Source organism: Arachis stenosperma, chromosome 4, assembly GCF_014773155.1.
Source record: "Arachis stenosperma cultivar V10309 chromosome 4, arast.V10309.gnm1.PFL2, whole genome shotgun sequence".
NCBI classification, from domain to species: domain Eukaryota; kingdom Viridiplantae; phylum Streptophyta; class Magnoliopsida; order Fabales; family Fabaceae; genus Arachis; species Arachis stenosperma.
The window spans coordinates 83,980,439-84,052,527 of record NC_080380.1 but is presented as its reverse complement, the minus strand read 5'-3'; the positions used below and the strand labels follow the sequence as shown (position 1 = coordinate 84,052,527).

Genomic DNA, 72,089 nt, shown 5'->3' with positions numbered 1-72,089 from the left:
AAACAAAAAAAGAGTGTGCTTAAGAGCTCTGTACACCTCTAACTGGGGACTTTAGCAAAGCTGAGTCACAATCTGAAAAGGTTCACCCAGTCATGTGTCTGTGGCATTTATGTATCCGGTGGTAATACTAGAAAACAAAGTGCTTAGGGCCACGGCCAAGACTCATAAAAGTAGCTGTGTTCAAGAATCAACATACTTAACTAGGAGAATCAATAACACTATTTGAACTCTGAGTTCCTATGGATGCCAATCATTCTAAACTTCTAAGGATAAAGTGAGATGCCAAAACTGTTCAGAAGCAAAAAGCTACAAGTCCCGCTCATCTAGTTAGAACTAATATTCATTGATATTTTGGGATTTATAGTATATTCTCTTCTTTTTATCCTATTTGATTTTCAGTTGCTTGGAGACAAGCAACAATTTAAGTTTGGTGTTGTGATGAGCGAATAATTTATACGCTTTTTGGCATTGTTTTTAGGTAATTTTTAGTAGGATCTAGTTACTTTTAGGGATGTTTTTATTAGTTTTTATGCCAAATTCACATTTCTGAACTTTACTATGAGTTTGTGTATTTTTCTGTGATTTCAGGTATTTTCTGGCTGAAATTGAGGGACCTGAGCAAAAATCTGATAGGAGGCTGAAAAAGGACTGCTGATGCTGTTGGATTCTGACCTCCCTGCACTCGAAATAGATTTTCTAGATATACAGAACTTCAAATGGTGCGCTCTCAATTGCGTTGGAAAGTAGACATCCAGAACTTTCCAGCAATATATAATAGTCCATACTTTATTCGAGTTTAGATGATGCAAACTGGCATTCAACGCCAGTTTCATGCTGCATTCTGGAGTAAAACGCCAGAAACACGTCACAAACTAGAGTTTAACGCCAAAAACACGTTACAACTTGGTGTTTAACCCCAAGAGAAGCCTCTGCACGTGTAAAGTTCAAGCTCAGCCCAAGCACACACCAAAGTGGGCCCCGAAAGTGAATTTCTGCACTTAGACTTATTTCTGTAAACCCTAGTAGCTAGTTTAGTATAAATAGAACTTTTTACTATTGTACTAGGCATCTTTGACCAGATCTTTGATCAGTTTTATGCTATCTTAGACTCTTGTGGAGGCTGGCCATTCGGCCATGCCTGAACCATTATCACTTATGTATTTTCAACGGTGGAGTTTTTACACACCATAGATTAAGGTGTAGAGCTCTGCTGTTCCTCAAGTATTAATGCAAAGTACTATTGTTCTTTTATTCAATTCATGCTTATTCTTATTCTAAGATATTCATTCACACTTCAACCTGATGAATGTGATGATCCGTAACACTCATCACTATTCTCACTTCTGAACGCGTGCCTGACAAATACTTCCGTTCTATCTGCGAAAGCTAGAGTGTGTATCTCTTGGATTCCTGACCCACGATGCATGGTTGCCTCGCTTGACAACCGAGCCTTCCATTTCATGAGATCAGAGTCTTCGTGGTATAAGCTAGAATTATTGGCGGCCATTCCTAAGATCCGGAAAGTCTAAACCTTGTCTGTGGTATTCCGAGTAGGATCTGAGATAGGATGACTGTGACGAGCTTCAAACTCGCGAGTGTTGGGCATAGTGACAGTCACAAAAGAATCACTAGATTCTATTCCAACATGATTGAGAACCGACAGATGATTAGTCGTGCGGTGACAGCGCATTTGGACCATTTTCACTGAGAGGACGGGAGGTAGCCATTGGCGCCGGCGAAACCCGAACATACAGCTTGCCTTGGAAAGGAGTAAGAATGATTGGATGAAAGCAGTAGGAAAGCAGAGATTCAGAAGGAACACAATATCTTCATGCGCTTACCTGAAATTTCCACCAATGAATTACATAAGTATCTCTATCTTTATTTTATGCTTTTTTTATCTTTATATTCGAAAATCATTATAACCATTATAATCCGCATGACTGAGATTTACAAGATGACCATAGCTTGCTTCATACCAACAATCTCCGTGGGATCGACCCTTACTCACGTAAGGTTTATTACTTGGACGACCCAGTGCACTTGCTGGTTAGTTGTGCGAAGTTGTGAAGAATGTGTGTGAACCATAGTATTGTGCACCAAGTTTTTGGAGCCATTACTAGGAATTGTTCGAGTTGTGAAAAGTATGAGTCACAATTTTGCCTATCAAGACGGAAAATTAAAAATATATCGTTGGCATTTTCACAAACACGTTATTGGCATAAAAACAAAACATGGTAAATTGCAAACGATAATGAAAACTAAAATCAAACTATGAACAATATCTACACTAGAAAATCAATCAAGCATATATAAATCATAAAATACCAAAAGCATCAACAAAAGATTCAAGAAACCAAAATTAGATATATTGACGAAGTAACTTGAACTATGAGCAAAATGTAACAAAAGTAGTATAATTAAAGTGAAAATTAAAGAGTACTTACAAAGAGATGCACAAAATCCAAGATCAAAACTGAAATTATAAATTTCTACAATGAAACCTAATTAAAACCCTAACAGAGAATTCCCTAAACTACACTAAAGCTACTCCTACCTCTAATAAGGTGTAATGTAATGTAAAAGTGAGCCCCCCTTCATATGTGATGTTCATCCTTTGATATAGGCTTCAAATCAGGTTCAGAAACACCAAAAATTGAGCCAAGAGGCCCCCAAAATCGCGAGTCACGTTCTTCATTAATGAAGTCATGCTCCCAGACTTGTGCATATGCACACTTGCTGATTCTTCACTTGTGCGTACGCACAGGAGGTTGTGTGTACGCACACTTAAGTGTGTGCTTCTCCTTTGTTTTCTTCATGTGTTCTCCCTTTATGCATGCTTCCTTCCACTTCCACCAAATCATTTTTTCCTAATTGACCTGAAATCACTTAACAAAATATATCACGACATCGAATGGAATAGAAGTGGAATTAAATTGATCAATTTAAGCATAAAATATATGTTTTCACATTTAGGTTCAATTTAGAGAGAAAACACAAAAGTATGCTATTTTGGTGATTAAGTGTGAGTTTATATGATGGAATCCCTCCAATTCAAACCAAAATTTATAGTCAAATATAGATTCATCACAAATTCAATTTCCCATTGAGTTAAAAATTCAGGAATATCTTTAGAAAATACTTCGGGAAACTCTTTAACTACGGGAATTTGATCTAACTTCTACTCATCACCCGATGCATTCACAGCTAAAAGAATATAGCCTTGACATTCTTCACCACTACAGTTCACCATTACAGAGTTCAGATAGTAACCCTTAGCTACCACTGCTCCTCCTTCTCCTTTTGGTATAAATCGAATCGATTGCTCAAAGCAATCCAACGTACAACATTCGATTCTTCTACAACCAATCCAGTCCCAAAATCATCTCCAACCTAACCAATGGCAAACAAATTAAGTCATGAACAAAGAGCCTATTTTCTATATGAAAAGGTATTTTCCTATAACCTAACCTAGTTATGACTGTTTGGGACGGGGTATGCACATACAAATTGAAGGTTAAGTCTAATATTTTCAATCCTAATTTAGCAGATTTATCAAATACAAGAAATGAATGTGAAGCACCCGTCTAATACAATGCAGTTAACATCTTGTCACCAATTTTACACTTACCTCTTATCAGAGGATCTGACCTAGTCGCATCATTAGCATTGACAATAAACACACAGCCTTGTTACTGGTTCTGACCCGCATTCTGATTCCTTACACGAGTGCAATCCTTAGCAATGTGTCCAGGTAGTCTACAATTAAAGCATAAATCTCTTCCTCTTGCCTAATGAAATAGGTCATAGTTAGTCCTTCTAAAATTTTCTTGACCCTGAGGATGCTGAAGGGCATGTCCACCTTTTTAAGGTTTTGGCCTCTTAGTGGAAAATACTTCCCACGACCTCTGTTACTAGTACCACCACGAGTATCTCTCGCCAAAGTCGTTTTCTTGGCATATTCTTCTACAACCCTTGCCTTGTTTACCAATTCAGAAAATTGCCAAATCTCCAATGGAGCTATAACACTCATGATGTTCTCCTTTAGGCCTCCTTGGTACTTGATACATTTCCAACCTTCGTAGGACTCAGGAGCACCCTGACAAATCCTCGTAAACCTACAGAGCTCCTCGAACTTTCTAGTGTACTCAGTTATGGTCATGAACCCCTGCTTCAACTGCAAGAGCTCCAACTCCCTTGCATCCCTCATTGACTCTGAAAAGTACTTCTTGTAGAAGTTAGTTTGAAATAAATCCTACAAAATGTCCACATTCTATAATTATAGTAGTCAACATTCTCCTTGCCACCAATGTTGAGCTTCACCTAATAACTGATATGCCACTAGCTCCACGAATTGGTTATCTGGAACATGCTGAGCTTGCAATGCACGCTCCATAGCTTGGAACCAGTTATCTGTTTCAGTAGTGTTTGTTGTTTCCTTGAAAGTCGGGGGTTTAACTTTGAAGAAAGTAGCTTGTGTCATCGGGACACCACCTAAGTTGTTCCCAGTCCCTTCTCTGCTTCCGTTTCCATTTTTGGCTAGTTGCCTTATCCTCTCCATAGCCTGAGTCGTCGCAGCAGCACTCGCTTGCATAGATTTAGCCAAATTAGTCATCGTCGCCATAAACTCGGTATGGTTGTTAGCTGGTGGAATATCCTCACTCTTTATTTGAGTACATGATTGACCTCATCCACGAGTCACCATCTGGGGTCCTATCCACACTAAATAATCGATATCAAGGTGATCAGTCTCAATACCTTAAATTTAGTTCTTCAATTATCCCAAAAAGGTACTCACAAACAAGCATGCTATGCATATCAAATAGATATCCTAAATAGTATGAAAGAAAAACAACCCAGAGTATGCACTAAAACACAATCGGTCAATCCCTTAGGCTCACGAGGACGAACCGCTCTGATACCACTAAATTTAACACTCTATCACCCTAAGCCTTACCTCTAGCTATAAAGTAAAGGACGATAATGTGTCCCGACAGTTCTAAAGCCGAAAAATATAATATATAGTCAATAAATAATAAAGCTAAAAGTCCGATGAAAGGAATATAAGATCAAAGACGGATAAAAGCGCGAAGCGGTCACACGATAACTAAAAGCCCGTAAAGCACGAGATATAAACAAAATACAAAACACCTTGCAAAGCTCCAAGATACAAGGTAATAGATATAAGATAATCAAGTTATATATATACAATATCAAAATAGAACTAGATGCAACCTGCGGAGTTTACGCCGACTATTCTAAACAAATTATACATCAGAATTTTGATAATAAAATAACTTACGTCCTATCTCTCAGGTTTTCAGAATAAAAACCTCTAAGGCACCAAGTTTACAAAAGTGAGAGACCACAACAAAATAAAGCATAAGTAAGGGTGAGCTATCCTCCGCTTAGTCACCACGCCTACAAACTCTCCGAGGTGGGTTGCGACCTGCATATAAAAAATAACAACAACATATGATATGAGAATTGAGGGTTTTCAGCATAGTGACAGTACCCAATAGATAAGATATAAGGTTTCGGAAAGCCAAAGACAATCCTAGAACATCCACATGCATAAAATTCCAACTTTTAATATGTATATTAAAATAAAATAGGGCTATCTATCTTAAGGGATTTCTATTCTAACAGTCACCGATGTCCCACAGTCTTCATCAACCTATCCTCCACGCGTCCCATTGCCACCGACTACTGAACATCCTCAAACTGGTAAAACACAAGTAATACAGACAAGAAAAATACAAGAGTTCATATACAACAAGTATTTCAATTAGGAATTAGGCATGTTATTCATTTAGGCATAATGCAATTAATCAAAGCAAACAATCACATAGTTAATGCATATAATGAATACCTGTCCTATTAGTTGTGATATTAATTGTCGGTTCAACTGCCAACCCCGACACATCCTTTCAGATGTCGCCTTTCTGCCATGTCCTTGGAATATAGTGCATGGCTCACTTTGTGCACCCCTGGGATATAGTGCCTGTTCACTTTTATGCACTCCTTGGGATACAGTGCTCGACTCACTTTTCTGCGCATCCTGGGATATAGTGCCCGGCTGACTCTTTCGGGTTATAGTATTCGAATTCACTCTTATGGCATGAAAGGTTATGTGAGCGGGAGACTGCCTCAGTCCTTACATCTGAACGTAATTGGGAGACTGCCACAGGTTCTATGCCGGCGCCGCAACCTCGACAAGTGTGATCAAACCACCATCCTTGCCCGAGGCGCATATCGACTTACCAAATCATAGTATATTAATGTATGTTATTCAATTTCAATCTTTCATAATTTCTTATTCACATCCATTTTCTCAATTCATCATCAATACAACACTTCACCAACCCACTCTAGTTATTCCATCCACAACACGTTACAAACTTAAGTCACCCCTCTAAAAAAAAATAGAACATACCTCTTTTTAATTCTTCCAATATGTTTTCACTCGTCTCAAAGCCTAAACACTAGCTAGGGGATCTTAAACAGGGGTTACAGAGGAAAAATAGCAGAATGAATAGGCAAAAATAGTTAAAATAAACATTTTCAGCAAAACAGGACATTCGTGCGTACGGATGGTACACGCACGAAAAATATTTAATTCTGAAAATGCAAGTTGTGCGTACGCATTACCTTCCTTTTGTGCATACACATGGTATGTGCACAACACTCGCACAACACTCTTTCTAGTCTGTAACACCCCTCATGCGTACCTCAATTTCCTGCAACTTCTATAGAATTTAGTTTTTAACCTTAAACTTCAAACACGCATAAATTTTTTGATAAAAATTATTTTCCGTCCATTCTTCGAATATTATAAACTTCACGGACCTAAGTTTTATTTAAGACAAGTTTTATAAAATTTGGAGATCCAGAAACAAAGTTATGGCCCGTCGAAGTTTGTTAAAATTAGGTTTTTACCAAATTCCTCTCTTTTCCAAAACTCTCTTTCAACTTCAAAAGTCCAAACTATACCAATCTCAACCCTTCAACACCTAACAATTTAACCTTTCAATTCACCAATCCTTTCAATCTAAGCCTAATCACTCATTACAAATAATTTCAATTCACAAATTTATAAGCTAACAATATTTCACCAAAATTGATTACCAAACCCACATTACCATCAATCATCATCACAATTAATAATTATCATTCACTCCAATCCATCATACTTACCTAAACTTACCCGGCCATGGCCTTCACCCCAAATTTCAGCAATACTCATGATCACAATCATCATACATCACATTTCATTCTCTTATCATATTCAAACTTCATTCAACTACTCACATATCACACATTCAATAAACCAAATGCATATAATTCAAATCTATATTAAGGCAATTAGTCTAAGTTTTTCACAACATTATATATTATCTAAAAGTAACTGAAACCATACCTTGACTAATTTCTTCCCAAGCTCAAGATAGTACAAAAGCCTTCTTTTTCGACAAGCTTCTCAAACCTCTAACCAATTTCAACAAGCTCCAGCCACCAAGTTCAATTCCAATCAATCCAGTTGCCAAATTCAACTCCAATAAACACAAATTTTCAATCTAATATCATACAATTCATCAAAACCAATACTAGGGTTCATAAAATTGACAAACCACAAGGTTTAAGTGAATGCTAACCTTATCCAATGATTCCTGGGGTAAAACCTACTAATCACCCATACTAGATTACACCTAAACCACAAAATCACAAAGAATTTCAATACCCAAAAACTATTTTTAAGTTTGACATAGGGCAGAGAAATGAAACTAGAAATTTGAGTTTCTTACCAACCTTGTTTAGATTAAATTTAAGAGCTCGATGAGAGCTTCGCATGGCCGCAAACGGCATGCTAAGCGGAGCTCCAAATCACATGTTATGATTGATTTAGAGTTGAAGTGAATAGTAAAACCCTCCTCTTTTCTATTCTCACATTGATCTTTCTCTCTTTTGTGAATGAAATGAGCTGAATGCTCATAGTTAAGGCATATATATGTTGGGCCTTGGGCCCAATATGGGCCCGATCCAACTAGTTTAGCTCGTTGGTCCAATCTTGGGCTAAAACCTTTAAAATTAGTGATTAATTTTCAATTCTAACACTTCATGAAAAAAGGCCTGTCGACACCCTTTTTTCTTACCACACTTTTAAAGCGTGCCCAAAAGTGGTATATGGGCATGCTTTTGCGAGGGTGGCCACTGATTTGTGATTTGGCCATACGTTTTTTTGCCACGCTTGAAAAGCGTGGCCATAAAGGGAAATCGGCACACTTTTACGAGGGTGCCCCTTACTTAAAATTTGGCTACGCTTTTTTACTGCCACGCTTGAAAAGCGTGGTGATAGAGGGAAATTGACACGCTTTTACGAGGGTGGCCACTGATTAAAAATTTAGCCACACTTTTTTTGTCATGGCTAAAAAGCGTGCCTATAGAGGGAAACCGACACGCTTGAAAAGCGTGTCTAGTTTGTGTTTCAATGGTCACCTTTTTAAAGCGTGCCCATATTCTGTTTCTTTTGGCACCCACAAGAAACGTACCGATAGAGTTCCCTCCCCCCAAATTTAGTTTCCCACCCAATTTTTTTCCACACTTAATTTTTTTCCTTAGTTTTCAATTTTAACCCTAAACACAACATCACACTAATTATAACCCTAAAAGTAACCCAGCCACCAAAGAAAACCCTAAAAGTTACCCTCCATCTTTAGGAACCCATAAACGCAACCCTCTTCCCTCTTCTCTTCGACTACCGCCACCGCAAACCCTAGCTCTGCCACTTCTTCCTCCCCAAGTCCATTCTCTTTCTCATTCGTTTCTTCATCCTCCACCGCAGGAGGAAGTGGCGGCGCCACTACTACCGCACCGTCCTTCGGCTTTGGCTCCACACCTTCCTCCTCTGCAGCCTCTGTGTCGTCGTTTTCCTTCGATTTTGGGTCCACGCCGACCGCATCTCGCTCGGCTCCTGCTCCAACTCCGTCTCTGTTTGGCTCTACTTTTTTGGCTTCTACTACAACAGCTTCGAGTTCCGATTCTCCCATTTTCGATGCTGCAAGTTCAGGCTCCTCCTTGTTCTCCACACCATCTTTTGGTGGAACTTCCTCTGCCACGACGCCGTTTGGGGCAAAACCCTCTGCTGTGACCACACCGTTTAGCGGAGCATCTTCTGCTTGACCCTCACTATTTGGTGGAGCATCTTCGCTATTTGGCCCTCTGTTGCACCATCAAGGCAACCCTCTTGTTCTGGTGTTGAGCCTAGTGTCCTCTTTTGTAAGATGTGAGGGGATTTTGTTCTCTCTTTTCAATCTCTCTGATGTTTTCTGGTTGAGAAATTTGAATTTCTTTATTTTTAATTTGTTATTTGCAGAAAGGGTGATTGTATTGGTATCCGGCCGAATTAAAGTCTGGTGATGATAGAAAGGTGATCAGTCCACGAAATCATATCAGGTTTCCTTTTATTTATTTGTTTGCTTTGGACGTTCTTGATGTTTGTTCCCTACCATGCCTTAGTGTGTAATTCATTCATTAAACCAGAAAAGGAAAGTGGTTAGGTCCTTATCTTTCCTAAAACATTTACATTTATCAGTAGCAACAAAATAATAAGTGACTATTGCATGTGAGCAAGTGCTGGTTCTTCTTATATAACATGGTGCAAAGGGTCATATAGCTGAGGAGATTGGTTTTCAAAATTTTTTGAAAGACCCTTAAAAATAAGATCATTCCTACTGATTGGAAACACACTTTTTTAGATTAGTCTCTCCAATATGACATTGTTTTGAATGATCTCTTCTAGTTACGTTTGAACATTGATGAGCGGATAATTTGTACGCTTTTTGGCATTGTTTTTAGTATGTTTTTAGTATATTTGGTTTAGTTTTTAGTATATTTTTATTAGTTTTTAGTTAAAATTCACTTTTCTGGACTTTACTATGAGTTTGTGTGTTTTTCTGTGATTTCAGGTATTTTCTGGCTGAAATTGAGGGACCTAAGCAAAAATCTGATTCAGAGACTGAAAAGGACTGCAGATGCTGTTGGATTCTGACCTCCCTGCACTCGAAGTGGATTTTCTGGAGCTACAGAAGCTCAATTGGCGTGCTCTCAACGGCTTTGGAAAGTAGACATCCTGGGCTTTCCATCAATATATGATAGTCTATACTTTGCCCAAGATTTGATAGCCCAAACCGGCGTTCAAAGTCACCTTCAGATTTCCCAGCGTTAAACGCCGGAACTGGCACCAAAATGGGAGTTAAACGCCCAAACTGGCATAAAAGCTGACGTTTAACTCCAAGAAGAGTCTCTACACGAAAATGCTTCATTGCTCAGCCCAAGCACACACCAAGTGGGCCCGGAAGTGGATTTTTATGTCATTTACTCATCTTTGTAAACCTTAGGCTACTAGTCTTCTATAAGTAGGACCTTTTACTATTGTATTTTAAAAAATCTTTTGATCACTTTAGATCTCTAGATCATCTTTGGACATCTAGTTCTTAGATCATTGGGAGCTGGCCTCACGGCCATGCCTAGACCTTGTTCTTATGTATTTTCAACGGTGGAGTTTCTACACACCATAGATTAAGGTGTGGAGCTCTGCTGTACCTCGAGTATTAATGCAATTACTATTGTTCTTCTATTCAATTCCGCTTGTTCTTTGTCCAAGATATCACTTGTTCTTCAACTTGATGAATGTGATGATCCGTGACACTCATCATCATTCTCACCTATGAACGTGTGACTGACAACCACCTCCGTTCTACCTTAGATTGAGTGAATATCTCTTGGATTCCTGATACACGATGCATGGTTGATCGCCTGACAACCGAGTGCTCGTCTGACAAACGAGCCAGCCATTCCGTGAGATCAGAGTCTTCGTGGTATAGGCAAGAACTGATGGCGGCATTCAAGAGAATCCGGAAGGTCTAACCTTGTCTGTGGTATTCTGAGTAGGATTCAATGATTGAATGACTGTGACGTGCTTCAAACTCCTGAAGGTGGGGCGTTAGTGACAGACGCAAAAGAATCACTGGATTCTATTCCGGCCTGATTGAGAACCGACAGATGGATAGCCGTGCCGTGACAGGGTGCGTTGAACATTTCCACTGAGAGGATGGGAGGTAGCCACTGACAACGGTGAAACCCTTGCATAAGCTTGCCATGGAAAGGAGTAAGAAGGATTGGAAGAAGACAGTAGGAAAGCAGAGAGACGGAAGGGAAGGCATCTTCATACGCTTATCTGAAGTTCCTACCAATGAATTACATAAGTATCTCTATCTTTATCTTTATGTTTTATTCGTTCATCACCATACCCATTTGAGTTTGCCTGACTAAGATTTACAAGGTGGCCATAGCTTGCTTCATACCAACAATCTCCGTGGGATCGACCCTTACTCGCGTAAGGTTTATTACTTGGACGACCCAGTGCACTTGCTGGTTAGTTGTGCGAAGTTGTATTGATCACAATTTCGTGCACCAAGTCTTTGGCGCCGTTGCCGGGGATTGTTCGAGTATGGACAACTGACGGTTCATCTTGTTGCTTAGATTAGGTATTTTTCAGAATTCTTAAGAGTGAATTCTAGTGTTTCAAGGTGATGTTCTTACCATCACCAAAGCTGATTGATTCTCATCAATTTAGCTCTTGAATGCAATGTCCTACTGAAGCTTGGCTAACCATGTCTAATTCCTTTAGACTAAAGCTTTAGACTAACATTGCGTGATTCCTAGAATTCTCATTAAGAATTTTGATACCTTTATTTTCTTTTCCACTTAATTTTCGAAAAATCCAAAAAAATGTCAAAATCATAAAAAAACCAAAAATATTTTATTTTTCTTGTTTGAGTCTAGTGTCTAATTTTAAGTTTGGTGTCTTGCATGCATTGTTTATTTGATCTTGGTTCTATTTTCAAGTCAATAGTACAGGGAACTGAAGATTCAGAACATGCAGCAGAGGAATTACACAGAAAAAGCTGGGCGTTCAAAATGCCCAGTGAAGAAGGACAGACTGGCATTTAAACGCCAGCCAGGGTGCCTGGTTGGGCGTTTAACGCCCAAAAAGGTAGTGCATTGGGCGTTAAACACCAGAATGTGCACCATTCTGGGCGTTTAACGCCAGGATGGCACAAGGGGGAGGATTTTGTTTTCAAATCAATTTTTTTTCAAGTTTTCAAAGTTTTTCAAAATCAAATCTTTTTCAATTCATATCTTTTCAATCAAATGTTTTCAAAATCAATTTCTTTCCTTTTTCAAAGATATTTGCTAACAATTAATGATTTGATTGAACATTTCAAGTATGTTGCCTTTTCTGTTGAGAAAGGTTTAATGTTTGAATCATATCTTTTCTTGATAGCCAAGTTATTACTTTTTAAAATCAAATCTTTTTAAAATTGTTTTCAAATCATATCTTCTCAATCACATATTTTTAAAATCAATCATATCTTCTTAACCTCATCTTTTTCAAAATAGTTTTCAATCAAATCTTTTTGACTTCTAATTTCAAAATCTTTTTCAAAAATCACTTGATTTCTTTCCCACTCTTATTTTCGAAAATTAATTAGTGTTTTTCAAAATGTTTTCAAATTCTTTAACTTAATTTTCGAAAAAGCTCTTCCTCCCTTCTCACATCCTTCTATTTATGGAGTACTACTCCTCCTCAATGCACAATTCGAACTCTATCCCACTAAGTTCGAATTCTTCTACCTCTTCCTTCTGATTTTCTGTTCCCCTGACTCCTCAAGGAATCTCTATACTGTGACATAGAGGATTCCACATTTTCTTGTTCTCTTCTCTTTCATATGAGCAGGAACAAAGACAAAAGCATTCTTGTTGAAGCTGACCCTGAACCTGAAAGGACCTTGAAGCGAAAGCTAAGAGAAGCTAAGGCACAACTCTCTGTAGAGGACCTAACAGAAATCTTCAAAGGAGAAGCACACATGGCAGCCGAAAACAACACCAATGCAAACAATGCAAGGAAGGTGCTGGGTGACTTTACTGCACCTACTCCCGACTTCTATGGGAGAAGCATCTCTATCCCTGCCATTGGAGCAAACAACTTTGAGCTTAAGCCTCAATTAGTTTCTCTAATGCAACAGAATTGCAAGTTCCATGGACTTCCATTGGAAGATCCTCATCAGTTTTTGGCTGAGTTCTTGCAAATCTGTGACACTGTCAAGACTAATGGGGTTGACCCTGAGGTCTACAGACTTATGCTATTCCCTTTTGCTGTAAGAGACAGAGCTAGGACATGGTTGGATTCACAACCTAAAGAAAGCCTGGACACATGGGAAAAGCTAGTCAATGCCTTCTTGGCAAAGTTCTTTCCACCTCAAAAATTGAGTAAGCTTAGAGTGGAAGTCCAAACCTTCAGACAGAAGGTTGGAGAATCCCTCTATGAAGCTTGGGAAAGATACAAACAATTGATCAGAAAATGTCCTTCTGACATGCTTTCTGAATGGAGCATCATAGGTATTTTCTATGATGGTCTCTCTGAACTGTCCAAGATGTCTTTAGATAGCTCTGCTGGAGGATCTCTTCATCTGAAGAAGACGCCCACAGAAGCTCAAGAGCTGATTGAAATGGTTGCAAATAACCAATTCATGTACACTTCTGAAAGGAATCCTGTGAACAATAGGATTAATCAGAAGAAAGGAGTTCTTGAGATTGATACTCTGAATGCCATTCTGGCTCAGAACAAGATATTGACTCAACAAGTCAATTTGATTTCTCAAAGTCTGTCTGGAATGCAAAATGCACCAAGCAGTACTAAGGATGCTTCATCTGAAGAAGAAGCCTATGATCCTGAGAACCCTTCAATGGAAGAGGTGAATTACCTAGGAGAACTCTATGGAAACACCTATAATTCTTCATGGAGAAATCACCCAAATCGCTCATGGAAGGATCAACAGAGACCTCAACAAGGTTTCAACAACAATAATGGTGGAAGAAACAGGTTTAGCAATGGCAAGCCTTTTCCATCATCTTCTCAGCAACAGACAGAGAATTCAAAGCAGAACCACTCTGACTTAGCAACCATGGTCTCTGATCTAATCAAAACCACTCAAAGTTTCATGACTGAAACAAGGTCCTCCATTAGGAATCTGGAGGCACAAGTGGGACAGCTGAGCAAGAAAATTACTGAACTCCCTCCTAGTACTCTTCCAAGCAATACAGAAGAAAATCCAAAAGAAGAGTGCAAGGCCATCAACATGGCCGAATTTGGAGAGGAAGGAGAGGAAGTGAACGCCACTGAGGAAGACCTCAATGGGCGTGCACTAGCCTCCAATGAGTTCCCTAATGAGGAACCATGGGAATCTGAGGCTCAAAATGAGATCATAGAGATTCCATTGGACTTACTTCTGCCTTTCATGAGCTCTGATGAGTATTCTTCCTCTGAAGAGGATGAGTATGTCACTGAAGAGCAAGTTGCTAAATACCTTGGAGCAATCATGAAGCTAAATGACAAGTTATTTGGAAATGAGACTTGGGAGGATGAACCCCCTTTGCTCACCAAAGAACTGGATGACTTGTCTAGGCAGAAACTGCCTCAAAAGAGATAGGATCCTGGGAAGTTTTCAATACCTTGTACCATAGGCACCATGACCTTCAAGAAGGCCTTGTGTGACTAAGGGTCAAGTGTAAACCTCATGCCTCTCTCTGTAATGGAGAAGTTAGGGATCTTTGAGGTGCAAGCTGCAAAAATCTCATTAGAGATGGCAGACAACTCAAGAAAACAAGCGTATGGACTTGTAGAGGATGTTCTGGTAAAGGTTAAAGACCACTACATCCCTGCTGCTTTCATAGTCCTAGAGACTGGGAAGTGCATGGATGAATCCATCATCCTTGGCAGACCGTTCCTAGCCACAGCAAAGGCTGTGATTGATGTTGATAAAGGTGAACTGATCATTCAAGTGAATGAAGAATCCTTTGTGTTTAAGGCTCAAGGATATCCCTCTGTCACCATGGAGAGGAAGCATGAAGAGCTTCTCTCAATTCAGAGTCAAACAGAGCCCCCACAGTCAAACTCTAAGTTTGGTGTTGGGAGGCCACAACCAAACTCTAAGTTTGGTGTTGAACCCCCACATTCAAACTCTAAGTTTGGTGTTGGGAGGTTCCAACATAGCTCTGAGCATTTCTGAGGCTCCATGAGAGTCCTCTGTCAAGCTAATGACACTAAAGAAGCGCTTGTTGGGAGGCAACCCAATATTATATTTTGACTATTTTCTTTTGTTATTTTATGTTTTTTGTAGGTTGATGATCATAAGAAGTCACAAAATCAATGAAAAAAGCAAAAACAGAATGAAAAACAGGAAGAAAAACAGCACACTCTGGAGGAAGAACCTACTGGCGTTTAAACGCCAGTAAGGTTAGCAGATGGGCGTTTAACGCCCAGTCTGGCACCATTCTGGGCGTTTAACGCCAGAAAGGGGCACCAGACTGGCGTTAAACGCCAGGAAAGGGCAAGAATCTGGCGTTAAATGCCAGAAATGGGCACCAGCCCGGCGTTTAACGCCAGAATTGGCTCAAAACGTGATTTTGCATGCCATTTGGTGCAGGGATGACTTTTCCTTGACACCTCAGGATCTGTGGACCCCACAGGATCCCCACCAACCCCACCACTCTCTCTCTTCTTCCCCATTCACCAATCACCTCAATACCTCTTTCCCAAAAACCCTTCACCTATCAAATCCCATCTTCTCTTCACCACTCACATCCATCCTTCATAAAACCCCACCTACCTCACCATTCAAATTCAAACCACTTTCCCTCCCAAACCCACCCATAATGGCCGAACCCTACCCCTCCCCTCACCCCTATAAAAACCCTTCTTCACTTCTTCATTTTCACACACCCTAAACACTACTTCTTCCCCTTTTGGCCGAACCACAAAGCCATCTCCTTCTCCTCCATTTCTTCTTCTTCTACTCTCTTCTTTCTTCTTTTGCTCGAGGACGAGCAAACCTTTTAAGTTTGGTGTGGTAAAAGCGTTGCTTTTTCATTTTTCCATAACCATTTATGGCATCCAAGGCCGGAGAAACCTCTAGAAAGAGGAAAGGGAAGGCAAAAGCTTCCACCTCCGAGTCATGGGAGATGGAGAGATTCATCTCAAAGGTGCATCAAGACCACTTCTATGAAGTTGTGGCCTTGAAGAAGGTGATCCCCGAGGTCCCTTTTTCACTCAAAAAGGGTGAATATCCGGAGATCCGACATGAGATCCGAAGAAGAGGTTGGAAAGTTCTTACCAACCCCATTCAACAAGTCGGAATCTTGATGGTTCAAGAGTTCTATGCCAATGCATGGATCACCAAGAACCATGATCAAAGTGTGAACCCGGATCCAAAGAATTATCTTACTATGGTTCGGGGGAAATACTTGGATTTTAGTCCGGAAAGTGTAAGGTTGGCATTCAATTTGCCCATGATGCAAGGAGATGAACATCCTTACACTAGAAGGGTCAACTTTGATCAAAGGTTGGACCAAGTCCTCACAGTCATATGTGAAGAGGGCGCCCAATGGAAGAGAGATTCAAGAGGGAAGCCGGTTCAATTGAGAAGGCATGACCTCAAACCCGTGGCTAGAGGATGGTTGGAGTTTATCCAACGCTCAATCATTCCCACTAGCAACCGGTCCGAAGTTACCATAGACCGGGCTATCATGATTCATAGCATCATGATTGGAGAAGGAATAGAAGTTCATGAGGTTATAGCTCAAGAGCTTTATAAGGTGGTGGACAAGTCCTCTACCTTGGCAAGGTTAGCCTTCCCTCATCTCATTTGTCACCTTTGTTATTCAGTTGGAGTTGACATAGAGGGAGACACCCCTATTGATGAGGACAAGCCCATCACTAAGAAGAGGATGGAGCACACAAGAGACCCCACTCATCATGAGATCCCTGAGATGCCTCAAGGGATGCACTTTCCTCCACAAAACTATTGGGAGCAACTAAACACCTCCCTAGGAGAATTGAGTTCCAACATGGGACAACTAAGGGTGGAGCACCAAGAACACTCCATTCTCCTCCATGAAATTAGAGAAGATCAAAGAATCATGAGAGAGGAGCAACAAAGACAAGGAAGAGACATTGAGGAGCTCAAGCACTCCATAAGACCTTCAAGAGGAAGAACAAGCCGCCATCACTAAGGTGGACCCGTTCTTTAATTTCCTTGTTCTTCATTTCTCTGTTTTTCGAATTTTAGTGCTTATGTTTATCCATGTTTGTGTCTTGTGATCATTAGTGTCTTAGTGTCTATGCCTTAAAGTTATGAATGTCCTATGAATCCATCACCTCTCTTAAATGAAAAAATGTTCTTAATTGAAAAAGGAAAAGAATTGCATGAATTTTGAATTTTATAACAGTTTAATTATTTTGATGTGGTGGCAACACTTTTGTTTTTTGAATGCATGCTTAAACAGTGCATATGTCTTTTGAATTTGTGATTCATGAATGTTGGCTCTTGAAAGAATGATGAAAAAGGAGACATGTTACTGAGGATCTGAAAAATCATCAAAATGATTCTTGAAGCAAGAAAAAGCAGTGAATACAAAAAAAAATAGAGAAAAGAGACGAAAAAACGAAAAAAAAAAAGAAAGAGAAAGAAAAAGAAAAGAAAAAGAAAGAAATAAAGTTGTGATCCAAGGCAAAAAGAGTGTGCTTAAGAACCCTGGACACCTCTAATTGGGGACTCTAGCAAAGCTGAGTCTCAATCTGAAAAGGTTCACCCAATTATGTGTCTGTGGCATGTATGTATCCGGTGGTAATACTGGAAGACAGAGTGCTTTGGGCCACGGCCAAGACTCATAAAGTAGCTGTGTTCAAGAATCATCATACTTAACTAAGAGAATCAATAACACTATCTGGATTCTGAGTTCCTAAGGAAGCCAATCATTCTGAGTTTCAAAGGATGAAGTGAGATGCCAAAACTGTTCAGAGGCAAAAAGCTAAAAGCCCCGCTCATCTAATTAATACTGATCTTCATAGATGTTTTTGAAATTCATTGCATATTCTCTTCTTTTTATCTTATTTGATTTTCAGTTGCTTGAGGACAAGCAACAATTTAAGTTTGGTGTTGTGATGAGCGGATAATTTGTACGCTTTTTGGCATTGTTTTTAGTATGTTTTTAGTATATTTGGTTTAGTTTTTAGTATATTTTTATTAGTTTTTAGTTAAAATTCATTTTCTGGACTTTACTATGAGTTTGTGTATTTTTTTGTGATTTCAGGTATTTTCTGGCTGAAATTGAGGGACCTGAGCAAAAATCTGATTCAGAGACTGAAAAGGACTGCAGATGCTGTTGGATTCTGACCTCCCTGCACTCAAAGTGTATTTTCTGGAGCTACAGAAGCCCGATTGGCGCGCTCGCAACGGCGTTGGAAAGTAGACATCCTGGGCTTTCCAGCAATATATGATAGTCCATACTTTGCCCAAGATTTGATGGCCCAAACCGGCGTTCAAAGTCACCTTCAGATTTCCCAGCGTTAAACGCCGGAACTGGCACCAAAATGGGAGTTAAACGCCCAAACTGGCATAAAAGCTGGCGTTTAACTCCAAGAAGAGTCTCTACACGAAAATGCTTCATTGCTCAGCCCAAGTACACACCAAGTGGGCCCGGAAGTGGATTTTTATGTCATTTACTCATCTTTGTAAACCTTAGGCTACTAGTCTTCTATAAGTAGGACCTTTTACTATTGTATTTTAAAAAATCTTTTGATCACTTTAGATCTCTAGATCATCTTTGGACATCTAGTTCTTAGATCATTGGGGGCTGGCCTCACGGCCATGCCTAGACCTTGTTCTTATGTATTTTCAACGGTGGAGTTTCTACACACCATAGATTAAGGTGTGGAGCTCTGCTGTACCTCGAGTATTAATGCAATTACTATTGTTCTTCTATTCAATTCCGCTTGTTCTTTGTCCAAGATATCACTTGTTCTTCAACTTGATGAATGTGATGATCCGTGACACTCATCATCATTCTCACCTATGAACGTGTGACTGACAACCACCTCCGTTCTACCTTTGATTGAGTGAATATCTCTTGGATTCCTGATACACGATGCATGGTTGATCGCCTGACAACCGAGTGCTCGTCTGACAAACGAGCCAGCCATTCCGTGAGATCAGAGTCTTCGTGGTATAGGCAAGAACTGATGGCGGCATTCAAGAGAATCCGGAAGGTCTAACCTTGTCTGTGGTATTCTGAGTAGGATTCAATGATTGAATGACTGTGACGTGCTTCAAACTCCTGAAGGCGGGGCGTTAGTGACAGACGCAAAAGAATCACTGGATTCTATTCCGGCCTGATTGAGAACCGACAGATGGATAGCCGTGCCGTGACAGGGTGCGTTGAACATTTCCACTGAGAGGATGGGAGGTAGCCACTGACAACGGTGAAACCCTTGCATAAGCTTGCCATGGAAAGGAGTAAGAAGGATTGGAAGAAGACAGTAGAAAAGCAGAGAGACGGAAGGGAAGGCATCTTCATACGCTTATCTGAAGTTCCTACCAATGAATTACATAAGTATCTCTATCTTTATCTTTATGTTTTATTCGTTCATCACCATACCCATTTGAGTTTGCCTGACTAAGATTTACAAGGTGGCCATAGCTTGCTTCATACCAACAATCTCCGTGGGATCGACCCTTACTCGCGTAAGGTTTATTACTTGGACGACCTAGTGCACTTGCTGGTTAGTTGTGCGAAGTTGTATTGATCACAATTTCGTGCACCAAACATGCTGAAAACAGCATCAAATTCATATTGTTTCTTTTTCTCTCATTAAACACAACTTAATTATGGATTTAAAGGTCCTTTCTTCTACTAGATTGTTTATCTAATTCTCATATTGTTTATGTTGCTTATTAATTGGTGGTCCCAGCTTCAATTTCTCTTAAGGATCACTATGTGAATTTTCTTTTCTTTCTTTTCTTATCAGTGAATGGGTGTAAAATCTATGTGCTTGTGGAAAGCTTCTTGTGAATTATTTTAGTGTTGTTCTTTCTTTTGAATCTCTTATCTCTATTAAATTATTGGTCTAGTTGAGCTTAAGATTACTGTTCAGTAAAGAATTCTGATTGAATTTAAACTTTACACTAAAATATTATATATTAATTTATGATAAATTCATTTCTGGTTAATTACTTAATTTAGCATTAAGTATAATTAACATTTCTGATGAAAGCAATTATAAAGAATAATATCACACACTCTCTAAATGTGAAGGATCTCAAAATGATGGAGTGTTCAAGGTCTCGAAACCAAAGACCATTTACTCACCTTACTTTTCCAGTACATAATGTTTTAGAGAATGTTTCAGATGGTGCACTTTTGGTCCTTTTTCTGAATTAGTATCGGTCTTTTACAACCTTATTTATGTTTGCAGATATCAGAAGTGGTAAATAGTATCAAAGACTTGATAGATTACAGCAGAGAGACAGGGACTGGACCCATAGGTAAGCTTATATGCATTTTACTAGTTCATTGCTCTCTTGTATGTGCGGATATTGACGTATCAATCAAGTTATACCATTGAGAATCTTAGTGCATTTACTTCATATTCCTCCTTTTAAATAAGTTTAAAGTTGTTTTAATGCCACAAATTGCAAAAAAGGTGTGCACATCAAATGGAATTAATTATAGCATAGTTATTAATAAAATTAAATTATACTTTTATATATTAATAAAATTATACTTTTATTTATCCCTAGTTATAGCTTCCTGAAAGTGCAAATTCTGTTAAAATGGATATTGAAGAGACTTTCTCGGCTATCTATCATCTCAATTTATTTAGTATATCTTAGCTTTTTCTATTTGATGGAAAATAATATGCTTCTCCTTCAAGAATTTTTTTTGTTTAAGAACATTTTCAGGCTTGTTTCTTATATATTGTTGTATTTATCTTGTTAAATAATAAGAAAGCTCAGATATACTGTTTATGTTTATAGTTTCAGAATATCTAATTGTTCTGAATTTCATATTTTTAGTTGCCCCTACTGCATAAAGATCTTTTTGCATCTGGATTACGCAAGAGATCCAGCGTTCTTCTGTACGATCCTCTTGGAACTGGCAGAGTAAGTTGCTGAGTACCTATTAATGACAATATTCAACCTGCCTTTTACATTTTTTCCCTTACTGAAGTTTTCTGACTCCATTCTATTTTCAATTATTTTGTTGTATTTCAGACATTATTAGCAAAAGCTGTTGCTACTGAATGTGTTAACTTGATATTGGGATAATAACAAGTTCAAATGGAAATAAGTTAAACATGTTGAAGTTTTCTGGTGTTTGAAGTATTTTCTTTTTGAAGTTTTATTGTTTAGAAATGTTACTTAAGAAATTCTTTTATTATATTGCTATGTGAGAATTGAAATTCTGCTACGTATGAAGTCGGGTTTACTAATTCTGTTCTTTTACTATTGTTGTGGCCTGTTATTTCTCTCATGCTGACTGATTTTTATTATTTGAATAAGCATGTGGTTGCTCATTTTTGTTGAAACCTTTTCACTAGTTAACTACTTTATTTTTTGGGTTACACTCACTATGTAACCATAAAGCCAAAATTAGTAATAAGAAAATAATAGAATACACCCATTTAATCTGATTTTAGTCTTGTTATCACATATCACAGTCTTTTGTAGCTCAAACGTGTGCAGATTTTAGAACTTTTTTTTGTTTAATCTGATTATAATGATATGATCATCGACACTATTCCACGCTAATGCTACCTCTTCATTTCCAATTTTTTTAACCCCTTTAACTTGTTACGATCAAGGCTGTTGTCCAAACAGAACCTGCATATATCATTACACAAAACTAGTATTTACTTTTTTCTACCTTTGTTTGTCATGTCATATACTAATCAATATATACAACAGTAAAATTGAAAACTGTGTTTGTTTGCTTGAACTGAATCTTGTGTTTGCTTGGTTGCTATTGAATCTTATTAGTATTGATTTAAGTCTATTTCTTTTTTTACAGGCTTTCAATAGTTGTGCTTTCGCTGCTGTTGCCTCTGCCAACTCTCTTGGCTTGCTTCTGCTGTGGTACTGCTGTTGCTGCTAGGGTACAAATTTAGTTTCTGCGGTGCTAGTTGACTACTATCTTTATTTTAGTTTAATTTTGAAAATTTCGACACCTTTTGTAGAGGTAACTATGCGAATATGATCGTGGTTATTTATGTCCTAACCTCGTATAACTTATTATACTTTTTATAACATTTGTTTTTTAATAGAACCTCTATCATTAGAGGTCATGTGATCGGGGTTCTCTATGTCCTAACCTCGTATAATTTGTTATTCATGTTATGTATACTACTTTAAGTGCTTTCTCGAGGCGGTCACTTCAAGGCTTTCTTTAAGAATTGCTAAAACTCAAATTTCTTTGATATTTTTTGTTAGTTATTTTTAAAGTATTTTGGAGGTTGGAAAAACGTTGTCTCTTATTAGTTTCATAGGAAGCTAGAATTACAGTTAGTGAGACTAACGTTAATTAAGGACTTTAGAATAGGAACTTAGCTATCTATTTGAAATACATAGATTTTCGATGGATGTCTCCAAGGATTGGATGGATACGCCCCATCATTTGAAAGAATATTAACTTGGTGTAGAAAGGTTTTTACATTACTTGTTACAAGTACCAATCAAGAGCATACTTCCTGACCATGTTGCCATCGCTCTAGTTTGATTATGCTCATTTTTCCGGTGGGTATGTCAGAAGGTAATTAGCCTAGCTGAGGTGGAAAACTTAGAAGCAGAGATTGCTGAGACATTATGCCAACTCGAGAGGATTTTTCCTCCAAGCTTTTTTGACATAATGGTGCACTTGCCTATTCATGTGGCAAATGAAGTGAGGTTAGGTGGTCCAGTTCAATATCGTTGGATGTACCCTGTTGAATGATATATGTGCACACTAAAATCGTATGTTCATAACAGAAGTCGTCTAGAGGGGTCCATTGCTGAAGGATATTTGGCTAATGAGTGTATAAACGTTTGCTCAAGATATTTGCATAAGGATGTTCAGACAAGATTCAATAGAGTCCCTCGAAACAATGATGAGTGTGTTTCAAATGAGATGCGAACTCCTAGTTTGTTTCCAAAGAAAGGATGTCCCTTAGGTGGACAAATGGGAAATGTGTTCATCTTAGATAAAAAATTAGAAGCACAAGGGCATGCATACATCCTGAACAACTGTGATAAAATCGAAGTCTACATGAGGTATTTTGTTTGCTTTATTATCATCTGTTAGTTTGCAACTACAACATCGTACCTTACTAACAAATAATAATATTTGATACATTCAGAGAGTAAGAGAGTCAAGTTAATGATAACAATCCACGCATAACGAAGTGGGAGAAAGCCAAAGACCATAATCAACAATTCTCATAATGGTTTAAAGTTTGTGCCATGAAAAAAGATGTGCCTGGTTAGGCAAAAGGGTTGGCTAGAGGTCCAAATAGAGTTGCAAAAATATTTTCAGGTTTTGTTATCAACGGGTATAGGTTCCATACAAGGCACTGTGATGCGAGACGTAAAACCCATAATAGTGGTGTCACATTAGAAGCATTGACTCCTAGTTTTGCTAGTGTGAAAGATAAGAACCCAATTGAAGCAAAAGTTACCTACTATGGTAGAATAGTGGATATGTTTGAGTTAGATTATTATGGCCAATTTAAAGTAGTCCTATTTAAGTGTGAGTGGTATACAGTTGCAAAAGACCACTTTGGTCTCTCATATGTGTATTTCAGTAAAAAAATGCTACCAAGAAGAACCATTTGTGTTAGCATCTCAAGTAAACTAATGCTTTTATGTGCAAGACCCATATGTAAGTGACAAACACTATGTTATGAAAATAATTCCGAGAGATTTATTTAGAATAAGTGACGACCTTGAGTCTGATTCCCCCACAATATATGCAAGGGAGCCATGTGAGCCTGAAATGATTCTAAGTCTTCCAAATGATAATGGCGAAGTTGATCTAGTGAGGAATGATCTACGAGCTATCATCATAGATATGGCTCCGAACATGTTTGCCAAGCAACGTTGTGAGAAAAACGAGGAAAGTGAATATGATGAGTACATGGAGGATGTTGATTCCGATTCATCTTGACATGTGTTTATCTTTGCATTTTTTTGGTAGTATGCTAAATGAATTACTTTTGTTAGTTGTTTTGCTTATTTAGTTACTTACTTGTGCTGATTATGTTTATTTAATTAATAGAATTACATTTTTTCTTCTTATTTCTTATGTGTGCAGGATAGAAAAAGGGGATATCACTAAAAGAAAAAGAATAATTACCTTAGGTTAAAAGAACATGAAACATAAAAGTCCAAAAAAAAAATTCTTTTGAGGTGATGCAAGTTAGGTCAAGTGTTGAATTGCTACAAAAATATAATATTAAGAGAGAGAAGATCATGGCTGAAAATAATAAAGCTAGGTTGCAAGCTCAAGGCCTAAAAGATCTAATAAGAGAACAACCCATCACAATAGTAGAAGATGCATTTGAAGAGCAAACTGGGGCTCCGAAGAAGAAAAAGAAGGTCCCACCAAACTCATTGTTTCAAGAATGTGAGTGTATTGGAAATAATTCAAAGGCTGCTGAAAAGAACCCCCAAAGTGAGAATGAGGCAATGTTTCAAGCTGAAAAGAACTCAAAAACTGGGAATAAAAAAACTGTTGAAGATGATACAATGGATCAAGATTATGCAAGTTCTAATGAGGAGGGAGAAGATACAAGTGGGCTGAGCATAGAATCAAACAAAAAGGGAATGAGTATTGACATGTATTTTAAGGTGCATGGGATTAATTTCGAAGACGAGGAAGATGAGGAAGATGCTGCAAATATTGAGGGTGGTGGAGGACAAGCTAGTAATGAAGGTAGTTTTTCTTATCTCCCTTATTGCCTAATTATAGCTTATATTACTTTTCAATTAGTCTGAGTTAAAATTCTGTTATTCTAATTGGACTTAGGCACTAAAAAGAAAACTCGTGGCAAGACCTTATGCAAAAAAATTCATGCCACTGATTTTAATGATCGACGGGAGGTGGAGTTTTTACAAGGGCAGCCTATTGGTCCAACCAAGGAGGTCGTAGCTAACCTAGGCCAATTTTTGGGTTCAACAGTTAGAAATCCCCGTTTTGTGACTTTGCTATATACTAGTTGGCATGGTGTGCCTGATAATATCAAGGAGGGCATGTGGGAGTACGCCAACGTATGTAAATATGCCTTTATGGACAGTTTATTTATTTATTTATTTGTTATGTTGTGTATGCTAACCTTTGGCGTTCTAATGTATGTGTTGCATAGCAAAAATTTATTCTTCCAATAAGTTCAAAGCCGTGGGTCATGCGGGGATTTTGTCGTGCATGGAAAAAATACAAGGGTGAAATTAAAAAAGAACATTTCTTAAAGTACAACACAAAGAAAGAAATGATAAAGAACCGACCATTAGAGATTCCTGAATTTCAGTTTCGCAAGCTGATTCGGTGTTGGAGTCTTCCGGCTATCAAGGTAATGCTATGTCTTTTATTTTTTCTAGCTATCCTTGATTTTTTTTTTTGTGATTAGACTTGCTATTTCAAAAAAAGGTGATGTGATTTTCAAAGAGAAAGAAAATGTGTCCGTTAAGAATAATATCTCTTTTTCATGTTTATATTTAGGCTATGTCTGTTAAGAATACTGAAAATAAGTCAAAGCAAACATGTCCTCACCGAATGGGTTCCACAAATTTTATAATAGTGCGCAAGCAGTTGGTAACATAACTTATTTTTTGTGATTTCTCGTTTATATCCATGTTATATTGTCTAGTTAGTATGCTTCATATAAAATTTTATCTTCTATCTCTAGCGTGACTTTAAGGAGAACAATGAAGAGCCATCAAGGGCTGAAATTTTCACAACAACACGCACAAGTAAAAATGGAAAAGAAATTGATGCTAAAACATAAACAACAATTGTGAGTTGTTTTGTATTTGTATTTGGATTTGTACAATTTAAATGCTAGATAGATTTGTATTTATATTAAGTTAATGTGACTTTGTATTTTTTTTTTTTTGTTGCTTTTGGTAGAATGAACATCAAAGCCGCATAGAGGTAGGGAAAAATCATGAGGATGCATTTGTAGCAGTGCTAGGAAAGGACCAGCCAGGTCGAGTTCGTTGTTATGGGACTTCAATTACAAGAAGATCTCTTAGAAAGGATGAGGAGATTCGCCAAGTGAAGGTTGAATACAATGATAAGGTGCATTCATTAGAAAAGAAGATGGACGGTGTTTGTGGTCTATTAAAGGTGATGTTGCACCAACTCAATCCTGGAATGAGTGACGAAGAGGTAGCAGCCTTAGTGCAAGCAGCCCAAAATTCTCCTTTGGATGCCTCAAGTAGTAGACCAAGAAATACTCCCCACTCCTACGAAGCAACTCACATTCCACCAACCGATGATGTAAGTAACTGTCCTAGCCTTGTATTATTTTCATTCCCTTGATTTAGATTATAGAATTTCTTTTTTCATGTTGAATTTATGTTGCTGGCTGAATTGAGAATTGAGAATTGTTGATTATTGTTGATCGAGAATTTATGTTGTTGGCCGAATTGAGAATTGTTGATTATTGTTGATTGAGAATTTATGATGGCTGAATTGAGAATTGAGAATTGTTGATTATTGTTGATTGAGAATTTATGTTGTTTGCTGGCTGAATTGAGAATTGAGAATTGTTGATTATTGTTGATTGAGAATTTATGTTGTTGGCTGAATTAAGAATTGAGAATTTAGAATTGTTGATTATTATTGATTGAGAATTTATGCTGGCTGAATTGAGAATTGATAACTGTTGATTATTGTTGGTTGAGAATTTAGGTTGCTGGCTAAATTAAATTACTGTTGATTGAGAATTGAGAATTGAGATAGAGGGTGTGTGAAAGAAAGAGATTTGGCAATTTAATCTCATTTTCGGCGGAAGCCGTTGATCGCGGTTGGGAATAAAGCGCTCTGACATGCCCACGACCCTTTTTTTGTTTTGAGTTTTGACCATATATTCTCCTTTGTCATTTTCTCTTCCTCAGTTTCTCCCCTTTCTTTCTTGTCATTTGAATTTGATTACTACTATCCTGTGAGGTAGTGTAGCATTAATCAGGGAAAAGGAATATGGACTTTAGTTACAGATGGATTGCTTACCATTCAGCTAAACTAATTGCATGATGATGATGATGCACTTGTGAATTGTAGCATTCTTTCTAGTTTTTAATTACTTGTTACCTGCGAGTCAACTTTACACCATCTCTTCTCTTTCGAATTGCTTGTTATTCCTTGCCTCTTCCATTTCTAGCTTAGTTAATTTTGACTCCACACACCAAATTTGCTAATGGATAATAATAAAAAACAAAATGTAACCAGAATTCTGAAAATTTTTTACTCATGTAAATGTTTGTTCTTCTGCTCCAATAATTTGAAATTTGTGTGTGAACAGCTCCTTTTGTGACCATGTATAGGGGACTATTTCTTTTGTGTTTGATATGTATCTTTTGTTCTAATGGCTGAATATGCAATGTTGTGGGACCTAATTAAAGTTGCTTTGCCATTTTCATGTTTAATCAATTTGGATTTGGAATTGGATTTGTTGGACTTAATTGAAGTCGCTTTTATAACATGTACTAACACAAGATTATTTAAAATTCTGCAGGGCAGTGATAAAAATAATGGAGCTCATAATGGATGATCACACTACTCATGAAATTTGACATTTTGTAACTAAGTATATAAAAGAAGTAGATATATGACACTTGTTGAAATGGCAATTCTTATTTACATGTTATGACTTTACTTTTTGGTACTTTGTCATCAAAGCCTACTTTTATGGTAACAATTTTATATGTATGTCTTTTTTTATGGGAAAGTTTATATTTGTTGGATTAGTTCAATATATATAATTTTATTTTGGTCTAAAATTTTAAAATTATATATGAATTTTGCACAAAATATTAGGAAGATTAATAAAAAAAATTCTGACCAAACTTATCGGCACGCTTAAAAAGGGTGGCTATACATTAATTTTGGGCTCAACAAGCACGCTTATTAAGCGTGGCCATAACTCGGCAACCGGCACGCTTTAAAAGCGTATCCATATCCTCATCTACTGCCACGTTTTCTAAGTGTACCCATATCCTCATATGTTTACCCTATTGCCACGTTTAAAAAGTGTAGCCATATCTTCCCTTATCGGTATGCTTTTAAAGAGTACCCAAAGCATGCACTCTGAGACGTTTTAAAAGCGTGGCGATACGTGAAATTTTCGGTACGCTTATAAAGCGTACCTATAGGTTAAGACCTATGGCCACGCTTTTAAGCGTGGCAAGAAATGAAAGCGTGCCAACAAAAAAGTGTGCCGATAGATCCACAAAAGCGTGGCAATAGAGCAACCAGCACGCTGGCGGATGTAACTCTTTCAAAATCGTGCCGATAGCTCAAAAAGCGTGGCGAAAAGCTATCGGCACGCTTTTAAAGTGTGGCAGAAAGCTTATTTTCTTGTAGTGTAAATATTTTCCTAAGTATTTTTGCAATTTTTATTTTCTCACACGCAGTACTGGACAGACTTAAGCCGGTATTACCGACTAAATTACTGGTTTGCTTTTTTACGCATTTTTTCACAAAAAATTACATTTTCTCACTCGAAAAAATTCGCTAAATCCAATTCTCACAATTAAATTTTCAAATTAATATTTCTAAATTTTTCAACCTATTTCAGACAATTAAATTATTATTTTATTCTAATCAAATGACTACTAAATTCTGGTTCTTATAAAATATGTCCCAAATCATACTTCAAAATCAGATTATAATCAAATACAATAAAAATAATAATCAAACTCTAGGATTCAAATCAAAATTCAAACTCTTACTATAATTAGATTATAATTTAACACATCCCAAATTATATTACAAAATTTAGTTATAATCAAACATGCTCAAGATAATAATTAAACTCAAGAATTCAAGTGACCAAGGTTCATCACAGAAACATGCATTCCAAATCTCAAGTTGGTGCAATAATCTTGCATGTCATCAACTAGAACGTGATCAATATAGCTTTTAATTTCTCTGCATGGCTTAATAATACACCTGCCTTTAGACTTTTATGCAAACTAATTTTACTTGGTGATGATGATAAAAACTTAATTTTATGAGAAAGCATTGTAACTCAGACTATGTTATATCCATAAATTTTAGTGCCAGTGGAGAATCGGTATGTTATTCCTGGATAACTACAAGATGGATCAGCCCTCATGTTCATGTCACTCATGGCACATTGGTAAATGATTTTGGATACCATGTCATTGAAAGCCTTCCAACTGCAGCAAAAATACCAACTCTAAGATAATTAAGTCATCAAATTTTCAGAGGTAATAAGATTAATGCATTCATAAGAAATAATTCAAGCATGCATTAACGAGTCAAAATATAATCTCAGCCAATGCTTTTGCACTAGCCACACCAGGGTACCTATCCAGAGAATACTCACAACTTCAACTTTAGAACCAGATGATTCTAAATAGATTCTAACCACAACAATAGAATTTTTTCAGTTTTGGCTGCAAATTGTACAATAAAAAAAATCAAAACTCTAAAATTCAAAGAACAAAACATAAAAAAATATAAAATTGATGCATTGATAAGATAACAGAATTTTACTACAACCAAACTAGAAAAAAAACCAATCACATATGCTAAGATCAAATCAGGAATCATAAACTAATAACATATGAACAAAATAAAGTACAAACGTCACTATTTGAATTTGTGCATTCTATTAAATTCTGAATTTAAATTTTGAATTTTATTTCAAAAAACAAAATTTTTTTTAATTTTAGCTAATAAAAATAGAATCAAAACCCTAAGATAAGAAAAACCAAAATGAATCAACATGCATTGATAACTCATTGATTTGACAAATCCATTTTTTATTAGAAGAAGAGAATGGAGCGCGCTAAGAAAAGGAAAAAAGCAGAATGAATCGCACTAAAAAGAAGAGAAGAGAAGAAAAATCTGTGATAAAAAGAAGAGATGAATAATGTTGAAAAGAAGAGAGTGAACGGCGTTGTGCAAAGAAAAAAAGAAGAAACTGAAGTACAGTGATACTGAGAAGATTCTGGGTTGGTTGCGGAGAAGAGAGCTACTTTGTTTTGGCGCGTAAAAATTTTTAGTTATTTTCTGCAATATCATGTATATATATAATATTTTACCATATTTATATACAGTGACTAAAAATAATGACTGAAATTAGTGTACAAATAACATTTTTTTACGTTTTAATACTAAACAATGACACCAATATCTGGCCATGAAATGACCGATTGACAGAAACTTTATTACTTTGGCAACAAGAATATTTTAATTGGTTGAGAGAATAACGTCTGACCGATGATTTTAACTCAATCTAACTCCAGTTCCTTTCAGATGCCAACTGGACTGTATCAAACAAACCACGAAGTGGATTTGCACCTACAATTATCAGACGAATAAAATTTTGTTAATCACTTTGACTTGTGAAGGAAGGAGGTCAAACGAAATTTGAATGTCTTTGACACCACTCTAAAGTTGTTCTAACAAATGCTATGTCTCCAAATTTTCTTTCTCCGTTTTCCTTTTTTTAATATTAAGTTACTTCCTAAAATATATCAGTGAAGATTTCAGCTTCTAATTAAATCAATTATAAATCACCTAATCAATCAACTACATCCTTTCAAATCTCTATATAAAGAGTCCAACATCTTGTCCCAATCCATCAACGCTGTTTAAACTTATATAGTGACAGTACACGATCATTCTTCACAAATCACACACACTAAGAAAAATATCATCAAATATGTGTGTTTTCCTTATTTCATTTCCTAAAGTCCCACTATTATTATTATTTATGTCATTCATCAATTTATGCATGTTTGAGCTTGCACTAGCGGGCACCACCAGGCACTACCATTTTGATGTACATTCTTAAAAGACCATACTACCCTTTTATAGTTTAATTTACATTTCGTTCTTTTTATGTTATGTGCTTTCTCTCTATATAATTTTTTATGTCAACGTTGCAGATAACGTACAAAAATGTGACACGACTATGCCATACAAAGAGCATAGTGACAGTGAATGGTCAATTTCCAGGACCTCGCATTGTAGCTAGGGAGGGAGACCGTATTCTGATCAAAGTTATTAACAATGTGCAGAACAACATTTCCATCCATTGGTAAGAAACACTAAATTTTCAATATATATATATATATATATATATGCATTTCAGGTATATTAGTCGCTAATCTGAACTATGTACTACATATTTTATAATTAAGATTAAGATTAATGACTAAAAATACTGAAACACTTTAACTACTCACATACCTGAAATGCTTATATGTTTTTATAGTTGTTGCAAGGAAGAGTACTAATTAAAATTGAAGTTGCAATTGTTTGGAATAGGCATGGCATTCGACAGCTTCAAACAGGTTGGGCTGATGGACCAGCATATGTAACTCAATGTCCAATCCAAACAGGTCAAAGTTATGTTTACAATTACACCATTACTGGGCAGAGAGGAACTCTGTTTTGGCATGCTCACATATCATGGTTAAGATCAACTCTCTATGGTCCTCTCATTATTCTTCCAAAGAAAGGTGCTCGGTATCCTTTCGCAAAACCCCATAAGGAAGTCCCCATAATATTTGGTAATGACATTACAAAAGGCTGCTTAATTTCGGATTAATTATATTCTTTTCGAGTGAATACTCAATTTGACAAAAAAATTTACAATAGTAACTCACGTTAATTTCTAAGCTGATTTTCGTAAATGGCATGTTGATTTTGTAAGTTGACTTGCTAAGATTTAGACTCGTCGTCTAGATTTTATATGACTAAGATCTATTTGACCTCTTAAAAATTTGATTGGCTCCCGAACATTCTCATGAAGAGGATAATAACAAATTTCATTTGAAAATTTTGCAGTTTTAGAAGCAACAATGAAGGTTATGGAGTTCTAATAAATCTTAATTACATAGAATTTGGATGACAAATCTAAATCAAAATTTTAAATTTTCGGAGTCTAATTTAAATCCATCAAAATTTTAAAGATTAAAGTGAATCCCATTTCAAATTTCAGACACTAAATTCAATATTCACTCTATTTTTTTCATAATCTGCATAAGGTAAAAATTATTAAATTCATTGACATATTTTTTTTAGGAGAATGGTGGAATGCGGATCCTGAGGCAGTGATAAGTCAAGCTTTGCAAAGCGGCGGAGGACCAAATGTGTCTGATGCCTACACAATGAATGGACTTCCAGGGCCATTATATAACTGCTCTGCCAAAGGTATATAAATGAGGAGTCTATGTAGCATTACCAGAACAATTTGGAGAAACAACTATTTCCAGCAAGAGCCGCACAGTATTTTAGGCACAAAATTTGATAGGGAGAAACAAAATTCCTGTAAAACGAAAAATTAATTATATATTTACATATTTATACATATTATTTTATATATTTTTTAACAAATTAATTAACTACTAAAATAATTAAATATTTTACAGTAGAATAATCAAATATTTTATACAGTAATAATAGAGAAATAATATTAAATTTTTTATTAATTATTTTTAAAATAAATACATAATATTATATATAATAAATATGTAATTTTAGATATTATATATATAAAATTATAGATATTAAATTAAATAAGATAACTTTGTATTATTGTGACCTTACATTACTATGTATGATTGGTTTTTTGCCTAAGCAAAACTTGGTCATTCTTTACAGATACATTCAAATTGAAGGTGAAGGCGAGGAAGATTTACCTTTTGCGATTGATCAATGCTGCGCTCAACGATCAGCTCTTCTTCAGCATTGCAAATCACACTCTCACAGTTGTTGAAGTAGATGCTGTTTATGTAAAGCCATTTTCAACAAACACAATACTAATTGCCCCAGGTCAAACCACTAACGTTCTTCTGAAGACTAAGTCACATTACCCCAATGCCACTTTCTTAATGATGGCTAGACCATACGCAACCGGCTTAGGAACCTTTGACAATTCAACCGTCGCCGGCGTATTGGAATACAAAACCCCACCCAATACTCATCGTTCAAATTCAACTGTTTCATTGAAGAACCTTCCGCTCCTAAAACCTGTCCTGCCAGCGCTTAACGACACTTCTTTTGCAACAAAATTTACCAACAAACTCCGCAGTCTCGCAAGCGCTGAGTTCCCAGCTAACGTCCCCAAGAAAGTGGATAGACACTTTTTCTTCACAGTTGGGCTCGGTACAAATCCGTGCGAGAAGAACCAGACATGTCAAGGGCCTAATGGGACGAAATTCTCTGCATCGGTGAACAATGTGTCTTTTGCACTTCCCGACACCGCGCTTCTCCAATCTTATTTCTTTAGACAATCCAATGGTGTTTACACCGCAGACTTCCCAACAAGTCCCTTGAAACCGTTCAACTACACCGGCGCGCCGCCGAACAACACGATAGTGAACAGTGGGACAAAGATGGTGGTTATTCCGTACAACACGAGCGTGGAGGTAGTCATGCAGGACACCAGCATTCTTGCTGCGGAAAATCACCCTCTCCATTTGCATGGCTTTAACTTCTTTGTTGTTGGCCAAGGTTTTGGTAACTTCGATCCGAAAATCGATCCTGCAAACTTCAATCTTCTTGATCCTGTTGAAAGGAACACAGTTGGTGTTCCATCTGGTGGATGGGTTGCTATACGATTCCTTGCGGATAATCCAGGTTAGTGACAACAATGCTTCGTAAAACAATTACTTCTTTTAAGAAGTTCCGAGTTTGATAAAATGTTTAACAAACTTTATTAATTTTTTTTTTATTATTTTTAGTTATAAGACGAATTCGTTTAATTTAATAATTCAACAATATTCTTTTAATTTATTTTTTAAATATTATTTTGCTAAGGACAAAAACAATAAATTTTTCTGCCCCTAGTATTTTCTCCTTTTTTTTTTAAATAAAATTCTTATATCATATTGTTTATTATTTTGTCTTAAAAAATTTAAAATATTAAGTACAAGTACGTAAAATATTTTCTTGTAGCTAGTATAATTATAATAGTTTGTTTTAAATCCTTGACTTTTATCAATTTACTACTTTCTTAGGTTGATTATTAGTTTGAAAAAACATAGTTTCCTACAAAATCCCATAAAAAAAATTCAACAATTTGTTTGATTATTGTGTGTGTACCAGGGGTATGGTTCATGCATTGTCACCTGGAAGTGCATACGAGCTGGGGTTTAAGAATGGCGTGGGTTGTCTTGGATGGAAAGCTCACAAATCAGAAACTGCTTCCACCCCCGTTCGATCTTCCAAAGTGCTAAATTCATGCTGACTTTTTTTTTTCGTTAATTGTTTCAACATTCTGGCCCTTGTAATTGAGCCTTGAGCGTTTGTTCTTCCCTTTTTAATTTTTGGTTCATTTCTCTTTTTATGTATAGCAGTTGAGATTTGACTGCGGAAGTTTTTTTTATTGCTGAAGAGAAATGTATTTATGTCACAACGTTTTGAAGCATGAAGTAGTGCCAAAGAGCTACCTGTAGCTCGGGTGGTATTTGTCTCCCCTCTCTCTAGAAATCCCGAATTCAAACCTCACTTGATATAAGGGCCACTTCTAATAAAATTGTTTTGACCATCACTTTATTGGTTTAGAAACTCAATAAATTCAATTATGATCTAAATTAAATATCAGAATTATAATAAAATAATATATAAAATTATAAATAAATATATAAAAATATAGATATATATTCTATTATAAAGCTTAAAATTAAATAAATTAATACTACAACATCAACAATAATATTATAGTTTCATTTAAGTAGTAAGTATAACATGAATTAAAACCCTAAACTTAAAACCTAAATCCTAAAATCTACATATTAAATTCTAATCTATAAATTTAAATCTTAACTCCTAAAATTTTAAACCTTAAACTAAAAATTTTAAACTCGTATCAAATAATTTTAAAAAGTTTAGTGAGTTAAAAAGATTTCAGAAATGAGTTCATATTAAATTTAAATGGGAGATTAGTGGTCTACAAAATTTGAAAAGTGAAAATATATAAAAGTTAATATAATTGGCTTTTTAGATATAAAAACGTATGAATTATTACTTATATAACATTTCTCTTAAAAATAATTCAAAGGATGAGTATTTCTGTGTGATTTTTGTAAAACATGAAAAGTCAGCTAAAATACTTGCAACAACGACATCAATAATGTTTAGCTGTTATTGAAATATATCAATTAAAATTATGTTAAAATAATAGAAGAACAAACAGACTAAAATTGAATAACACAAAAAAAAGTAGGTACACTAAAATAATAATGAGTATTGAGTACATTTGAGTACTAAGTAGAAGAGAAGAAAAGATCAAATTGAAATTAAGTAACACAAAAAATATAATTACTGTTCATACCCTGATCCAACACTAAAGTCCAGGATCAAATAAGATAAAGAGGCCCAATCTGAAGATTGGCCTCCTCTCGCGACCAACTTCCACCGAAGAGGTCGGTTTCTACACAAGTTCCACTAAAAGGAAGTCGGGAGTCAGATTAGCTGGCAGATAACACTTATTCAAATAAGGAATTGCCCCTAAAATCTCTCAACCCACTTTCAGGAGTCAAATTTTAACCTCCCTAAGATAAAGGGACGGTTATCCTCCTTAAAAGGTGGAACTACTCCAACGGTGGTTATGGGTTCACTACTATAAGTACACTGACAACCCTCAGGTATCCCTAAGTTCTCATACTCTCTAAACCTGTCGAGACCCTTGCTAACTTAGGCATCAGAGTGTCTTTGCAGGTACCACCCCCTTCTCCTTCCTTTCAAGCACATGTCGGACAGAGGCCTCAGACGCGGGATCAAGCTTGAAGGCCTTCTTTCCAAGACGATTGGGCCAACTGTGCGAGTCCAGTCCATCAACCTCCGGTTACCCAACGTAACATTGGCGCCGTTACCGGGGACTCGAGAGATCATCAGTCGATGGCGGACAACTCACCCGAAGATGGCCACGCCACGACCGATTCAGAACAAAAAAAATATGAACACAGGAAACAATGAGGCGGACATGACTTTCCACCAGGAAGCGAATGACCAACACAAAGAGGGTATCTCAGGGGTAAAAAATCCAAAGGTAAATTCTTCTGAAGGGCGTGAATCAGGAAAGGAAGGACCGCCCCATGCAGCTGAATTAATGGGATTGGTCCACGGCCACCAAAGATGCTTGGAGGAGCTAGAACAGGAATTAGAACAACAACGAGAGGCAGAGAGGAACCTAAGGGAAGAGATAGAGCGACGAAAAGAGTTAGAAGAAAAACTCTTGAAGCTAGAATCTTCCCTTAAAAGCCAGAACTCTCGCAGTGACCAAGAAGATTCACCATTGGGGGAAAGACGACCCGTTCACTGAGGACATAATGAGGGCAAAAGTTTCCAGGAACTTCAAGAGCCCTGATATGGATCTCTATGACGGGACCACGGATCCAAAGCATCATTTAAGCAATTTCAAGAGTCGGATGTACCTGGCCGACGCTTCTGATGCCACTCGCTGCAGAGCTTTTCCGACCACCTTGATGAAAGCAGCGATGAAGTGGTTCAGCAGACTCCCTCCAAGGTCGGTCACGAGCTTCGACGACCTCTCACGAAAATTCCTGATGTGGTTCTCCATCCAAAAAGACAAGGTAAAACATGCACCGAGTCTCCTGGGTGTGAAACAGGAGGTCGGAGAACCTTTGAGAAACTATATGGAAAGGTTTAACAAAGCGTGCTTGGAAATTCAAGAGCTGCTCACGGAGGCAGTAATCATAGGCCTAGTAAATGGACTCAGGGAAGGCTCCTTCTCTCAGTCCATATCAAAAAGGCACCCTACCTCCTTGAATGATGTACAGAAAAGAGCTGAAAAGTATATCAACATGGAGGAGAACGCTAGACTACGAGAGCCGAATTGGCGGCTGATGAGCGGATAATTTATACGCTTTTTGGCATTGTTTTTAGGTAGTTTTTAATAGGTTCAAGCTACTTTTAGGGATATTTTCATTAGTTTTTATGCTAAATTCACATTTTTGGACTTTACTATGAGTTTGTGTGTTTTTCTGTGATTTCAGGTATTTTCTGGCTGAAATTGAGGGACCTGAGCAAAACTCTGATAGGAGGCTGACAAAGGACTGCTGATGCTGTTGGAATCTGACCTACCTGCACTCGAAATCGATTTTTTGGAGCTACAAAAATTTAAATGGCGCGCTCTTAACGGCGTTGGAAAGTAGACATCCAGAGCTTTCCAGCAATATATAATAATCCATACTTTATTCGTGATTAGATGACGTAAACTGGCGCTCAACGCCAGTTCCATGTTGCTGTCTGGAGTCAAACGCCAGAAACACGTCACGAACCGGAGTTGAACGCCCAAAACACGTTACAACTTGGCGTTCAACTCCAAAAGAAGCCTCAGCTCGTGGATAGATCAAGCTCAGCCCAAACATACACCAAATGGGCCCTGGAAGTGAAATTATGCATCAATTACTTACCTCTGCAAACCCTAGTAGCTAGTTTAGTATAAATAGAACTTTTTACTAGTTTATTAGATATCCTGGATCCTGGATTGTATTTTTTGATCCTGTGATCACGTTTTGGGGGCTGGCCAATCGGCCATGCCTGAACCTTTCACTTATATATTTTCAACGGTGGAGTTTCTACACACTATAGATTAAGGGTGTGGAACCCTGCTGTACCTCAAGTTTCAATGCAATTACTATTATCTTCTATCCAATTCAATTTATTCCTGTTCTAAGATATTCGTTGCACTTCAACTTGATGAATGTGATGATCCGTGACACTCATCATCATTCTCACCTATGAACGCGCGTGACTGACAACCACTTCCGTTCTACCTTAGACCGGGCGCATATCTCTTGGATTCCTTAATCAGAATCTTCATGGTATAAGCTAGAATTGATGGCGGCATTCATGGAAATCCAGAAAGTCTAACCTTGTCTGTGGTATTCCGAGTAGGATTCTAGGATTGAATGACTGTGACGAGCTTCAAACTCCTGAAGGCTGGGCGTTAGTGACAGACGCAAAAGAATCACTGTATTCTATTCCAACCTGATTGAGAACCGACAGATGATTAGCCATGCTGTGACAGAGCATTTGGACCTTTTTCACTGAGAGGATGGGACATAGCCATTGACAACGGTGATGCCCTACATACAGCTTGCCATGGAAAGGAGTAAGAAGGATTGGATGAAAGCAGTAGGAAAGCAGAGATTCAACAGGGACAAGCATCTCCATACGCTTATCTGAAATTCTCACCATTAATTTACATAAGTATTTCTATCCTTTATTATTTAATTTAGTATCTCTTTATATTTTCCAAAAATCCATAATCAATTACTATCCGCCTGACTGAGATTTACAAGATGACCATAGCTTGCTTCATACCAACAATCTCTGTGGGATCGACCCTTACTCACGTAAGGTATTACTTGGACGACCCAGTACACTTGCTGGTTAGTTGAGCGAAGTTGTGGAAAGAAAGTGCTGAGTTAACAGATGCACATACCAAAGAGCTATTATTGATGATCACAATTTCGTCCACCAAGTTTTTGGCGCCGTTGTCGGGGATTGTTTGAATTACAATTACGTGCAACCACAGCGCCAAGTTTTTCTGATCCGGCAACAACACCAAGTTTTTGGCGCTGTTGCTGGGGATTGTTCGAGTATGGACAACTGATGGTTCATCTTGTTGCTTAGATTAGGTAATTTTCTTTTCAAAAAGTTTTTAAAAATTTTTCAAAATTTTTCTTTATTTTCGTTTTTTTTAAGAACATTTTCAAAAATAATAATAATAATAATAAAAATACAAAAAAATCATAAAATCATAAAAACCAAAAATATTTTGTGTTCTTGTTTGAGTCTTGAGTCAATTTTTAAGTTTGGTGTCAATTGCATGCTTTAAAAATTTTTCTTGCATTTTTCGAAAATTCCATGCATTCATAGTGTTCTTCATGATCTTCAAGTTGTTCTTGGTAAGTCTTCTTGTTTGATCTTGATGTCTTCTTGTTTTGTGTTGTTTGTTGTTTTTCATATGCATTTTTTGTTTGTTAGAGTCCATGCATTAAAGATTTCTAAGTTTGGTGTCTTGCATGTTTTCTTTGCATCAAAAATTTTTCAAAATTATGTTCTTGTTGTTCATCATGATCTTCAAAGAGTTCTTGGTGTTCATCTTGACATTCATAGTGTTCTTGCATGCATCATGTGTTTTGATCCAAAATTTTCATGTTTTGGGTCATGTTTGTGTTTTTCTCTCTCTTCATTAAAAATTCAAAAATAAAAATATCTTTTCCTTATTTCTCTCCAAATTTTCGAAAATTTGAGTTGACTTAGTCAAAAATTTTTTAAAATTAATTGTTTTTTACAAGTCAAGTCAAATTTTCAATTTTAAAAATCCTATCTTTTCAAAATCTTTTTCAAAAATCATATCTTTTTCATATTTTTCTATTTTTTTCGAAAATTTTGAAAATTATTTTCCAAAAATCTTTTTCTTAATTTTATCTCAAATTTTCGAAAATTATGCTAACAATTAATATGATTGATTCAAAAATTTGAAGTTTGTTACTTTCTTATTAAGAAAGGTTCAATCTGTAAATTCTAGAATCTTATCTTTTAATTTCTTGTTAGTTAAGTAATTAATTTTAATTTTAAAAATTAAATCTATCTTATCTTATCTTTTATATCATATCTTTTTCAAAATTTTATCTTTTTCAAAAAAAATTTAATTTCAAAATATCTTATCTAACTTCTTATCTTCTTATCTTTTCAAATTTGATTTTAATATCTTTTTCAACTAACTATTTGACTTTTTGTTTGTTTCTTATCTTTTTCAAAACCACCTAACTACTTTTCCCTCTCTAATTTTCGAAAATATCTCATCCCTTTTTCAAAAATTCTTTTTAATTAATTAATTGTTTTCATTTTAATTCTATCTTATCTTTTATTTTTGAAAATCATTAACTACTTTTTCAAAATTATTTTCGAATTCTCCCTCTCTTCTCTTCTTCTATTTATTTATTTATTTACTAACACTTCTCTTCACCTCTCTTCATCTCCAATCACTGCCTCTATCCTCACCTTTGTGATTGGATTCTCCACTTTTATTCCTTTCCTCTTCTACTAACATAAAGAAATCTCTATACTGTGACATAGAGGATTCTTTTTTCTTTTCTTGTTCTCTTCTTCCCTATATGAGCAGGAACAAGGAAAAAGGCATTCTTGTTGAAGCTGATCCTGAACCTGAAAGGACTTTGAAGAGAAAATTAAGAGAAGCTAAATTACAACAATCCAGAGACAACTTTTCTGAAATTTTTGAACAAGAAAAGGAGATGGCAGGTGAACCCAACAACAATAAATGCAAGGAGGATGCTTGGTGATTTCACTAAACTAACTTCCAAATTTGATGGAAGAAGCATCTCAATTCCTGCCATTGGAGCAAACAATTTTGAGCTGAAACCTCAATTAGTTGCTCTAATACAACAGAACTGTAAGTTTCATAGACTTCCATCTGAATATCCTTACCAGTTTTTAACTGAGTTCTTACAGATTTGTGAGATTGTAAAGACGAATGGAGTAGATCCTGAAGTTTACAGGCTCATGCTTTTCCCTTTTGCTATAAGAGACAGAGCTAGAACATGGTTGGACTCACAACCTAAAGATAGCCTGGACTCCTGGGATAAGCTGGTCACGGCCTTCTTGGATAAATTCTTCCCTCCTCAAAAGTTGAGCAAGCTTAGAGTGGATGTTCAGACCTTCAAGCAAAAAGATGGTGAATCCCTCTATGAAGCTTGGGAAAGATACAAGCAGATGACCAAAAAGTGTCCTTCTGACATGTTTTCAGAATGGACCATATTAGATATATTCTATTATGGTCTATCTGAGTTTTCCAAGATGTCATTGGACCATTCTGCAGGTGGATCCATTCACCTAAAGAAAACGCCTGCAGAAGCTCAAGAACTCATTGACATGGTTGCAAATAACCAATTCATGTACACTTCTTAGAGGAATTCCGTGAATAATGGGACGCCTCAGAGGAAGGGAGTTCTTGAAATTGATGCTCTGAATGCCATATTGGCTCAGAACAAAGTGTTGACTCAGCAAGTCAACATGATATCTCAAAGTCTGAATGGATGGCAAAATGCATCCAACAGTACTAAAGAGGCAGCTTCTGAAGAAGCTTATGATCTTGAGAACCCTGCAATGGCAGAGGTTAATTACATGGGTGAACCTTATGGAAACACCTATAATTCATCATGGAGAAATCATCCAAATTTCTCATGGAAGGATCAACAAAAGCCTCAACAAGGCTTTAATAATGGTGGAAGAAATAGGTTAAGCAATAACAAGCCTTTTCCATCATCTTCTCAGCAACAGACAGAGAATTCTGAGCAGAGTCCCTCTAATATTGAGCAAATTTAGTCTCTGATCTGTCTAAGGCCACTTTAAGTTTCATGAGTGAAACAAGGTCCTCTATCAGAAATTTGGAGGCACAAGTGGGCCAGCTGAGTAAGAAAATCATTGAAACTCCTCCCAGTATTCTCCCAAGCAATACAGAAGAGAATCCAAAAGGAGAGTGCAAGGCCATTGACGTAATCAATATGGCCGAATGCACAAGGGAGGAGAAGGACAAAAATCCTAATAAGGAAGACCTCCTGGGACATCTCTCAAGCAAGAAGGAGTTCCCTATTGAGGACCTAAAGGAATCTGAGGCTCATATAGAGACCATAGAGATTTCACTAAATCTCCTTCTGCCATTTATGAGCTCTGAAGACTATTCTTCCTCAGAAGAGGATAAAGATATGACTGGAGAGCAAGTTGCTCAATATCTAGGAGCTATCATGAAGCTGAATGCCAAGTTGTTTGGTAATGAGACTTGGGAAGGTGAACCTCCCTTGCTCATTAGTGAACTAGATACATGGGTTCAGCAAACTCTACCTCAAAAGAAACAAGATCCTGGGAAATTCTTAATACCCAGTACCATAGGCACCATGACCTTTGAAAAAGCTCTGTGTGACCTGGGGTCAGGCATAAATCTTATGCCACTCTCTGTAATGGAGAAACTAGGGATCATTGAGGTACAACCTGCCTTATTCTCATTACAATTGGCAGACAAGTCAGTAAGACAAGCTTATGGATTAGTAGAGGACATATTAGTAAAGGTTGAAGGCCTTTACATCCCTGCTGATTTCATAGTCCTAGACACTAGGAAGGAAGAGGATGAATGCATCATCCTTGGAAGACCTTTCCTAGCCACAGCAGGTGCTATAATAGATGTTAACAGAGGAGAATTAGTCCTTCAATTGAATGAGGACTACCTTGTGTTTAAGGCACACGGCTATCCCTCTATAAAAAAAGAGAGTAAGCATGCAGAGCTTCTCTCAGTACAGAGTCAAAAAGAGCCCCCACAATCAAACTCTAAGTTTGGTATTAGGAGGCCACAACCAAACTCTAAGTTTGGTGTTGAGAAGACCCCACATTCAAATTCTAAGTTTGGTGTTGGGAGACCTTCATCATGCTCTGAACTTCTCTAAGGCTCCATGAGAGCCCACTGTCAAGCTAGTGACATTAAAAGAGCGCTTATTGGGAGGCAACCCAATTTTTATTTATCTAATTTTATTGTTATTTTGTGTTTTATTAGGTCCATGATCATGTGGAGTCACGAAAAAAATACAAAAATTAAAAACAGAATCAAAAAAATAGCAGAAGAAAAATTACACCCTAGAGGAAGGACTTACTGGCGTTTAAACGCCAGTAAGGTGCATCTGGCTGGCGTTCAACGCCAGAACAGATCATGGATCTGGCGCTGAACGCCAGAAACAAGCAACATCCTGGTGTTTGAACGCCAGGAATGTGCCCTGAGGAAAGCTGGCGAACGCAAGTAACAGGCATGGAACTGGTGTTCAACGCCAGAAATATGCTACACATGGGCGTTGAATGCCCAGAACGTGCACCACTTCGGCGTTTAAACGCCAGAATGGTATGCTAAGGCATTTTACATGCCTAATTGGTGCATGGATGTAAATCCTTGACACCTCAGGATCTGTGGATCCCACAGGATCATCTCAGGATCTGTGGACCCCACAGGATCCCCACCTAACATATTCCCACCTTATCTCCTAATCCTATAACACACTTTCCCAAAAACCCTTCACCAATCAGCTCAATCTCTCTTCCCAATTACCCCCCTTCACCACTCACATCCATCCACTCTTCCCCATAAACCCCACCTACCTTCAAAATTCAAAAATCTTTCCCACCCAAACCCACCCTAAATGGCCGAACCTACCCTCTCCCCCCTCCCTATATATACCCATCCATTCTACTTTATTTTCACACAACACAACCCCCTCTTCTATACCTTGGCCGAAACCTACACCTCCCCTTCTCCTCCATATTTTTTTCTTATGGACATATGTGTGGAAGGAGCTCAATGGAAAAGAGACTCCAAAGGCAAGCTGGTTCAACTAAGAAGACTGGACCTCAAGCCTGTGGCTAGAGGCTGGTTGGAGTTCATTCAACGCTCCATCATCCCCACTAGCAACCGATCTGAAGTTACTGTGGATCGGGCTATCATGATTCATAGCATCATGATTGGAGAGGAAGTAGAAGTTCATGAAGTCATCTCCCATAAATTCTACAAAATAGCCGATAAGTCCTCTACTTTGGCAAGGCTAGCTTTTTTTCATCTTATTTGCCATCTATGTTACTCAGCTGGAGTTATCATAGAAGGAGACATCCTCATTGAGGAGGACAAGCCCATCACTAAGAAAAGGATGGAGCAAACAAGAGAGCCCACTCATGGAGCCCAAGGGACGCATGAGGAAGCTCATCACCAAGAAATCCCGGAGATGCCTCAAGGGATGCACTTTTCTCCCAACAACTATTGGGAACAACTCAACACTTCCTTAGAAGATTTGAGTTACAATGTGGAACAATTAAGGGTGGAACATCAAGAGCACTCCATCATTCTCCATGAAATAAGAGAAGATCAAAGAGCAATGAGGGAGGAGCAACAAAGGCAAGGAAGGGACATAGAAGAGCTTAAGGACATCATTGGTCCTTCAAGAAGAAGACGCCACTAAGGTGGACTCATTCCTTGTTCTTATATTTATCTGTTTTTCGATTTTTATGTTACATGTTTATCTATATTTTGTGTCTCTACTTCATGATCATTAGTATGTAGTAACTATTTCTTAAAGCTATGAATAAATTCCATAAATCCTTCACCTCTCTTAAATAAAAAATATTTCTAATTCAAAAGAACAAGAAGTACATGAATTTTGAAATTATCCTTGAATTTAGTTTAATTATATTGATGTGGTGACGATACTTTTTGTTTTCTGAATGAATACTTGAACAGTGCATAATTTTGATCTTGTTGTGTATGAATGTTAAAATTGTTGGCTCTTGAAAGAATGATGAACAAAGAGAAATGTTATTGATGATATGAAAAATCATGAAATTGATTCTTGAAGCAAGAAAAAGCAGTTAAAAAGCAAAAGCTTGCGAAAAAAATAGAAAGAAAAAGAAAAAGCAAGTAGAAAAAGCCATTAGCCCTTAAAACCAAAAGGCAAGGGTAAAGAGGATCCAAGGCTTTGAGCATCAATGGATAGGAGGGCCCAAGGAAATAAATCCAGGCCTAAGCGGCTAAATCAAGCAGTCCTTAACCATGTGCTTGTGTCATGAAGGCCCAAGTGAAAAGCTTGAGACTGAGTGGTTAAAGTTGTGATCCAAAGCAAAAAGAGTGTGCTTAAGAGCTCTGGACACCTCTAACTGGGGACTTTAGCAAAGCTGAGTCACAATCTGAAAAGGTTCACCCAGTCATGTGTCTGTGGCATTTATGTATCCGGTGGTAATACTGGAAAACAAAATGCTTTGGGCCACGGCCAAGACTCATAAAAGTAGCTGTGTTCAAGAATTAATATACTTAACTAGGAGAATTGGTGGACGAAATTGTGATTCATTCTTTTCACTTCAACAATCCCAGGTAATGGCTCCAAAAACTTGGTGTCAATGCCATGGTTCACAACTTCGCATAACTAACCAGCAAGTGCACTGGGTCGTCCAAGTAATACCTTACGTGAGTAAAGGTCGATCCCACAGAGATTGTTGGTATGAAGCAAGCTATGGTCACCTTGTAAATCCCAGTCAGGAGGATAAAATTATGGAATCTAGAAAATCAAATATGATTAATAAAAATAAAAAGGGATAGAAATACTTATGTAAATCAATAGTGGGAATTTCAGATAAGTGTATGGAGATGCTGTGCTCCTCTTGAATCTCTACTTTCTCATTGCTTTCATCCAATCCTTCTTACTCCTTTCCATGGCAAGCTGTATGTAGGGCATCACCGTTGTCAATGGCTACATCCCATCCTCTCAGTGAAAATGGTCCTATGCTCTGTCACAGCACGACTAATCATCTGTCGGTTCTCAATCAGGCTGGAATAGAATCCCTTGATTCTTTTGCGTTTGTCATCACGCCCAGCCTTCAGGAGTTTGAAGCTCGTCACAGTCATTCAATCCCAGAATCCTACTCGGAATACCATAGACAAGGTTTAGACTTTCCGGATCCTCATGAATGCCGCCATCTATCTAGCTTATACCACGAAGATTCTGTTGGGGAATCTAAGAGATATGCGCCCGGCCTAAGGTAGAACGGAAGTGGTTGTCAGTCACGCGCGTTCATAGGTGAGAATGATGATGAGTGTCACGGATCATCACATTCGTCAAGGTGAAGTGCAACGTATATCTTGGATTAAGAATAAAATTGATTTGGATAGAAAATAATAGTAATTGCATTGAAACTTGAGGTACAGCAGAGCTCCACACCCTTAATCTATGGTGTGTAGAAACTCCACCGTTGAAAATACATAAGTGAGAGAGGTTCAGGCATGGCCAAATGGCCAGCCCCCAAAACGTGGTCACTGGATCAAAATATAATCCAGGGATCAAAACCAAGATAAAAAAGATGATAATATGATAGTAAAAGGTTCTATTTATAATAAACTAGCTCCTAGGGTTTACAGAAGTAAGTAATTAATGCGTAAATCCATTTCCGGGGCCCACTTGGTGTATGTTTGGGCTGAGCTTGGTCTATCCACGAGCTGAGGCTTTTCTTGGAGTTGAACTCCAAGTTATAACATGTTTTGGGCGTTCAACTCCGGATCATGACGTGTTTCTGGCGTTTAACTCCAGACAGCAGCATGTACTTGGCGTTCAACACCAAGTTACGTCGTCAACTTCCGAATAAAGTATGGACTATTATATATTGCTGGAAAGCTCTAGATGTCTAATTTCCAACGCCGTTGAGAGCGCGCCATTTGGGGTTCTGTAGCTCCAGAAAATCTATTTTGAGTGCAGGGAGGTCAGATTCCAACAGCATCAGCAGTCCTTTTGTCAGCCATTTTCAGAGTTTTGCTCAAGTCCCTCAATTTCAGCCAGAAATTACCTGAAATCACAGAAAAATACACAAACTCCTAGTAAAGTCCAGAAATGTAAATTTAACATAAAAACTAATGAAAACATCCTTTCTACTTTTAGGGATATTTTTATTAGTTTTTATGCTAAATTCACATTTCTGGACTTTACTATGAGTTTGTGTGTTTTTCTGTGATTTCAAGTATTTTCTGGCTGAAATTGAGAGACCTGAGCAAAACTCTGATAGGAGGTTGACAAAGGACTGCTGATGCTGTTGGAATCTTACCTCCCTGCACTCGAAATAGATTTTATGGCGCTACAGAACTTCATATGGCACGCTCTCAACGGCGTTGGAAAGTAGACATCCAGAGCTTTCCAGCAATATATAATAGTCCATACTTTATTCGTGATTAGACGACATAAATTGGTGCTCAACGCCAGTTCCATGTTGCTGTCTGGAGTCAAACGCCAAAAACACGTCACGAACCAGAGTTGAACGCCCAAAACACGTTACAACTTGAAGTTCAACTCCAAAAGAAGCCTCAACTCGTGGATAGATCAAGCTCAGCCCAAACATACACCAAGTGGGCCCTGGAAGTGAAATTATGCATCAATTACTTACCTCTGTAAACCCTAGTAACTAGTTTAGTATAAATAGAACTTTTTACTAGTTTATTAGATATCCTGGATCCTGGATTATATTTTTTGATCCTGTGATCACGTTTTGGGGTCTGGCCGTTCAGCCATGCCTGAACCTTTCACTTATGTATTTTCAACGGTGGAGTTTCTACACACCATAGATTAAGGGTGTGGAGCTCTGCTGTACCTCAAGTTTCAATGCAATTACTATTATCTTCTATCCAATTCAATTTATTCCTGTTCTAAGATATTCGTTGCACTTCAACTTGATGAGTGTGATGATCTATGACACTCATCATCATTCTCACCTATGAACGCGCGTGACTGACAACCACTTCTGTTCTACCTTAGACCGGGCGCATATCTCTTGGATTCTTTAATCAGAATCTTCGTGGTATAAGCTAGAATTGATGGCAGCATTCATGGGAATCCGGAAAGTCTAACCTTGTCTGTGGTATTCCGAGTAGGATTCCGGGATTGAATGACTGTGACGAGCTTCAAACTCCTGAAGGCTGGGCATTAGTGGCAGACGCAAAAGAATCACTGGATTCTATTCCAACCTGATTGAGAACTGAAAGATGATTAGCCGTGCTGTGACAGAGCATTTGGACCTTTTTCACTGAGAGGATGGGACATAGCCATTGACAACGGTGATGCCCTACATACAGCTTGCCATGGAAAGGAGTAAGAAGGATTGGATGAAAGCAGTAGGAAAGCAAAGATTCAACAGGGACAAGCATCTCCATACGCTTATCTGAAATTCTCACCATTAATTTACATAAGTATTTCTATCATTTATTATTTAATTTAGTATCTCTTTATATTTTTCAAAAATCCATAATCAATTACTATCCGCCTGACTGAGATTTACAAGATGACCATAGCTTGCTTCATACCAACAATCTCTGTAGGATCGACCCTTACTCATGTAAGGTATTACTTGGACGACCCAGTACACTTGCTGGTTAGTTGAGCGAAGTTGTGGAAAGAAAGTGCTGAGTTAACAGATGCACATACCAAAGAGCTATTATTGATGATCACAATTTTGTCCACCAGCGGCCTGGGCACTCTCACTTGTCGAAAGAAAAAGAGAGAGAATCCAAGAAGAAAGAGGAGATCGGCGTAGAAAAACCGAGGAGATATCACTCTTATACTCCTCTGAAAGTTTCCCTAGTCGATGTGTATAGGAAAATTTGCCATACTGAAAGGCTTCCACCCCCTAGGCCCATCAAGAACAAAAAAGGGGGGAGTCGTGGCGACTACTGCAAATACTATAAGATGTATGGCCATCCTACAAAAGACTGTTACGACCTCAAAAACATGATAGAAAAGCTGGCCAGAGAAGGTCGGCTCGACAGATATCTCGTAGAAAGGTCAGATAGTCATGGAAAAAGGAAGCGAGATGACAGTGATCGAAGAGACCCACCACCACAGACTCCAGAGAGACATGTACACATGATCTCAGGAGGATTTGGAGGAGGAGGGCTCACTAAGTCATCTCGCAAGAGACATCTAAAGCGGGTCTACCAAGTCGGGAACAAGACTCCCGATCTCCCAACCATCTCATTCACCAAAGAGGATGGGTAAGGGATCATTCCCGGGCATGACGACCCAGTGGTGATAACCATGATCTTGGAAAATGCCAATCTCCACAGAACCTTGGTAGACCAAGGGAGCTCGGCTGACATTCTCTTCAAGCCCGCATTCGACAAACTAGGGTTGGATAAAAGGGAGCTAAAAGCTTACCCAGACACCCTGTATGGACTAGGAGACATGCCAATAAGGCCACTAGGATATATCCCCCTCCACACGACCTTTGGAAAGGGGGAAAATTCCAAAACTCTGAGCATCGACTTTATAGTCGTCGATGTCGGGTCAGCGTATAATGCCTTAATCGGCAGGACTACCCTAAATCGGCTCGGAGCAGTGGTGTCAACCCCTCACCCTTGCATGAAATTCCCAACACCTAAGGGAATAGTGACGGTGCGGGGAGACCAGAAATTGGCAAGAAAATGCTACAATGAAAGCTTGAACCTCCGAGAAAAGGGCAAGGAAGTTCACACCATAGAGCTCGAGGGGGGTAAAAGCTAAAGAAGAGCTGCGGCCGCAACCGGGGAAAAAAACTGAAGAGGTTCAAATCGGAGAAGAGGAAAGAAAAAATACCAACATAGGAGCCAGTCTAGATGGAGATTTAAGACAGAGGCTGATAAAGCTCCTGCGAGATAATTCCGACCTCTTCACCTGGAAAGCTTCCGACATGCCAGGGATAGACCCTCAACTCATGTCCCACAAGCTTTCAGTACACTTCGGATCATGACCAGTTGATGAGCGGATAATTTGTATGCTTTTTGGCATTGTTTTTAGTATGTTTTTGATATGATATAGTTAGTTTTTAGTATATTTTTATTAGTTTTTAGTTAAAATTCACTTTTCTGGACTTTACTATGAGTTTGTGTGTTTTTCTGTGATTTCAGGTATTTTCTGGCTGAAATTGAGGGACCTGAGCAAAAATCTGATTCAGAGACTGAAAAGGACTGCAGATGCTGTTGGATTCTGACCTCCCTGCACTCGAAGTGGATTTTCTGGAGCTACAGAAGCCCAATTGGCGCGCTCTCAACGGCGTTGGAAAGTAGACATCCTGGGCTTTCCAGAAATATATAATAGTCCATACTTTGCTCGAGATTTGATGGCCCAAACCGGCGTTCAAAGTCACCTCAAGAAATCCCAGCGTTAAACGCTGGAACTGGCACCAAAATGGGAGTTAAACGCCCAAACTGGCATAAAAGCTGGCGTTTAACTCCAAGAAGAGTCTCTACACGAAATTGCTTCATTGCTCAGCCCAAGCACACACCAAGTGGGCCCGGAAGTGGATTTTTATGTCATTTACTCATCTTTGTACACCTTAGGCTACTAGTTATCTATAAGTAGGACCTTTTACTATTGTATCTGAGGACTTTGGTAGCTATCTTCGTTTTATGCTATCTTAGATCATTGGGAGGCTGGCCATTCGGCCATGCCTAGACCTTATGCTTATGTATTTTCAACGGTGGAGTTTCTACACACCATAGATTAAGGTGTGGAGCTCTGCTGTACCTCGAGTATTAATGCAATTACTATTGTTCTTCTATTCAATTCCGCTTGTTCTTTGTCCAAGATATCACTTGTTCTTCAACTTGATGAATGTGATGATCCGTGACACTCATCATCATTCTCACTCATGAACAAGGTGACTGACAACCATTCTTGTTCTACAAGCAATCATAGCTCTAGTGAATATCTCTTGGATTCCTGATAACACGATGCATGGTTGATCGCCTGACAACCGAGTGCTCGCCTGACAAACGAGCCATCCATTCCGTGAGATCAGAGTCTTCGTGGTATAGGCGAGAACTGATGGCGGCATTCAAGAGAATTCGGAAGGTCTAACCTTGTCTGTGGTATTCTGAGTAGGATTCAATGATTGAATGACTGTGACGTGCTTCAAACTCCTAGCAGGCGGGGCGTTAGTGACAGACGCAAAAGTATCAATGGATATTATTCCGGCCTGACCGAGAACCGACAGCTGAATTCCGCTATGCCGTGACAGGGCATATGCCAATCGCTTTCACTGAGAGGATGGGAGGTAGCCACTGACAATGGTGAAACCCTACACGAGCTTGCCATGGAAAGGAGTAAGAAGGATTGGATGAAAACTGTAGGAAAGCAGAGAGACGGAAGGGAAGGCATCTTCATGCGCTTATCTGAAGTTCCTACCAATGAATTACATAAGTATCTCTATCTTTACCTTTGTGTTATTTTCGTTCATCACCATCATACATTTGAGTTTGCCTGACTAAGATTTACAAGATGACCATAGCTTGCTTCATAGCAACAATCTCCGTGGGATCGACCCTTACTCACGTAAGGTATTACTTGGACGACCCAGTGCACTTGCTGGTTAGTTGTGCGAAGTTGTGTAATGCCATGGAATTGAACTACCAAGTTCTTGGAGTTCATGACCGGGGATTATGAGAGTTGTGAAAAGTATTGTTCACAATTTCGCGCACCACCAGTACAGCAATGTAGGCATAAGCTCAGACCAGAACGAGCTCAAGTGGTGGAGGAGCAAGTACAAGCCCTCCTAGAGGCCGACTTCATTAGAGAGGCCAAGTATCTGGCATGGCTAGCAAATATAGTACTGGTCAAAAAGCAAAACGGCAAGTGGAGGATGTGCGTCGATTACACTGACCTGAACAAGGCATGCCCCAAAGACCCATATCCACTTCCCAGTATTGATACCTTAGTAGATGCGAGCTCAGGGTATCAGTACTTGTCGTTTATGGATGCCTACTCGGGATACAACCAAATTCCGATGTATAAGCCGGATGAAGAAGAAACCTCATTCATCACACCCAGAGCGAACTACTGCTATGTGGTAATGCCTTTTGGATTAAAAAATGCTGGGGTCATGGTACACGAAATTGATCATCAACAATGGCGCCAAAAACTTGGTAGCGCTCTCAAACGTGAATCACACTTTGTCACAACTTCGCACAACTAACCAGCAAGTGCACTGGGTCGTCCAAGTAATAAACCTTACGTGAGTAAGGGTCGATCCTACGGAGATTGTTAGCATAAAGCAAGCTATGGTCATCTTGTAAATCTCAGTTAGGCGGATTCAAATGGTTATAAAGGTTTCGAAGATAATAATGAATAAAGCATAAAATAAAGATAAAGATACTTATGTAAATCATTGGTGGGAGTTTCAGATAAGCACATGGAGACACTGTGTTCCTTCTGAATATCTGCTTTCCTACTGCTTTCATCCAAACCTTCATACTTCTTTCTATGGCAAGCTGTATGTAGGGCATCACAGTTGTCAATGGCTACATCCCATCCTCTCAGTGAAAAAGGTCCAAATGCTCTTGTCACAGCACGACTAATCATCTGTCGGTTCTCGATCATGTCGGAATAGAATCCATTGATTCTTTTGCGTCTGTCACCATGCCCAACAATCGCGAGTTTGAAGCTCGTCATAGTCATTCAATCCCTGAATCCTACTCATAATACCACAGACAAGGTTTAGACTTTCCGGATTCTCAAGAATGGCCGCCAAAGGGTTCTAGCTTATACCACGAGGATTCTGGTTAAGGAATCCAAGAGATACATGCTCGGTCTAAGGTAGAACGGAAGTGGTTGTCAGTCACGCGTTCATAGGTGAGAATGATGATGAGTGTCACGGATCATCACATTCATCATGTTGAAGTGCAACGAATATCTTAGAACAAGAATAAGCTTAATTGAATAGAAAATAGTAGTAATTGCATTAAAACTCGAGGTACAACAGAGCTCCACACCTTAATCTATGGTGTGTAGAAACTCCACCGTTGAAAATACATAAGTGATGGTGGTCCAGGCATGGCCGAATGGCCAGCCCCCATAAACGTGATCAAAGGATCATAAGGTAATCCAAAAGTAATCCAAAGATGTCTAATACAATAGTGAAATGTCCTACTTATACTAGACTAGTTACTAGGGTTTACAGAAATAAATCTACATGCAGAAATCCACTTCTGGGGCCCACTTTGGTGTGTGCTTGGACTGAGCTTGAGCTTTACACGTGTAGAGGCTTCTTCTGGAGTTAAATGCCACGTTGTAACGTGTTTTTGGCGTTTAACTCTGGTTTGTGACGTGTTTCTAGCGTTTGACTCTAGAATGCAGCATGGAACTGGCGTTGGATGCCAGTTTGCATCGTCTAAACGCGAACAAAGTATGAACTATTATATATTTCTGGAAAGCTCTGGATGTCTACTTTCCAACGCCATTGAGAGCGCATTATTTGGAGTTTTGTAGCTCCAGAAAATCCATTTTGAATGTAGAGAGGTCAGAATCCAACAACATCAGTAGTCCTTTGTCAGCCTGAATCAGATTTTTGCTCAGGTCCCTCAATTTCAGCCAGAAAATACCTGAAATCACTGGAAAACACACAAACTCATAGTAAAGTCCAGAAATGTGAATTTTGCATAAAAACTAATAAAAATATCCTTGAAAGTAGCTAGATCCTACTAAAAACTACCTAAACACAATGCCAAAAAGCGTATAAATTATCCGCTCATCACAACACCAAACTTAAATTGTTGCTTGTCCCCAAGCAACTGAAAATCAAATAGAATAAAAAGAAGAGAATATACTATAAATTCCAAAATATCAATGAATATTAATTATAATTAGATGAGCGGGACTTGTAGCTTTTTGCTTCTGAATAGTTTTGGCATCTCACTTTATCCTTTGAAGTTTAGAATGATTGGCATCTATAGGAACTCAGAATTCAGATAGTGTTGTTGATTTTCCTAGTTAAGTTTGTTGATTCTTGAACACAGCTACTTTATGAGTTTTGGCCGTGGCCCTAAGCACTTTGTTTCCCAGTATTACCACCGGATACATAAATGCCACAAACACATGACTGGGTGAACCTTTTCAGATTGTGACTCAGCTTTGCTAAAGTCCCCAGTTAGAGGTGTCCAGAGCTCTTAAGCACACTCTTTTTGCTTTGGATCACGACTTTAGCCACTCAGTCTCAAGCTTTTCACTTGGACCTGCATGCCACAAGCACATGGTTAGGGACAGCTTGATTTAGCCGCTTAGGCCTGGACTTTATTTCCTTGGGCCCTCCTATCCATTGATGCTCAAAGCCTTGGATCCTTTTTACCCTTGCCTTTTGGTTTTAAGGGCTATTGGCTTTTTCTTTTTCTTTCTAAATTTTTTTCGCAAGCTTTGTTCTTCGCTGATTTTTCTTGCTTCAAGAATCAATTTCATGATTTTTCAGATTATCAATAACATTTCTCTTGTTCATCATTCTTTCAAGAGTCAACAATTTTAACATTCATAAACAACAAGATAAAAGATATGCACTGTTCAAGCTTTCATTCAGAAAAAAAAGTATTGTCACCACATCAATATAATTAAACTAATTTCAAGGATGAATTTAAAACTCATGTACTTCTTGTTCTTTTGTATTAAAAACATTTTTCATTTAAGAGAGGTGAAGGATTCATGGAATTATTCATAGCCTTAAGACATAGTTACTAAATACTAATGATCATGAAGTAAAGACACAAACATAGACAAACATTAAAAACTGAAAAATAGAGAAATAAGAACAAGGAGTGTGTCCACCTTAGTGATGGTGGCGCTTTCTCCTTGAAGGACTAATGATGTCCTTGAGCTCTTCTATGTCTCTTCTTTGCCTTTGTTGCTCCTCCCTCATTGCTCTTTGATCTTCTCTAATCTCATGGAGAATGATGGAGTGCTCTTGGTGTTCCACCCTTAGTTGGTCCATGTTATAACTCAAGTCTTCTAGAGAAGTGTTGAGTTGTTCCCAATAGTTGTTTGGAGAAAAATACATCCCTTGAGGCATCTCAGGGATTTCTTGGTGATGAGCTTCCTCATATGTCTTTTGAGATCCATGAATGGGCTCTCTTGTTTGCTCCATCCTCTTCTTAGTGATGGGCTTATCCTCTTCAATGAGAATGTCTCCTTCTATGATAACTCCAGCTGAGTAGCATAGATGGCAAATAAGATGAGGAAAAGCTAGCCTTGCCATAGTGGAGGACTTTTTGGCTATTTTGTAGAATTCAAGAGAGATGACTTCATGAACTTCTACTTCCTCTCTAATCATGATGCTCTGGATCATGATGGCCTGATCCATAGTAACTTCGGATCAGTTGCTAGTGGGGATAATGGAGCGTTGGATGAACTCCAACCATCCTCTAGCTACAGGCTTTAGGTCCAGTCTTCTTAATTGAACCGGCTTGCCTTTTGAGTCTCTTTTCCATTGAGCTCCTTCCACACATATGTCCATAAGGACTTGGTCCAACCTTTGATCAAAGTTGACCCTTCTAGTGTAGGGGCATGTATCTTCTTGCATCATAGGCAAGTTAAATGCCAACCTCACATTTTCCGGACTGAAATCTAAGTATTTCCCCCGAACTATTGTAAGATAATTCTTTGGATTCGAGTTCATACTTTGATCATGGTTCCTAGTGATCCATGCATTGGCATAGAACTCTTGAACCATTAGGATTCCAACTTGTTGAATGGGATTGGTCAGAACTTCCCAACCTCTTCTTTGGATCTCATGTTGGATCTCCGGATACTCATTTTTCTTGAGCTTGAAAGGGACCTCAGGAATCTCCTTCTTCTTGGCCACAACTTCATAGAAGTGGTCTTGATGGACCTTTGAGATGAATCTCTCCATCTCCCATGACTCGGAGGTGGAAGCTTTTGTGTTCCCTTTCCCTTTTCTAGAGGTTTCTCTGGCCTTAGGTGCCATATGTGGTTATGGAAAAACAAAAAAGCTATGCTTTTACCACACCAAACTTAGAATATTGCTTGCCCTCGAGCAAGAGAAGAAAGAAGAGAAGAAGAAGAAGAAAAAAATAGAGGAGTGGGAGAGAGGTGTGTATTCGGCCAAGGGGGAGAAGAAAGGGTTGTGTTGTGTGAAAATGAAGAAGGTTAGAGGGGTTTATATAGTGGAGGGAGGAGGGTTAAGGTTCAGCCATATTGGGTGGGTTTGGGTGGGAAAGGGATTTTGAATTTGAAGGTAGGTGGGGTTTATGGGGAAGAATGGATGGATGTGAGTGGTGAAGAGGTGATGGGGAAGAGAGATTGAGATTATTGGTGAAGGGTTTTTAGGGAAGAGTGTTATTGGATTGTGTGAAGAAGAGAGAAGGTAAATTAAGGTAGGTAGGGATCCTGTGGGGTCCACAGATCCTGAGGTGTCAAGGATTATCATCCCTACACCAATGAGGTCAATGTTGTGGACTCCCAACACCAAACTTAGAGTTTGAATGTGGGGGTTCAATACCAAACTTAGAGTTTGGTTGTGGCCTCCCAACACCAAACTTAGAGTTTGATTGTGGGGGCTTTGTTTGACTCTGTATTGAGAGAAGCTTTTCATGCTTCCTCTCCATGGTTGCAGAGGAATATCCTTGAGCTTTAAACATAAGGTAGTCCCCATTTAATTGAAGGACTAGCTCTCCTCTGTCAACATCAATCATAGCTCCTGCTGTGGCTAGGAAGGGTCTTCCAAGGATGATGCATTTATCCTCCTCCTTCCTAGTGTCTAAGATTATGAAATCAGCAGGGATGTAAAGGCCTTTAACCTTTACTAACACGTCTTCTACCAATCCATAAGCTTGTCTTACTGACTTGTCTGCCACCTGTAATGAGAATGTGGTAGCCTGTACCTCAAAGATTCCTAGCTTCTCCATTACAGAGAATGGCATAAGATTTATACCTGACTTCAGGTCACACAGAGCCTTCTCAAAGGTCATGGTGCCCATGGTACAGGGTATTAAGAATTTACCAGGATCTTATTTCTGTTGAGGTAAAGTTTGTTGAACCCATGTATCTAGTTCACTAATGAGCAAGGGAGGTTCACCTTCCTAAGTCTCATTACCAAACAATTTGGCATTCAGCTTCATGATGGCTTCTAGATATTGAGCAACTTGCTCTCTAGTTACATCTTCATCCTCTTCAGAGGAAGAATAGTTTTCAGAGCTCATGAATGGAAGAAGGAGGTTTAAAGGAATCTCTATGGTCTCTATATAAGCCTCATATTCCTTTAGGTCCTCAATAGGGAACTCCTTCTTGTCTGGGAGACATCCCATGAGGTCTTCCTCATTGGGATTCACATCCTCCCCTTCCTCTCTAGGTTCGGCCATTTTAATTATGTCAATGGCCTTGCACTCTCTTTTTGGATTCTCTTCAGTATTGTTTGGGAGAGTACTAGGAGGAGTTTCAGTGATTTTCTTACTCTATTGGCCCACTTGTGCCTCTAAATTTCTGATGGAGGACCTTGTTTCACTCATGCAACTTAAAGTGGCCTTAGATAGATCAGAGACTATATTTGCTAAGCTAGAGGAGCTCTGCTCAGAATTCTCTGTCTGTTGCTGAGAAGATTATGGAAAAGGCTTGCTATTGTTAAGCCTGTTTCTTCCACCATTGTTAAAGCCTTGTTGAGGCTTTTGTTGATCCTTCCATGAGAAATTTGGATGATTTCTCCATGAGGAATTATAGGTGTTTCCATGAGGTTCACCCATGTAATTTACCTCTGCCATTGTAGGGTTCTCAGGATCATAGGCTTCTTCTTCAGAAGATGCCTCCTTAGTACTGTTGGATGCATTTTGCCATCCATTCAGACTTTGAGAAATCATGTTGACTTGCTTTGTCAACATTTTGTTCTGAGCCAATATGGCATTCAGAGCATCAATCTCAAGAACTCCCTTCCTTTAAGGCATCCCATTATTCACAGAATTCCTTTCAGAAGTGTACATGAATTGGTTATTTACAACCATGTCAATATGTTCTTGAGCTTCTGCAGGTGTTTTCTTTAGGAGAATGGATCCACCTGCAGAATGGTCCAGTGACATCTTAGAGAACTCAGATAGACCATAATACAATATATATAAAATGGTCCACTTTGAAAGCATGTCAGAAGGACACCTTTTGGTCATCTGCTTGTATCTTTCCCAAGCTTCATAGAGGGATTCACCATCTTTTTGTTTGAAGGTCTGAACATCCACTCTAAGCTTGCTCAGCTTTTGAGGAGGAATGAACTTAGCCAAGAAGACCGTGACCAGCTTATTCCAAGAGTCCAGGCTATCTTTAGGTTGTGAATCCAACCATGTTCTAGCTCTGTCTCTTACAGCAAAAGGGAAAAGCATGAGCCTGTAGACTTCAGGATCTACTCCATTAGTCTTAACAGTCTCATAGATCTGCAAGAACTCAGATAAAAACTGATAGGGATCTTCTGATGAAAGTCCATGGAACTTGCAGTTCTGTTGCAGTAGAGCAACTAGTTGAGGTTTCAGCTCAAAATTGTTTACTCCAATGGCAGGGATTGAGATGCTTCTTCCATCAAACTTGGAAGTTGGTGTAGTATAGTCACCAAGCATCCTCCTTGAATTATTATTTTTGGCTGCCATCTCCTCTTCATTTTTGAAAATTTCTGTAAGGTTGTCTCTGGATTGTTGTAATTTAGCTTCTCTTAGTTTCTTTTTCAGAGTCCTTTCAGGTTCAGGATCTGCTTCAACAAGAATATTCTTGTTCTTGCTCCTACTCATATGAAAAAGAAGGGGATAGAAAATAATAATAGGGATCCTCTTTACCACAGTAGAGAGATTCCTTTATGTTACTAGAAGAATAAAAGAATAGAAGAGGGAAAAGGTAAGAATCCAAACACAAGGGGGAAGAGTGGGTTCGAATTCTTGAGTGGAAGAGAAGTGTTAGTAAATGAATAAATAAATAGAAAGGGATGAGAGAGGGAGAAATTTGAAAATAAATTTTGAAAACGGGTTAGTGATTTTCGAAAATTGAGGGAAGAAATAAAATTAAAATTAAAATTTGAAACAATTAGTTAATTAAAAGAATTTTGAAAAAGGGGTGAGGAGTTCTCGAAAATTAGAGAGGGAAAAGTGGTTAGTTAGTTTTGAAAAAGATAAGAAATAGTAAAACAAACAAAAAGTCAATTAGTTAGTTGAAAAAGATTTGAAATTCAATTTTAAAAGATAAGAAGTTGGAAAAGATATTTGAAATCAAATTTTGAAAAAGATATGATTAAAAAGATATTTTGAAAAATATTTGACTTTTAAAATTAAAATTGATTACTTGACTAACAAGAAACTAAAAGATATGACTCTAGAATTTAAAGATTGAACCTTTCTTAACAAGAAAGTAACAAACTTCAAATTTTTGAATCAATCACATTAATTGTTAGTAAAGTTTTCGAAATTTTGAGATAAAGATAAGAAAAAGGTTTTGAAAAATATTTTTAAATAATTTTCAAAAATAATAGAAAAATGAAAAAGATTTGATTTTTGAAAAAAGATTTTGAAAAGATAAGATTTTTAAAATTGAAAATTTGACTTTACTTATAAGAAATAGCTATGTTTTAAAAAATTTTGACTAAGTCAACTCAAATTTTTGAAAAGTATGAGCAAAATAAGGAAAAGGTAATTTTTTTTTATTTTTGAATTTTTTTATGATGAGAGAGAAAAAAACAAAAATGACTCACAACATGAAAATTATAAATCAAAACACATGATGCATGCAAGAACGCTATGAATGTCAAGATGAACACCAAGAACACTTTGAAGATCAAGATGAACATCAAGACTTATTTTTGAAAAAATTTTCAAGAAAAGAAAAACATGCAAGACACCAAACTTAGAAATTTTTAATGCTTAGACACTATGAATTCAAAAATGCATATGAGAAACAACAAAAGACACAAAAGAAGAAAACATAAAGATCAAACAAGAGGACTTATCAAGAACAACTTGAAGATCATGAAGAACATCACGCATGAAATTTTCAAAAAAAATGCAAAAATTTTTTAAAAACATGCAATTGACACCAAACTTGAAAATTGACTCTAGACTCAAACAAGAAACACAAAAATATTTTTTTGATTTTATGATTTTATTAAATTTTTTTTCGAAAATTATATTTTGAAAAACGAAAATAAAGAAAAATTTTTTTGAAAGATTTTTGAAAAATTTTTGAAAAGAAAATTACCTAATCTGAGCAACAAGATAAACCGTCAGTTGTCCAAACTCGAACAATCCCCGGCAACGGCGCCAAAAACTTGGTGCACGAAATTGTAATCATCAACAATGGTGCCAAAAACTTGTTAGCGCTCTCAAACGTGAATCACACTTTGTCACAACTTCGCACAACTAACCAGCAAGTGCACTGGGTCGTCCGAGTAATAAACCTTACGTGAGTAAGGGAGATTGTTGGTATAAAGCAAGCTATGGTCATCTTGTAAATCTCAGTTAGGAGGATTCAAATGGTCATAAAGGTTTCGAAAATAATAATGAATAAAGCATAAAATAAAGATAGAGATACTTATGTAAATCATTGGTGGGAGTTTCAGATAAGCGCATGGAGACACTGTGTTCCTTCTGAATCTCTGCTTTCCTACTGTTTTCATCCAATCCTTCATACTCCTTTCCATGAAAAGCTGTATGTAGGGCATCACCGTTGTCAATGGCTACATCCCATCCTCTCAGTGAAAAAGGTCCAAATGCTCTTGTCACAGCACGACTAATCATCTGTCGGTTCTATCGCGAGTTTGAAGCTCGTCACAGTCATTCAATCCCTCAATCATACTTGGAATACCACAGACAAGGTTTAGACTTTCCGAATTCTCAAGAATGGCCGCCAAAGGGTTCTAGCTTATACCACGAGGATTCTGGTTAAGGAATCCAAGAGATACACGCTCGGTCTAAGGTAGAACGGAAGTGGTTGTCAGTCACGCGTTCATAGGTGAGAATGATGATGAGTGTCACGGATCATCACATTCATCATGTTGAAGTGCAACGAATATCTTAGAACAAGAATAAGCTGAATTGAATAGAAAATAGTAGTAATTGCATGGGATGAGACTAAATCCCACAAAATGTTCCTTCGCGGTGGAAGCTGGAAAATTTCTAGGGTTCATGCTAACACAAAGGGGGATCGAAGCAAATCCCGACAAGTGCAAAGCTATTCTAGAAATGAGAAGCCCGACTTGCTTGAGAGAGGTTCAACAATTGAATGGCCAACTTGCTGCCCTTTCCAGGTTCCTGGCAGGATCAGCACTAAGATCACTTCCATTGTTCTCTCTACTAAGAAAAGGATGCTAGTTCAACTGGACTCCGGAACGTGAAGAAGCATTCCAGAAGTTCAAAAGGTTTTGAGCCAACCTCCAATTCTGACCCGACCCATAGTCGGGGAAGAACTCGTCCTGTATTTGTCAGTAGTAGACAAAGCTGTAGCATCAGCTCTAATACGGAAAGATGAGGTCGGGCAGCATCCTGTGTACTTCACCAGCAAAGTTCTACAAGGCCCTTAAATAAAGTATCAAAAACTTGAAAAGTTTGCATACTCCTTAGTAGTAGCCTCACGATGGCTATGACCTTATTTTCAGGCACACATAATAAAGGTACGAACCAACCAACCGATGAAGCAGATCCTTCAGAAGACGGACATTGCGGACAGAATGGTTCAAAGGGCGATAGAGCTCTTCGAGTTCGACCTAAACTACGAATCTTGGACGGCAATAAAAACCTAATGCCTTACCAACTTCATAGCAGAATACGCAGGAGATCAAGAGGAAAAATCCACTACATGGGAGTTATACGTAGATGGATCTTCCAACAAGGTTGGAAGCGGTGCAGGCATAATACTGGTCAGCGAAGGGGGAACGCAAATAGAAGCCTTGATAAACCACTATTTTATGGTTTGTCTTGTGCTTAATTGAGTGGATTTTATCAATCTTTCATACACTTATTCATACTAAATGCATGGGTTTACATTCTCCTTCCTGATTTTGTGCTATGATTGAAAACATGCTTCTTTGGCATTATATTTGGTAATATTAATCCTCTCTTATTACCATTAGATGCCTTGATATGTGTGTTAAGTGATTTCAGAAATTACAGGACAGGAATGGCTCAGAGGATGGAAAGGAAGCATGCAAAAGGGGAAGGAATATAAGAAGTTGAAGGAACTGCAAAGCTATCAGCCTGACCCTCTCGCACTAAAACGATCATAACTTGAGCTGTAGAGGTCCAAATGACGCGGTTCTAGTTGCGTTGGAAATCTAACGTTCGGGGTTTCGATTTGATATATAATTTGCAATAGTGGCCGTACAGATAGGCGATGCGAATGCGCGCTCCACGTGGACGCGTCGCATCTGCGAACTTCAATCCATGCAAACGCGTGGACGACGCCTCCGCGTCACTTTGCCGCGACCTGTACGGACCAGAAAGCACTGGAAGTGACATCTGGGCTATTTTGACCCAGTTCTCGGTCCAGAAAACATAGATTAGAGGTTGGGAGTGGAGCAGAATCAGATCATTCAATCATTACTCACAATTTTAGGTTTTAGATGTAGCTTTTAGAGAGAGAGGTTCTCTCCTCTCTCTTAGGATTTAGAATTAGGATTTCTATTAGGATTAGGATTGTTTCTTCATACCAGGTTCAATAATTTATGTTTCTCTTCTATTTTTGTTTACTCTGAAGCTTTTATTTGTGTTTGATTTATGTTGCCCAATTGGCTTATGAATATTGTCCATGTTAGAATTGACATCTTCATTCAATATAATTTGAAGTATTTTCAGATCTATGATTTGTTTCTTTTATTTATGATATAAATAATTTGGATTTTTCTACCTTTTGGCTCTGGTTGATTAATTGGTGACTCTTGAGTTATCAAACTCATTGTTGACTGAAAATTGGAATTCTTCAAGAATTAATTCGAGTTCCACTAACTCTAGCCTTTCCCAAGGAAAGACTAGGACTTGAGGAATTAAAATTAATTCATCCACTTAACTTACCTTCATAGTTAGAGGTTGACTTAGTGGGAGAAAAATCCAATTCTCATCACAATTGATAAGGATAACTGGGATAGGACTTCCAGTTCTTATACCTTGCCAAGAGCTTTACTAGTTATTATTTTGACGACTTGTTATTTTATATTACTTGTTCAACCCTTTTGAAAACCCCAAAATATACCTTTGCATAACCAATAATAAGAACATACTTCCCTGCAATTTCTTGAGAAGACGACCCGATGTTTAAATACTCGGTTATCAATTTTAAAGGGTTTTGTTACTTGTGACAACCAAAACGTTTGTAAGAAAGGTTGATTGCTTGGTTTAGAAACTATACTTGCAACGAGAATTTATTATAACTTCTAAACCATCAATCTTCAGTTGTTCAAAATGGCACCGTTGCCGGAGAATTGCAAACGTGCGCCTTATTATTGATTATTGTAAATATTTTTCAAAAAAAAATTTCAGATTTTAAAATTTTTATCTTATCTTATCTTATTTTTCAAAATTTAAATCTTTTTTTAAAAAACCATTTTTTTCAAAATATTTTCTTTTTGTTAGTTTTTGTTTCTATTTTCTTTCACTACTATGAACTCTCACCCCTTTGATTATGAGACTGGTTACAATTATGTTGCAGGTAGAGGATATTACAATGAGAACAAGCATCAAGGTTGGAACAATCAAAGATGAGAGGAGCCAGAAGGATTTGATCAACCCTCATGGCAACAATTACCTCCAATGGACTATCAACAACCATTCTGTGATGCATATCAAGGCAAGGGCTATGGTGAGCACTCTCTTGATTATCAACAACCACCACCATATGCCTATAAACCCCCTCCACAACATGACTTTGGACCACCATACTCACAAGTCCCTTTCTGCCATTCACCTCCATATGACCCTAACACATATCCACGATACCAACCACCCTATGAACCGGATGAACCATATATAGAATCACCCCAATTCCACCCCAATTACTCCCAAGAACCACCACCTCAATATACACCATCACCATATCCATTAATTCAAGAGCACTATGATCCTACTTATGATAGTCGAGCACAATAAGAATCAACGGATCGTATCAAGGAAACAGTGGATCAATTTCACACAACCCTTTATCAATTGAATCAAGCGATAAATCAATTAGCTTCCCGACGTTCGGACACTCAAGGAACCCCCATGGCTTCATGTGGACAATCTAATGAAGAACATAGCATGAAGGAGATACTAGAGACTCCAGTGGACAATAAGGAGCATGACTTTGTACTGGAACCAGTGGAGGCAGCCATAATAGTTACAGAGGAAGAAGTGGTTGAAGATTTAGGAGATGCAGAACCTCCACGGGAACCTCAAGTCACAGAACCCTCTTCTAAGGAGTTTGAATTTGTTGTTGAGGAGGGTGTACAACCTCCAAGGCATGTCATGGTTGAAGACTTGGAAGAGATTGATCAAGAGAATGGAGTTTAAAGAAGAAGAAGCACAACCTCTCGTGCCCTTGGTAAACAATGAAGAAGAGGTTGAATTGGAAGAAAGCCACCAAGAGGTAGAGGTTGAAATTGAAGAAGCTTACAAAGAGGTGGAAGTTGTCAAAGAAGAGCACAAGGGAGTGGAGCTTGCAAATTCATTAGAAATATCTCTCCCAAGACCATTACCGTCCAACACAACATTCACTTGAATATGGGCTACTGGAGACAGATGGTCAATGATGGGATATTTTGGAGGAAAAATGAATTTCTCCCAAAATAGCACCAATCTAAACGGCAAGTGCACCGGGTCGCATAAAGTAATAAAAACTCACGGGTGTGAGGTCGATCCCACAGGGATTGAAGGATTGAGCAATTTTAGCTTAGTGGTTGAATTAGTCAAGCGAATCAAGATTTGGTTGATTGATTGGTGATTGGCAGAATTTAAATTGCATTGAAAGTAAAGGGAATGGGAAATTGGCATGAATTTAAAGAGAACAAAAATTAAAGTGCTGAATCTTAAAGAACAAGAAATTAAATGGCAGAAACTTAGATTGCAAGAAATGTAAATTGTAAGAATCTTAAATGGCAAGAAATGTAAATGGCTTGAAATGTAAAGGGGATTGGGACTTGGATTTGCAGGAATTAAACAAAGAGCAGTTAAATTGCATCAAACAGAAAGTAAATGAGAGTTGGGATGAATCAGATTCAAAACAGAAAATTAAATGAACAATTAAAGCAAGAAACAGAGAATTGAAATGGGAAAATTTGATCTCAGGACCCAGAGACTAGAAAACCAAGTCTAGATCTCAATGCCTTCCTAGATCCAACAAGAGCAATAGCAATGAAATTGTAAATTGCAGAGAAAATAGAAGAAGAACAATTGACAGAGAACTAAATTCAATTAAGCAGTAAAAAGAGATCCAAAGATGAGATTGAAACAGAATTCCTTCAATTCTCCAACCCAAGATCCAAGACAATTGTAATTGAACTTAAAAGCAATAAAACTAAGAGGAAGAGAATGGAATTCTCCTTCCCCAAACTAAGAAACTAAAGATCACTCTCTGTAACTAAAATCTAAAGGAAAGCTCTATCAAAAATTCTAAAAAGGGAACCCCCCGATTAACTTGAATTCTAGCCTATTTATACACTTTCTTCAATTGATCTTCAAGCCTTGAGTTGGGCCTTTGCTCTTGGTGGAATTGGGTTGAAAGAGGCCTTGGTTAATTGCTCTTGAAGTTTGAAGAGAAACCCAAGTGAACCATGTGAACCGGATTTGAATTTTTGCAAAGTTGGATTCAAAGTTTGAGTCAAAGTTTGGGGGCTAACTTTGAGGCCAACTTTTTATATCAGCAAGCCCATTTTTCTGGTGCCAAAGTTGGTGCCAAAGTTAGGGGGCAAACTTCAGCGCAAACTTTGGCCTTTCCTTAAACACAATTGGCGCCAAAGTTAGCCTCCAAGTTTGGGGTCAAACTTGAGCGCAAACTTTGGCCTTTCCTTAAACACAATTGGCGCCAAAGTTAGCCTCCAAGTTTGGGGTCAAACTTGAGCGCAAACTTTGGCCACCCCTGGGAGAAATTGACATGCCAACGTTAGCCTCCAAGTTTGGGGGCTAACGTTGGCGCAAACTTTGGCCACCCTGGAGTAGAATTTTACATGCCAACGTTAGCCTCCAAGTTTGGGGGCTAACGTTGGCGCAAACTTTGGTTGTCCAGGGAAGAATTTTCAACTTCTCAAGTTAGCCTTCAAGTTAGGGGGCTAACTTTGAGGCTAACTTTGCACCAAAAGTTTGTGCCAAAGTTTGAGGGCTAACTTCAACTCCAACTTTATATTTCCTGGTTCAATTTCACTTGTTTCATTGTTCCCTCTTTGCTTCTAGCTATTCCTTCTTTCTTCCACTTTTCTCCAAGCTTTCTTCACCTATCATTAATCAACCAAACACATCAAAGCTATAACCAAAATCATAAGATATTCAATTTATCATAATATGCAACAATTGTAGCATAAAACCTCATGAGTTTGCATTAATTCACATATGGTTGATTCAATCAAAGGAAGCATGAAAATCTACCCAATTGGCTTGCTTATGGCTCAAGAAAGTGCATAATTCAAGTGAAAACAAAAGAAAAAGACTAGTGAAACTAGGCTAAGATGACTCGTCATCACAACACCAAACTTAAAGCTTGCTTGTCCCCAAGCAAGGAATGAATTATTAAGAAGAAAGAATGAAATGGAAGAGGATGTTCATGCTAGCAGAATGTTATTGGTAGTTCATGGGATTTTGTGTGGATATGCAATACTCACTTCTCATTGATTCTTAGGCCTAGAAAGTCTCCCTCAAGCTTCAAGTAACCTACTGCTATGACCTCTCATTATTCCTTTATCCTTGGCTATTACTTTGTTCAAAGCTTTATTTGAGTGTCATGTGTAGCAAGTTCATTTTCTTTTCTGTATACTTGACACATTATTCACCATGGACACTTGGCTCACCTTTCCTTTTAAACATTGATGCCCAGCACCTTTTTTTTTTTGGTTACTAAATGCCTTGTAGTTAGGTTGCTCTTGATAGTGGATTTTCAGCTGATGATCCCGGATTAGTTAATCCAAGTCACCGAGTGTTGAAGCACTCCAAAGAGCTTAGTAGTCCAAGCAGATCCTAATACACAGACACCACAGGCATATATTTTCAAGGTTCAAGCTATTGGTGTTCAGCTTTGTTTCCTTTTTTGTTTTCTTTGGTTCTGCCATCTTTTGGCTATTTCTTTTCTTTCTTTTTTTTTTGTTTTTCTTTTGAACCAAGGATTTCCTTATTGAGATTCATAGACAGTAAGCCACTCTACACTTAGAATGAGACATTCTAGTTCTTTATTCACTAATAGTGAGTTTTTATACAATCACACACATACCACCACTTACTTTTATCATACTTCTATCTAGCAGAGAACTATCTTACTTCACATTCAAACATTTCTTTTATTGATTTAAAGATGCAGGGGACAGAACATGCTCTTAGTCAAGTGAAAGTAAACACACAAGCACAATCTTAAACTAGCTTACTTGTTTCAAAAGGAAATTGACTCTGTTTAAACTAAATGAACACTTTAGCAGAACACACACAAAACATTTCTCAACAGCAAAGGTTAAGTGTATATACAACCTATTGGTTTGCAGTTCTTTTGTTCGTCCTTCTGTTGTGCCCCTTTTTGAATCATGATGCCAAGTTCCTTGCTACTTCCTCTGATTTAACATTTTGACTCTGGGCAGACTTTTATGTTCTTGCTAATTGCTATAGAGTAAGGACTAAAAAGCAATTACATGGTTGAATAATAAGTGTGCAGGCAGTTAAAATGTGTTTCTGAATGAGGTCTTGGTGGAACACCAAACTTAGAATCCTACCTTCTTCCTTAAATTGTTTTTGGTGTGTAACACCAAACTTAGTTCCCTGCAATGCATGTCAATTATTCAACATTTTTATTTGAAAAAGCTATGAAAAGAAAACTACCTCCGGTTGGGTTGCCTCCCAACAAGCGCTCTTTTATTGTCATTAGCTTGACATTGAGGCTCTCTTTTATGGTGGTTGGTGCTTGTAGGGCCTCAATTTGTCTCCCCTGACTGTGATCCTCTTCTTTGTTCTCTGGTGTTCAATTTCAGCATGCTCTAATGAGAGTATGTTGCTGACAGTGTAGTAGTTCTCAGTTTGTTGATTTGACCCCAGCTGTTGATATATCAGCTGCACTTTGTAACCTTTGGAAAGCCCCTCTGTTGGAATCCTCCTGTTCTTCCAACCCCTTTTTGTTTTGTTTCTGTGTTTCATCTTTCCTTTTGTTGATCTTTCTTTTCTGGCCATGGGCTTCTCTTGGGGACCTCTCTTCTCAGTGGCTAATATTCCAATATCTTCTTGGGCTTCTTCATTAATTGGCACAATCCTTGGCCTTGGGGTGTTGCTGGGACTTTCCTTGCCATTCTTTTCCTTCAGCTGTGGTCCTCCCTTATCAATTTCCATACAGTCTTTCTTCTTTTCACTAAACTGTGCCTCTGGTAAGGCCTTCAGAGTGACACTCTGATCATGCATCCTGAGAGTTAACTCCCCTTTCTCTATGTCTATGATGGCTCTAGCAGTGGCCAAGAATGGCCTTCCTAGTATAACAGAGTCACCATCATCCTTGTCTGACTCTAGAACCACAAAGTCAGCAGGATATATGAAGCTATCCACCTTAACCAACAGATTTTCAACTACACCTCTAGGGTGCACTATTGACTTATCTACCAGCTCCAGAGACATTTGCACTGGTTTGACTTCCTTTATGTGCAACTTTTTCACCAGGGAGGATGGTATTAAGTTAATACTTGCTCCGAGATCACACATTGCTTTAGTGATGGTCAATTCCCCAATGGTACATGGCAACAGGAAGCTCCCTGGGTCCTCAAGCTTGGGAGGAAGCCCCTTTTGAATCAAGGCCCTGCATTCCTCAGTGATCGCTATGGTTTCTTGCTCATCCCATCTTCTTTTCTTGTTGATAATCTCCTTTAAAAATTTGGCATACAGAGGCATTTGTTCAAGGGCTTCAGCTAAAGGAATGTTAATTTCCAGCTTCTTGAAGGTTTCAAGGAACTTGTGGAAATATTGGTCCTTAACCTCTTTGTTGAATCTCTGAGGATATGGCAATGGAGGTGTGATGCTTTTTCCTATGTGCTGCTGTCCCTGAGTCATTTCCTTTGAGCTATGAGATTGGTTGTCCTGCTCTTTGAGTTTCTCAGTGTTTTTGTTTGGCACCACAACTTGCTCCTTAGCTTGATCTGCTTTTGTTTGCTTCTCATCCTCTGTTGGTTCTTTGATGCTCTCTGTTTGCTTCTTTGTGGTGTCATTATTGCTCATCAATGTTCTTCCACTCCTTAATTGTATTGCTTTGTATTCCTCCTTGGGATTTGGGATTGTGTCACTGGGCAGTGGGCTTGAAGGTTTCTCAATAGAGATTTGCTTGGAGATTTGCCCAATCTGCCTCTCTAGGCTTTTTATTGATGCTTCTTGGTTTTTGGTTGCCATTTCTTGATATTTCATCATTTTGTCCATCAAGGTCTCCAGGTTTGTGAGTCTTTGGGATTCAGGTGGTGCTTGTGGTGGGTTGTGAGTTGTAGGTGGTGGATGGTGGGCATTTTGGTTAATGGGTTGGTTATTGGATTGGTACTGGTTGAGGTTGGGGTAGTTGTTTTGAGGTTTTCTGTAGGTGTTTTGGTTGGTTTGATGCTGGTTGTAATTTTGGTTGTTTCTTGGGTTGTTTTGGTTTGAGTTCCTCTGCCATGGCTGTTGGTTTTGGTTGTGAGTGTCTCCCCATCTGAGGTTGGGGTGATTCTTCCATGAGGGGTTGTAAGTATCACCATAGAACTCATTTGGATTAGAATGCATGTACTGGACTTGTTCTTGCTGTTGCTCTTCTTGAACTTCTTCATTTTGCCCCCATGTGGTTGATGGTTGGCTAGTGCTCACTGCCGCAACTTGGAGGCTATCAATCCTCTTGGTCATTTGCTCAAATTGTTGTTGGATTTGCTGCTGCATGAGTTTGTTTTGAGCTAGGATTGAATCCACTCCTTCTAGCTCCATTACTCCTCTTCTTTGTGATGGTTGGCGGTTTCTTTGATGAGCAAAGAAATATTGGTTGTTGGTCACCATATCAATGAGTTCTTGGGCCTCCTCTGTAGTTTTCATGAGTTGCAAGGAACCTCCAGCTGAGTGATCCAAGGATTCCTGAGACTTCAATGTTAAGCCTTCATAGAAGTTTTGCAGCTTCTCCCATTCATTAAACATAGTAGGGGGACATTTTCTGACTAGAGCCTTGTACCTCTCCCATGCCTCATAGAGGGGTTCAGTCTCCATTTGTGTGAATGTTTGTACCTCGGCCTTCAACCTTATAACCCTCTGTGGTGGATAAAACTTGGCGAGGAATTTGGTTACCAAATCATCCCAGTTGTTAATGCTGTCCCTTGGAAACGATTCCAACCATTGAGTGGCCTTATCCCTGAGAGAAAATGGGAATAGCATCAGTTTGTAACTGTCAGGAGGCACTCCATTAGTTTTGACAGTGTTGCATATCCTCAAGAAGGTGGATAAGTGTTGGTGCGGGTCTTCAAGTGATCCTCCACCAAAAGAGCAATTATTCTGAACCAAAGTGATGAGTTGTGGCTTAAGTTCAAAATTGTTTGCATTGACATTTGGGGCCAAGATGCTGCTTCCACAATGTTTAGGATTGGCAAAGGTATAGGAGGCCAAAACTCTCCTCTGAGGTGGGTTGCCATTGTTGTTGTTTGCTCCACCTGGTGGATTGGTCGAGTGTTCCTCCATATCTTGAAATTCGTCTTCTGATTCCTCTTCTCCAACAATATTCTTCCCTCTTTCAGCTCTTCTTAGCCTTCTGAGAGTTCTTTCATCTTGTTCATGGAGATTTAGTGTGCTTCTTCTTGTACCTGACATACAAGCATAACCAAAGGAATTCACAACCCAGTGATGTTTCAATTTACTGCTAAATTGAAGTTTTAGTTAGTTTAAGCAAAAAATCAAACAGTTAGTGGGTTAATCAAAAATTAAGAAAAATTGCTTGATCTAAATTACCACCTCACTTAATCATTGTCAATCTAATCAATCCCCGGCAACGGCGCCAAAAACTTGATGGGATATTTTGGAGGAAAAATGAATTTCTCCCAAAATAGCACCAATCTAACCGGCAAGTGCACCGGGTCGCATCAAGGAATAAAAACTCACGGGTGTGAGGTCGATCCCACAGGGATTGAAGGATTGAGCAATTTTAGCTTAGTGGTTGAATTAGTCAAGCGAATCAAGATTTGGTTGATTGATTGGTGATTGGCAGAATTTAAATTGCATTGAAAGTAAAGGGAATGGGAAATTGGCATGAATTTAAAGAGAACAAAAATTAAAGTGCTGAATCTTAAAGAACAAGAAATTAAATGGCAGAAACTTAGATTGCAAGAAATGTAAATTGCAAGAATCTTAAATGGCAAGAAATGTAAATGGCTTGAAATGTAAAGGGGATTGGGACTTGGATTTGCAGGAATTAAACAAAGAGCAGTTAAATTGCATCAAACAGAAAGTAAATGAGAGTTGGGATGAATCGGATTCAAAACAGAAAATTAAATGAACAATTAAAGCAAGAAACAGAGAATTGAAATGGGAAAATTTGATCTCAGGACCCAGAGACTAGAAAACCAAGTCTAGATCTCAATGCCTTCCTAGATCCAACAAGAGCAATAGCAATGAAATTGTAAATTGCAGAGAAAATAGAAGAAGAACAATTGACAGAGAACTAAATTCAATTAAGCAGTAAAAAGAGATCCAAAGATGAGATTGAAACAGAATTCCTTCAATTCTCCAACCCAAGATCCAAGACAATTGTAATTGAACTTAAAAGCAATAAAACTAAGAGGAAGAGAATGGAATTCTCCTTCCCCAAACTAAGAAACTAAAGATCACTCTCTGTAACTAAAATCTAAAGGAAAGCTCTATCAAAAATTCTAAAAAGGGAACCCCCCGATTAACTTGAATTCTAGCCTATTTATACACTTTCTTCAATTGATCTTCAAGCCTTGAGTTGGGCCTTTGCTCTTGGTGGAATTGGGTTGAAAGAGGCCTTGGTTAATTGCTCTTGAAGTTTGAAGAGAAACCCAAGTGAACCATGTGAACCGGATTTGAATTTTTGCAAAGTTGGATTCAAAGTTTGAGTCAAAGTTTGGGGGCTAACTTTGAGGCCAACTTTTTATATCAGCAAGCCCATTTTTCTGGTGCCAAAGTTGGTGCCAAAGTTAGGGGGCAAACTTCAGCGCAAACTTTGGCCTTTCCTTAAACACAATTGGCGCCAAAGTTAGCCTCCAAGTTTGGGGTCAAACTTGAGCGCAAACTTTGGCCTTTCCTTAAACACAATTGGCGCCAAAGTTAGCCTCCAAGTTTGGGGTCAAACTTGAGCGCAAACTTTGGCCACCCCTGGGAGAAATTGACATGCCAACGTTAGCCTCCAAGTTTGGGGGCTAACGTTGGCGCAAACTTTGGCCACCCTGGAGTAGAATTTTACATGCCAACGTTAGCCTCCAAGTTTGGGGGC

The 72,089-nt window shown here is 38.2% G+C and overlaps 3 protein-coding genes and 3 non-coding genes across 6 annotated transcripts; 3 read left to right on the top strand and 3 right to left on the bottom strand.

The window, feature by feature from the left end:
* Positions 1-13,334: 13,334 nt before the first annotated feature.
* LOC130978858 (small nucleolar RNA R71) lies at positions 13,335-13,442 on the bottom strand. The gene has a single exon (XR_009086468.1). It is a non-coding gene; the product is annotated as a small nucleolar RNA R71 (small nucleolar RNA).
* Positions 13,443-24,401: 10,959 nt separating this feature from the next.
* Positions 24,402-26,853, top strand: LOC130975158 (uncharacterized). Its single transcript, XM_057899984.1, has 6 exons — positions 24,402-24,864; positions 24,958-25,199; positions 25,295-25,498; positions 25,648-25,740; positions 26,056-26,427; positions 26,842-26,853. Exons 1-6 carry the CDS (start codon positions 24,402-24,404, stop codon positions 26,851-26,853), a joined length of 1,386 nt encoding a protein of 461 aa, XP_057755967.1.
* Positions 26,854-30,916: 4,063 nt separating this feature from the next.
* On the top strand, positions 30,917-34,644 carry LOC130975157 (laccase-17-like). Its single transcript, XM_057899981.1, has 6 exons — positions 30,917-30,964; positions 31,071-31,222; positions 31,453-31,697; positions 32,212-32,340; positions 32,791-33,768; positions 34,237-34,644. Exons 1-6 carry the CDS (start codon positions 30,917-30,919, stop codon positions 34,365-34,367), a joined length of 1,683 nt encoding a protein of 560 aa, XP_057755964.1. The 3' UTR covers positions 34,368-34,644.
* A 6,177-nt stretch (positions 34,645-40,821) lies between these two features.
* Positions 40,822-40,925, bottom strand: LOC130978326 (small nucleolar RNA R71). Its single transcript, XR_009085976.1, has one exon. It is a non-coding gene; the product is annotated as a small nucleolar RNA R71 (small nucleolar RNA).
* Positions 40,926-57,616: 16,691 nt separating this feature from the next.
* On the top strand, positions 57,617-57,724 carry LOC130977530 (small nucleolar RNA R71). The gene has a single exon (XR_009085219.1). It is a non-coding gene; the product is annotated as a small nucleolar RNA R71 (small nucleolar RNA).
* Positions 57,725-67,418: 9,694 nt separating this feature from the next.
* On the bottom strand, positions 67,419-69,028 carry LOC130975156 (uncharacterized). Its single transcript, XM_057899980.1, has 3 exons — positions 68,529-69,028; positions 67,849-68,444; positions 67,419-67,426 (listed from the first exon to the last, which is right to left on the bottom strand). The coding sequence occupies exons 1-3, from the start codon at positions 69,026-69,028 to the stop codon at positions 67,419-67,421; spliced, it is 1,104 nt and encodes a 367-aa protein (XP_057755963.1).
* Positions 69,029-72,089: the final 3,061 nt, after the last annotated feature.

Bases quoted from the DNA above. Each gene is read 5' to 3' on its own strand.
- LOC130975158 (XM_057899984.1), top strand. From the start codon at position 24,402: ATGGCTGAAAATAATAAAGCTAGGTTGCAAGCTCAAGGCCTAAAAGAT. The intron at 24,865-24,957 runs GTAGTTTTTCTT...AATTGGACTTAG, and splicing joins AGGACAAGCTAGTAATGAAG to GCACTAAAAAGAAAACTCGT. The intron at 25,499-25,647 runs GTAATGCTATGT...GTTTATATTTAG, and splicing joins GGAGTCTTCCGGCTATCAAG to GCTATGTCTGTTAAGAATAC.
- LOC130975157 (XM_057899981.1), top strand. From the start codon at position 30,917: ATGTTTGAGCTTGCACTAGCGGGCACCACCAGGCACTACCATTTTGAT. The intron at 30,965-31,070 runs GTACATTCTTAA...TCAACGTTGCAG, and splicing joins CCAGGCACTACCATTTTGAT to ATAACGTACAAAAATGTGAC. The intron at 31,223-31,452 runs GTAAGAAACACT...TGTTTGGAATAG, and splicing joins AACAACATTTCCATCCATTG to GCATGGCATTCGACAGCTTC.
- LOC130975156 (XM_057899980.1), bottom strand. From the start codon at position 69,028: ATGGCAACCAAAAACCAAGAAGCATCAATAAAAAGCCTAGAGAGGCAG. The intron at 68,445-68,528 runs GTATGCCAAATT...TGAGGAATGCAG, and splicing joins GCCCTTGAACAAATGCCTCT to GGCCTTGATTCAAAAGGGGC.